This window comes from Gracilinanus agilis, chromosome 2, assembly GCF_016433145.1.
Source record: "Gracilinanus agilis isolate LMUSP501 chromosome 2, AgileGrace, whole genome shotgun sequence".
Taxonomy (NCBI): Eukaryota; Metazoa; Chordata; class Mammalia; order Didelphimorphia; family Didelphidae; genus Gracilinanus; species Gracilinanus agilis.
In genome coordinates, this window is record NC_058131.1 from 630,974,664 (window position 1) to 631,046,752 (window position 72,089).

At 35.4% G+C, this 72,089-nt stretch overlaps 1 protein-coding gene across 1 annotated transcript; it reads right to left on the minus strand.

The window, feature by feature from the left end:
• Positions 1-20,928: 20,928 nt before the first annotated feature.
• FAM204A (family with sequence similarity 204 member A) lies at positions 20,929-59,483 on the minus strand. Its single transcript, XM_044662593.1, has 8 exons — positions 59,467-59,483; positions 55,210-55,454; positions 54,340-54,430; positions 54,157-54,187; positions 53,373-53,472; positions 43,089-43,178; positions 21,405-21,511; positions 20,929-21,130 (listed from the first exon to the last, which is right to left on the minus strand). Exons 2-8 carry the CDS (start codon positions 55,444-55,446, stop codon positions 21,079-21,081), a joined length of 708 nt encoding a protein of 235 aa, XP_044518528.1. The 5' UTR covers positions 55,447-55,454; positions 59,467-59,483; the 3' UTR covers positions 20,929-21,078.
• Positions 59,484-72,089: the final 12,606 nt, after the last annotated feature.

The window sequence follows — 72,089 nt, forward strand, 5'->3', positions numbered from 1 at the left end:
TCCCTTTACTATTGTTGCCTGGAATCTCCTCTTCCCAGCCTTTCCTCCCTCTTTGCCAGCTTATTTTTCACCTTGATACACTGCCAGGTTAGAGTGGGTCTGCAGTAGCATGAGAGCTGGAGGAAGTCAAGTTCTTGATGGAGGCTTTCCTCTCCCTGATGCTCTCACTCCCATTCAGACTTTTTCTGTCCATCTCCCTTTTCTGTTCTTCTCCATCCTCCCAACCCCCCAGATAACCCTAAATCCTCTAATGAAATGCTTAATAGAACAATCTCATTGAATATCACCTTATTCCCTTGAATCTGACATTTAAGAGCACTGCAGAAGTGACAACTGGCCAAATCAATGTCAGTTGACTTTCTTAAGCTTGCAGGATGACAGCATGTCACTGTATTAATTATCCAGCAAAGACATGCAATATCTGTATTGTTCACCAGAGGGTGCTCTCCTTGAATCACTAGCCCATAATCACCTCAGGTTCTTTGAGGGCATAGTCTCTTGCAAGATTGTAAAACCTCCTTTGGTCATTAAGACAGTACTTAAGTCAGGCTGCAGGTGCCTAGGCTGTTGTGCCTTCACTGTTGTGGCATGTGGCTTTAAGCCATGATCCATGTTCAGTATGAACCCATACTGATTGGGTTTTTAATTCAGGTTTGTAATTATATGGAAGTGTTTCAAATTTTAAAAATATGAAATCTAGCCCTAGAGCCCTTTATCACATCTGGACTCTTTTCTAGGGTCTTGACCTCCAACATCAAAAGGACTCAAGATTACTCAATGTACACGGCTGTATTGTTTGCACATTATTGCACATATTGCAAAGTAAAAGTAGAAGGGGGAAAAAAGGTTAAATTCTACTATATCAAGCCACTTGTCTCTAGTCATCTCCCTTATAACTCCTCATGAGTGTTCTCCTTTCATGTGTGACCAGGAAAAGCACACTTGGGAACAAGTAGTAGGAAAGATTAAGGGATTGAGTGTGCCCTGGACTCAGTCTCAGGGTCATAAACTTTAAACAGGGGAAGCTGGGAATATATAAAGAAATAATCATTCTTGACTTGTTCACTTGTTGGGATTATTGAGTGTTGGCAGTCTCAGGTTCATGTAAACTAATCTTTTCCTCACAGCTAAATTCTCTGCTTGAAGATTTGGTCTCTTCTTCAGATAGATTTCCATTGGTCTTAGTCAAATGGCACCAGCTTTTTACCCCCTTTTTCTTGCATATCACTGTTGCTTGTATTAGAAACCCCTCCTATTCTCGAAAGGGTTGTGCTTAGGTCTTGGAAAGAGGAAGGAAAGAAGGAAGAAGGGATGGAAGGAAAGAGAGAAGAAAGGAAGGAAAGGAAAGTGGAAGGAGGGAGGAAAAAGGGAAAGAAAAGTGCCTTTGGCGAAGGAGTTAGCATCAGTGAAAATCTTGTCATCCCCAAACTTCTCATGTCCACTCCCGGAAAGTCATCCTCTCAGTTCCTGCCTGCTCTAAGGATAGGCTTTTGTTCTCATTATCAGAAATACAGCAAGAGGAAATGCGTTGCTGCCATCTCAAGTTGGAATTCTGAAGGGACTTTCAAAAATGGTGTTTTCTATGGTAATTAGGTTTACAGTACTTTTAGTATGCTTCTATATGTTAGATACATTTTAGGTTAAATAGGCTTTTGTGTGCATCCTGAGAACCAAACTATGATATTGAATAGTTGTTAATTTGGGAGGAAATGTATGAAATTTGAAAAAATGTATTTAGAAATGGATTTTTAGACTACAACCAAGTCACTAGATGGAGACTGTATTTGTAACATGCAAATTATCATTCAACAAACAATTCTTATTACCAGATGTATGACCATGGTCAAGTCCCTTAACTTCTAGATGTATCAGGCTACTTCCTAGAGTAGTCCTACTCCCTACTAAGTTAGTAAGAAATTCTCACATGGGAAGGTCCCCAAGCTAAGCAAGTCAGAGATCCTTATTTTTATGTTACAAACCACTGTCCTAGGTGCTAGGGATACAAAGATTACAAAATGACCCAGCTGCTGTCTTTAGGGAGTTTACATTCAGCAAAGTTAGAGGTTGGAGTGGTGGTGTTCAGACTTGTCTTAGGAAGGTAATTTTGGGGAGGACTAAATTGAAGGGTTTTGAGGCTGAAATAAAAAAGATCACTGAGAAGGCTAAAAATCCATGTAAGCATAGGTGAGAATCTGGACTAAAATTATGGTCATATGAACCAAGAGAATGGAATGAATTAAAGATTGGATTTGGCATGATCAGGACTTGGCAACTGATTGGATAAGGGGGAGGGTAAGAGAGGAAATATGTAAGATGATTGAAGTTATAAATGTAGGTGACTGAAGGATGTTGATATACTTGGCAGAAAGGAATTTAGGAGGGGGAACAAGTTTAAGTGGGAAAATAAAGAATTTCATGCTATACATGTTAAGAGATGCCTACAGTATTTAGGTGGTGCTGTTCAGCAGGCAATTGGCAAAGGGATTCTGGAAGTTAGAGGTGGCTGGCCATATACATTTGGGAATCACATGCAAAGATGACCACTGAACCTATGGAAGCTGATAATCTCATCAGCAGAGAGATTATAGAGGAAAAAGAAGGCCCACATAAAAGCTTTGGAGACCAAAGAGCAGTTGGGGGAGGTAGACAGGATGAGACCAAAGAGAAAACACCACAGAAACCAAGGGAGGAGAGAGTGAGAGGAAGAAGTAGAATGTTGAACTGTTTTAAAAGTTTTTATTAAGCTCAAGGAGGAGGAAGATGGGAAAAAATAAACAGCCATTAGATTGAGCAATTAAGATATTACTAGTAACTAGAGAGAATAATTTTGGTCGATATGACTGAATATATATTAAGGGAGAGGCAGCGATGTACCTAGTTTTTCTTAGTGTTTGGCAGTGAAAAGCAAGACCAGAGAATTATAGAATTGGAAGAAGCTTTCAAAGGCCATCTAGTCAAATCAGTATATGAATAGGAATCACCTCTATAACATCTTCAAGGGGTCATTCAGCCTTTGCTTAAAGATTTCTAGTCTTTAAGGGAAGAAAACCCAAAACCTCTGGAAGCTGCCCCTTTTACTTTTAAACATCATTTTTTTCCCTCACATTGAGCTAATTATCTCTCTATAACTTTCACCTGAATGAATATAGGAAAATAGTTTGGTGCAATAAATAGGATCAAAGGAAAGTAGTAGTTATTTTAATGACTTGTTGTTCAGGCATTTTCAGTCATGCCTTTGTAACTCCATTTGGGGTTTTCTTAACAAAGATACTGGTGTGGCTCATTTTCTTCCCCAGTTCTTTTTACAGATAAGAAACTGAGGCAGAGTTAAATAACTTGCCCAGGGTTACACAGCTAGGAAGTATCTGAGGTTGGATCTGAACTCATGAAGATGAGTCTTCTTGATTTGAAGTCCTATGTTCCATCCACTGATATAGGAATGACTTTAACATGGGAGGGAACCAGTAGAAAGGAAGAGACTGAAGATTACATCCTAGGATAAAGATGTCGAGAGGTTCTAAGAGGAGAGAAGAAAGTTCTTTATATCTTCTCAAGCAAATAGGAAGCAAGGTCATCTGCTGAGAGAGTGGCACAAGAGCCTGGAGAAAGGGGAAAAGGTATGGAGGTCATTGCAAAATAGTCAATCAGACATTAATAATGAGAGCCTAGCTGAAGTTAGATTGCAAATGGGTACAAAACTGCACTTGTTACTTCCTCTAGTATTGTTTGGTAGTTTGGGAATAAAAGCAGGTGGGGTGACCCAGATGTGGGGATTAGCAGGCTATGAAGACCATAGAACAAGGGAAAAGAACCATCCCTTTTCTTTTTGAACCAGTTGTTGAACCTATTAACTATAGAACTAAGTCTGTGAAAAAGAAAATTAGGTCTGGAATAAGGGTGACACTCTGAGAATTGGGACACTGAGAAACTGGAGGTCATGATGAGGATTAAGAGAATGTTTAGGAGGAAGAACTAGATTTGAATTCTGTTTCAAACATTTACTAGCTATTGGGAGTAAATCACTTAACCTTTATTTCCATTTTTTCATCAGTAAACTGGGTATGATAGCATTCACCCTTTCATTCCCCCAATACCCCCCCCCACACACACACACCAATTGTTGTGAGGATCAAATGAAATATTTATGAAATGCTATATGTGAGCTATTATTGTCATGGTTATTTTGGTTAATAGATCTGAACTGTATGGCATGATGGTCCCCAACCAGAGATGAATTTTTAGTTTGGTGTAAATATGCTTGTGTTGCCTGCTTTAGACTGTATGTTGCTGGAGGGCAGGACCCACAAAGGGCAGTCCTTTTGGTGACAGCAGCATGCCAGGATGATGTGGGAGCTCTTGCATACTCCCTAGACACTTCCTCCCTACCTCATCTCTTGAATCCCACCCATTCAAGCAGGGCAGCTAAATTAGCTCAGTGTTTCTGAGGGCTCTTTAAGGAGGTAGACAGGAAGGTTCCATTAATGTTAAGGACAAAGGTAGAGTGTCTACAGTAGGTTATTCCCACTGTGCCTTCCTGCCCTAGATATCCACTTCAGTGCTATTCTACTAAGAGAGCCATCCTAATGGCTGTATCATAGGGGAACAAGGAGATAGGGCCAAAATGCAGTATATTTTTACATAAATAAAATTTGGTTCAAGGGGAGCCTTGGAATGGGAAAAAAAGTCACAAATAGCCTGAAGGGCTTTTTTGGCAACTGAAGAATGGCCTTACCTGATTTGCATTGATACTAGGGGGAAATTTTTGGGTTGATTATATCTAGATGAAGTCATTAGTGGGGCCTGCTCCTGGTCTGCTTACAACTTTCTAAATCCCTGAAGCAGCTGAGGGATCACTTGTTTTTTATACCCCATGAAAGGCTCTAGTCCTAAGGAAGCCTTATCTTGACTTTCCCTCTAGTCACTAGTCCTTATTCTGTAGGGCCTATCTGCACTATCAAAGAAAATGCAGGTTTGAATTTTAAATATAATCTATAATCATAATTCACATTTTTATAGCACTTCAGGGCATATGAAACATTTGAATTATCTTATTTGATCTAGCCCTATAAGGTAGGTATTGCCATCATTATCACTCCCATTTTGTTATTTTTATTTTAAATTTTTTTCCCCCAGCATGGATTTTTAAAAACCTTATTTTTTTATCATGTAAAACATACTTCCATATTGATCACTGTTGTAAAACTCAAACATAACCAAAACCCCAAAATAAAACCATAAATGCACTGATGTGAAAGATAGTAGGCTTTGATCCACATCCATCTGACTGTTGTTAGAACAGTTCTTTCTCTGGAGGTGGACAGCATTTCCCATCACAAGTCTTTCAGGACTGTCTCTGTTGATTAATCAAGTTTTCAAAATATTGCTGTTACTGTATATAATGTTCTCTGGTTCAGCTTATTTCCCTCTGCAACAGTTCCTGTAGATCTTTCCAGCTTTTTTCTGAAATCATCTTGCTTATCGTTTCTTATAGCATAATAATATTCCATCACCAACATGTACCACAATTTGTTCAAGTGATGGACATCCCCATGATTTCTAATTCTTTGCCACCACAAAAAGAATTCCTATAAATATTTTTATACACACAGGTCCTTTCCCCTTTTTTATTATCTCTTTGGAATACAGACCCAATAATATTGCTCCCATTTTAGAGATGAACTGAAACTAAAAAGATTAGTTTACTTGCTGAGGATAACTAGTATCTGAGGGATGAGAACCATGTTTTCCTGATTCCTTGTGCAAGGCTCTATCCACTACATCAAGCTGTTTATATTTAGTGATGGCTTAGCTGCTCTAAAGCTTTCCAAATCTTATTTGTTCTCTACCTTTTTTGGGGTGCTGAAACATTCTCCTTCCCAAAAGACCTCAGGTTTGCACTCTAAACTTTAACAAAGCCAACCTTTCAAATGAAGAAAGTGTTTTTTGGCTACCAGATGGTTTTTATCTTATTGCATAGAAACTATACCTCACATAAATTTGTTTCTCAAGCATCATTTCCATGTTCCTGTGCTCTCCTACTGTGAATAATGTGATTCTAGTTATCTACAAAAGATTTTTGTTGCCAAAACTTCATATGCAATCCCTGACAACCATCCTTTGCTGATAAAGAGATTTGTTAAGCATTGGGTATTGTTTGGAGGTGAAGGACAAGATCTCTCATGGAGCCTGGCATGCCAGTGAACTGGGATGATCATTCAAAACAGGATCACATTAATTACTGTTTTCCCTTTGAAGCTTAAGATTCTCGGCCTTCATGTTGATGACCTGCAGGGCGCCATCATTATGTTTTCAGTATGATTATATTTGGCATTGGCAAATATGAGGCACAATGATAGGGAATGTTTTTCAGTCATAAAATCTCAGTCATAAGGGACCTCAGAGATCATCAAGTGGACTTTGTATTTGAGCAGGAACACCCTCAACAAGATCCCTGACGAGTGGTCATCTGGCTTCCATTTAAAGACAAAATGAAGAATTCACTGCCTCCACAGACAGCCCCTTTTGGATAGTTTTGTTTACAAGGTTTTGTTTACATAAAACTGAAATCTGCCTTTCTGAAACTAGCTGCTCCTAGTTCTGAACTCTAGGGCCACATCAAATCTCTCTTCTATAACCCTTTGACCATCTGAAGTCAACTACTATGTCTTCCTTCCCCTCCCCACTTTTGGGAAAGTGTTCTGGTCAAATTTTACCATCTTATACTTGTAACAAAAGAGGAGGGGGCAATAACTTTTTTACAGTCACTGCTGCTTGGGCATCTCAGGTCCATTTTTGTCATAAGTTCACATTAGAAACCCTCTGTTGCATTATTTTTCCCATTTAGAAAATTTAAATTAAAACAAGACAGATGTTTAACAGAAAAGGGAGCAATGGGCTAATGGTTGCCTAGCAACCACCAGACATGTTTTGCTGCTTCACTCTGGAAAAGCCAAAATGGTGGTTATAATCTTCTATAGATTCCCTGGACAGCTCAAGTGTGAATGACAGCTCCTTCTAGGCCTAAGCCACTGTCTTAGGCTCTGCTATCAAACCACCCCCCTCTCTACTTATTCAAAAGGAAAACTTCTGTATTATCACCTCAGAAACAAAGAACTTTTCCGTCTCTCCTGCTTTCTGATGTGTTATTTGAGTGTTTTAAAAATACTTTACAGATGCCGTTTTCCTCTTTGAACCTTCAATAACTGAAAGCAAAACACTGTATTGGACACTGTCTGTTTTGGAAACCTTTTCTTGTTCTAGTCTCTTTTCTAAACTCAGAAAGGACCTTGTCTATTAAGCACTCCATAGCTAGAGGAATGTCTTTCCCCCACATCTTTCCTCATAGTAAAATTAGGCTGTTTTAGTGAAAGTATGTTTAATATTTTAAGTTCCCAGTTGGCAAGGGATTTATCTGGATTGAAAAGAAAGCTAGCAGCCTTTTTTCCCCTTCATTTTCTGATAGACATTCATATTGCCCTTTGCTGAAAATCAGTCTCCTGTTAAAATATTGGGCAACCAATGGTTGTATGAAATAGTCATTTATCATGAAAGATGCTTCAGTGGAGCTGGGAGGGGACGTCACCCCTTGGGAGAAGAGAAAGTTCCAGCAATTTTTGCTGGGGATGCCCCCAACCCCAAGCTCCTAGAAAGCAATATGTCTGGTATTTTCCCATTTTAAGTACTCCTGATAACTAGGTCCTGAGATTAGCTATTTCTTCACACCTAGAAGCTTAGAAGTAAGGGTAGAGTAGTAACCCATACAACAAAGAGATGCTTTGGGGGTGGTGATAGAAAGAGGGTTTAAAAGGGTCATGGTAAAACCAGAAAGGACCTTAGGGCTCATTTAGTTCAACTCTTTCATTTTATAGTTGAGAAAACTGGGATCCCAATAAGGGGAAGGGACTTGTCCAAGGTGACTCAGGAAGGTTTATTCAGCTCTTACTAAAACAAGTCTAAGGTGAGGAAATAAAATGGAGCTCAAATATCACAGTCTCATAATGTTTGAAGCTGGAAGGTAACTTTGAGATCTCTTGGGGAAATTCCTTCATCTTACAAAGAAGCTAACTAAAGCCCACAGTTAGTGTCAAGGCCTATGACCTAGGTCTCCTGACTCCCAGTTTAGCATTCTTTCAGTCAGGTTTTCGAAATTTGGCTTCTCTCCAGGGTAGCTGACTCTATTTCATGACTCAAGATGAGCAGTTGGCCTGGAAGGAGATTCCTTTAGTCCTTTCTGGCATGCCATGGTCCCACCTATTCACTTCCAATCAGAATGAAGGTCTGAGATGCCTAGGAAGGCATATCTCAGAGGGAAAGAAAAAAGAAAAGTTCCCTGGGAGGGAGAGAAGGAGGGAACTACAAAAAAGCATCCACAGGACAGGGGCTAAGGAGCAGTATTCCACCTTGCCTTCACAAAAATCACAGACAAGGCACCTCATTTTCTAGGGTCCTATGATTACTGATCAGAGGAGCTATGGCAGTGGTATCAGCTTCTATGGCTTATTCTCAAAAGAGAAAGGAGTAGAGGGTATAAGGGTTTCTGTTCAAGCTTCTGACATAACCTGAATAACACCAGCCACCATAACTTTATTCTCAGAAGGATAAGGGGACAAGCTACATCCAGAAGATACTCTCCTTATTTCCAAGTTCTCAAATGCATAAATCTATTATGCTGGGCAATTCACAAAAGCATTCTGGGTTTCTTCACCTATAACATGAGAAGCCTGGACTAGATGATCTCTGATCCAAGTCACTTGAGGTCCTAAGTGTTGTTTCCTTATAAAATGGAAACAATAATGCTTGGGTGACATTTCAGAGTTGTGAGGATAAAATGACATAACACATATGACCTTTGTAAAGCATTATGCATTACATGCAAGCCACTGTGATCCTGATCATGATCATATTCTGAACACTGCATACATGGACAAACTACCTTTTGGATCAAAACCTCTTCAAGTATAAAATGAATCTCATTTCATCCTTATCTTTAGCACCTAACAGTGTCTTGCACAGAGTCAGCTCTTAATAACTGTTTGTTGAATTTAATAACATAAATTATAATATATGCATAAGTATAAAGGGTTATTAGAGCAGATGAGAAAAAAAAATCATTTCCAGCTGAAGGGGGAGAGGAAATATTTTTACATAAGCAAATGTATCAGGCTCTGCATCAGTCAGTTTGTACTTTGCCAAAAGACAACGTAGCCATATCTTTTTTAATGATCCTCATGCAAGTGCACTTAATATTCAGCTCTTTTCCTAAACCAACAAAATAGGAATACAAAAGAAATACCCAGATAGAATTTGAATGTAAACAAATAATCCAGACTTTAAAAAATGTCCAGATAAAATGTGGTAGCACTGATACATTAAAAAAATGGAATTGTACCCATTTTCTTCTAGTTATGATGGTTTTTGAAAATGCTCTTCCCATCCACAGCTAGCCATGGCTAGCGCAGTACATTTTAATTCATAGGAAGGTGCAAAAGGAGAAAGAAATCTCTAAGGTAACCAGGGCATTGGTCCCTGCGTTAGTCAGATCACTCCTGCATGATTTACAAGGTTTTTCACCTCAAGGATTGTTGGATCCACTTCTGGTAATGTATGAATTTCATAAAAATGCCTTCCACGGTACACTAAAACATCTGAGGACTTCAATTAAGCCCTCTGCCTTGGGGAAAAGAACTTTTATGTCAGCACACTTTGAATTTTCTCTTTTTGTAGAGAGGCTGGAAAGGAAATAAGTGCCAGACTAGGATTCCAATTGAGTTCTTTGACACAGAACCTCTCTTTTCTTTTTAGAAAATAGTGATTTACTGAATCATATCCACGAATACAACTGGCCTGTTTGCAGTAATTTATACCTATATTAATGGAATTAGATTCAGTATTTATAGTCCATATTACAACTCTTTATCCTTATTTATATGATGAAAGCTATGCAATAGTTGCAATAATTTTTCTCCAACTTATATCCAAACTTTGGCATTTAAGGAGACAACAAGGTTCCTGGGATAGAAAGAACAATGGGATAAAATAGAAAAATTGGGTTCTACTTTATGATGATTGAAATTATTAGCTGTACAGGTTAAGATGGATCACTTAAAACCTCCCAACACCTCAGTTTACATGTCTATAAAATAACCAAAAGTTAGGTGTGCAACATAACTATGATACAATGCGTGACAGTGTTTCTCAGTCATAATATACTTTAAAAACAAAACTAAACTAAACTAAAAACCTCTTACCTTCTGTCTTGGAATCAACAGTGTGTATTATTTCCAAGGCAGAAGAGTGGTAAGGGGTAGGCAATGGAGATTAAGTGATTTATCCAGGTCACATAGCTGGGAAATATCTGAGGCCACATTTGAACCCATTATCTCCTGTCTCATGGCCTGGCTCTCAATTCACTGAGCTACCTAGTTGTCCCACATAATATACTTTCAACAAAACCCATTAACTCGGCAGCTCCTATGCACAATTAACTATAAGGTAGGCCCTGAGAAAGATGCAAAATATGTATAAACAAGAGAATGTTCCAGTTATCATAGCTGATAGTCTGTTGGGGAAAGATAAAATCTATACATAAAGAGAATATGGTAAAAGTGCATAAAATGATTAAAAAGGATAATTATCTAAGGGGGGAAAACCTCACTTTCAACTAGAAAGAACAAAACTTCACTCTCTCATAAAGACAGAAGAATAAAGACAAGACAATAGGTATATAAACTCAGAACTTTCCAAAAGTGCCATACAAGCATAGAATATTACTAGGACTTTAGGATCAAAGTTTAGTGTTGGAATGGAATTCAGAGGCCATCTGGTCCAATTCTTTCCCCTTAGAGACAAGAATGACTTGCACAGTATCTCAAAGATGGGATATAGATTTAGTGCACTTAGAACTAGCATTCTTGGAGCTCTTTAGGATAACAGAACACACCACTATAAATTCTCTAAAATGGCTTCTTATTTTCAATAGTTCAATAACAGCTTTTTCATTGCTATTATCCCATATACTAAGTGTCTACTATGTGCCTGATCCTACAGTAGGTATTGCACAAAAAATCCAAGTCACAGTCCTTGCCCTCAAGTAGCTAAAATTCTAGTTGGAGGTCAACTTTTAATCAACATTTATTAAATATCTGTGTATAGAGTACAAAGCTAGAAATGTATAGCAAATACATGGCACCAAACAATAAGCACCAAATGAATGGTATAGTCTATAAGACATCAAGAGAGGGAAAGATTATATTGAATAAAGGAAGCCAGAAAAGGGTTCACAGGTAGCAGGTAAGACTTTAGTTATTCTTTAAAAAATGAGTAGAATTGGCAGTATCAAATTTTGAATTAATATATATATACACATTATAAAAATACATTATATAAAATACATTATAAAATTACCAAAAATATACAACACTGAGATATCATCTTACACTTAGGAGATTGGCTAAAATGATAAAATTGCAAAATGACAAATATTGAAGGAGATATGGAAAAATGAGGACATTAGTACATTCTTGGTGGAACTGTGAATTGATTCAACCATTTTAGAAAGCAATCTGGAATTATTCCCAAAATTATAAAACTGTGTATAACTTTTGACCCAGCAATACCACTATTATTTTCTAGGGTGATCAAAGGAAAAAAATATATATATTTCCTAAAATGTTTACAGTGGCTCTCTTTGTGGTAGCAAAGAAATGGAAACTGAAGAGATGGCCATCAATTGGAGAATCACTAAACAAGTTGTGGCATATGATTGTGATAGAATACTACTGTTCTATAAGAAATGACAAGCGGGTTAATTTTGGAAAAACATGGAAAGACTTACATGAAATTATGAAGTTAAATAAGTAGAACCCAGAGCACATTATATCTAGCAACAGAAATACTGTTTGAAGATATGAATGTCTACCTCCAGAAAAAGAACTGATAAATAGAATTAAGATATAATTTTATATATACACATATCTTTTTATCAAATGATTCCTTCGGTAATGGGGAAAGAGTTAACTGGCTATTTTGATGTAATAAACAAATTTTTAAAAAGAATGAGCAAAATTCAATAAGGACTAAGGGGAAAGAAGGGAGTTATTCCAATTAAGGGGACAGGATAAGAAAAAATACAGAGGTGAACTTTGCATGCCTATTTATGGAATAAGCAGCATATAACATGGAATAAGCTTAGCTGGAATAGAAATGTTATCTATGCGGGGCAGTTGGGTGGTTCCGTGGACTGAGAGCTAGGCCTAGAGATGGCAGGTCCTAGGTTCAAATAAAAAAAAAAAAGACCTCAAACACTTCCTAGCTGTGTGACCCTGGGAAAGTCACTTAACCCCCATTGCTTAGCCCTTACTACTCTTCAACCTTGGAACCAATATATAGTATTGATTCTAAGATTCTAATCCTAAGGGTTAAAAAAAAAAAAAAGAAATGTTATCTTTATAAAGCAGGTTAGATTTTTTTTTTTAATAAAATCCATAAACTGGTCTCTCTAGTGTAGGTCTTACTCAATTTATAAGTCATTTGGCTTTCATGACATCAGTGTTTTTCAAATCAGCTAGGTCATTCATGGAATCAAATTCTCATGACTTCTTGTTGGGGAGCTCTGGTCTAAGAGTTATCTATTTTTTGCATGTATTTAGGCATAGGGCCATTTAGAAAATTAACAAGTTCGATACACTGGCACACATACACTCACACACAAAGTCTCTTTGACTTAACTATCATTTATAAAACTTTTAAGCCCAGAGGGATTTCCAGAATTTAGGAATTAGTATTTTTTAGAAGTTAAACAAAAATCATGTACTTTTTCTAAACTCTAGTTTGATATGAAGAAAGTAGCTCTTAAATCTCATAATTTAGTGATTTTTATTGGTGCTTTAAGTTTTCCTTTTTTAAAATGGAGATATTACTTTATCTGTTTCCTACCCAGTTCCCTAAGTGGTTGTGAAAATAAAATGGTATAGTTATGAAAGCAAATTCATTGAAGAGGCAAAATACTTTAATTTTAATTTTCTAAAGCATCTTCCAGTACAATCCAAATTGGTAAGTGGGTCAGTTATGACTTCATGCTGACCATCAAGCTATTCGTTTTAGAAACAACACACCCTCTAGAATTTAAGTGATATCAAACTACTTGAGAAAATGCCAGAATCTAGAGATGAGTGCTAAACAGCCATCAGTAATTAAGTTACTTTTCAAGCTTTAGTTCAATGAACAAGTATTACTGGACAGACACACCTTTGCAAATTAAGGGTTGGGGAAAGATGGTCTCACTCTATTCTTATGATAGAGAAGACCCCACTATGACAATTCAGTAAGAGTAGGCCAATGATCTTGAGAAGTGAAGGATGAATATTCAATCTTGCAACACTTGTTTGCTTGCAGTCCATCCATAGAAGAGAAAAAGGCAAAAGAACACTATTCTAGTCAAATATCTTTCACCCTTTTCTATGTTGTGGTCCTACAATATGAAAATAATAGTGATAATAGCTATGATTTATATAGTCCCTACTATGTGCTGGGCACTATGCTAAGATGTTTGAAATATTATCCCTGCTCCTCAAATCTTACAATTATCAGTAAAAAATATCATTATTGTCAATCTGTTTATTGACTTTTTATAGGTATATCCAACAGCATGACCAATCGTAATAACACTGAAAGGATAAACAAACAGTAAAGTCTACACTTTCGTGTTAGTGTTGTGCTTCCTTGCCTCTTGCACCTAAGATTTTAATGTAAAAATATTAAGTTGAATCAAAGGAATTGTTTCCTTTACTGGATGTCTGTAAAGGTTCATTTAGTAATGTTGTGAGGAAGATTATTTAGTTATTAGCTTAGTATTAGTATTAGACCTAACAGGAAGGGCTGGAGAATTCCAAGATGGAATGAAGAAGCAGGAAGTGTTTTTTCTTGCTCACTGGGAGAGACTCCATGGTGGTTGGGGCAAGCTGCAACTGACCCTAGGAGACACCAGTTTACCAGTGATCCTATGGAAAGACCGTCCCCTACTTGTGGGAGATTTTGGTAGAGACTACTAATCCCAACCTGAGTTGCAGGTCAATTTGGGCTAGGTCAGTTCCCAGAATCTACCCACCTGGAAGAGTACAGCAGGTGGTCCTGGAGGAGCAGAAACATCACTGGAGTGAGTCTGGACACTACTGTGAGGATATCCACTTCAGACTTTGCTAGTCTTGCTTAGGTCTCAGTTAGTGTAGATAAGTTCCTTCCCTGACCCTGGGTTTGCCCTTAGTCTGAAGAGTGCAGTTACCCCTATTCCCATCCTTTATCTTAGTTGTCCCTGATTAAAAGTGTTATTAAACTCTTGTCTTTGCTTGCTGGTTTCCATAGGCCTAGTCTTGATACTGCAGAGTGGCAGTTGGGCCTAACTGCCACTTCAGTAACAGTTACCTCCTAGTAGTTAAACCTGGTCTCCCAACCTTGTTTGGTCCTGTCATCTGTCATTCCTGTCACCCTCACATCCTTCTGGACCCACATTTTAATATTTAAGTCTACTTCCCTGGTTATTCTCCATTACAGTAAGTATTTATAAAATGCCTCCTAAATGCCAAGGATCTGCCCTCAAATTTATATGCCACACAGTCAAGACAAATACAAAATATATATAAGAATCAATACAAAGTGTAATTCTCAGGGGCAAGGACATTACTACCTGGGAGGAAGCGGAGAAAGCCTCATGCAAAAGGCAATACTTGAGCTGAGTCCTGACAGAAGCTAAATATAATATATGTGGTGGAAGAGAGGAGGGGGAATGCATTCCAGGCAGGAGGAAGACCCTATGAAAAGGCATGTAGGCAGGAAATGATATGTCATATTTGGAGAATGGCAAGAAGGCTTGTTTGGTTAGATCATAGCATATGTGACAGGCAATGTGCAGTAAGCCTGGAAATATAGGCTAGAATTGGATTGTAAAGAATAAGCAGACTTCTGTACTGGCAGCACTGCAATGACACAGGACAGCTCTGAGGGATTTATGGTAAAGACGCTACCCACATTCAGAGGAAGGACTGCAGGAGAGGAAACAGAAGAAAAACAACCGCTTGAACACATGGGTTGATGAGGACATAATTGGGGATGTAGACACTAAACGACCACAACTATCAATAATATGTAAATAAATCTTGATTGATCACATATGTTAACAGTGGAAATGTGTGTTGGATATTGGGGGGGGAGTTGAAGGGGGGTGAAGGGGGAAGTAAAAACAAGAATCATGTAACCATGGAAAATGTTTCTAAAAAAATAAAATATTGGAAAAAAAAAGAGTAAACAGAGTCAATTTGGTAGTTATATGAAGAATGAACTAGATTAGAAAGAGATGGAGGGAGACCCAGTAAGAGGCTATCATAATACTCTAGTCAAGAGGTGATGAGGGAGGGCCTGAACTAGGGTGGGTAGTGCCAGTATGGAGAGAAAAAGAAACTGATATGAGAGATATTGTGGAGATAAGACAAGATTTATGAGGGAGTGAGAAAGAAGAGAGTTAAGAATGATTCTGACATTGTGAACCTGGGAGACAAGAAGGATGGTTCTATCTGTATTTATTTCTGCAAGTAGAGAAGTCAGAATTTTTGGGAGGGAATGGGGGGAAAGATAATGAGTTCTGCTTTAGATGTTAGATTTAAGATGCCTATGGGGCATTTGGTTGGAAATGTCTAATAGGTAGTTGGTAATATGGGACTAGAACTCAAGAGAGAGAGGAAGACTGGATAGAGATCTGGGATTCATCCGTATAATTGAACCCATGGGAGCTAATGAGTTCAGAGACTGAAGAGAAAGAAGGGGGCCTAGGACAGTGACCTGAGGTAAACCTATACACATAGAAGGCAAAGCCTAAATGACAGAAAAAGAGAATAACTAGAAAGAAATAGTCAGAAACAAAGAAATAGGAGAGAATATTGTTAGAAAAACCCAGAGAAGGGAGTGTATCTTGGAGAACATGGTGATGGTCAGCAGTATCAAATGCTGAACTAAGGTTTAAGAATTATGAAGACAGAATAAAAGACAATCATTGGATTTTTTCAATTAAGAGATCATTTTAGGTAGAGAAAAATCTTTCAACTTAAAAAAACCTTTAAAACATAAATTTCTAGTTTCTGAAAAAAATACAATGGTGGAGTCACAAAATAATGCCCTGGAAATAGGACGTTACCATAATTTCACAAAAATACATGATCTTCTTATTTTCTAAATTAAATGGCATTGATGGCATAACATTATTTAAAGTTGAAAATAATTTTGTGCTACATTTATGGATCACATTGTTTTTTATAAAAGCACTTTCAGATCCATTATCATATTAGAAGGCACTGATGCCATAAATACTCAGCACTGGTTCAATCGACATTCAGTTTTGGAAAAGATTTACGAGTACATACTTTGTCCAAATATTACTATTTGTTTCATGAAAGTCATGGCTAAGACTTTAGTAGAGTGTAAATTTTAAGCCAGCAAATAAACAGTTGGCTTGAAAAAAATACTAAATTGACATGCAAAGCATTTGTTGTTCTGCCAGATACTAAAAATAAAGGTGACTTATGCCAACATGGAAAACTTGAAGCATTTTAGTTGGTTCCAGAACCTTTGACAATGAAGGTATCATAAATTTTTTCCCTGTATATGACCTGTCCCAAATGTCACCTATTTCCACAACCTTCGATTTATCATTTAAAAAGGAAAATAAATTCCACAATAAAAATATCACATTATTTTTAACACCAGCTTGACTTAGCAAGAATTTTAGGGATGTCGGATCTGTATTATAGGAATTTCATGCCATTTTTCTGTAGGCAGGCTATGAAATTTTGAAGCTTTTCATCACTTGGAGACAGTGAGGTATAGTTTTAAAAAACAAACACAAAAGTGTTAGAATGGGAATTATACAATCTAGAATTCAAATCTCAGATCTGCCTCTTATTTTTTATATGATCTGCTGATTTTGCTATGTCACTGAACTTCTCCAAACCAGTTTCTTCATGCCACATGAAAACAAAAAAATAACATTCGTACTGCTTTGCCACAGGTTTTTTTTTTTAAATGAGTATTAAAAGACATAGCAGATGCATAAGACTTTGTAAACAAAAATATGCAATTTATATTCATGTATTATATAGTCACTTTAAACTTCTAACACTAAACTTCCTTAGTATTTTATAAGTGGGACAAAGTTTTACCACACAAAATGCAGTATCAAATAATATACTATAAATGAGGGGAAAAACTTAAGAAAAAGATATTGAAGAAATCAAATTTGTTAGTATGTATTTATCTGAAGCCTTGATATTTGAAAGTTCTAAGTCAATGTCCAAAGTTAAATAACATTTTATTCCTGTTCTTGTCGTTCCCATTCATATCTGTCTACCTCAAAAATAGCAGCATTTAAAATATGGAGTTAGAGATTTATGATCAGTTGTAGAAACCTGTTTAGCTACTGATTTACAACCTTGGCAGTGGTATTTAAGTCTGTCATCAGAACTAATTATAACTGGCCTTAGATTACCATATTCAAACTATCCTCTTGGTGAAAGAAATAGAATGTTCTACTGAAAATCAGAAACATCCCCAGGGCTGCCAAACAAAAATGTACTGCAAACTCTAGTTCTCAGAATCAATGCTGTAAAGCTTGAAATTATTGTTCTTTGGTAAGTTGTTTTAGCCTGAAGTACTTAAACAATAAATCAGCTACATTAATGCCATACCTGTGGCCTGAAACATATTAATCTCAGTTAACAAAAACTGACATTTACATTACTAATTTAACTTCAGCATTCTTGGGGCAGTAAATGTGTATGTAGAAGCTTCAGGTAGTAGAATATTACTTCTCTAGAATGTATCCTTCTTACTGAGAACACCATGAAAAATGTTAATAGTCATATGCGTAGTATGGATGCTCTACCAATCATTTTCTTGTTTTTAAAAATGACTAAGTAAAAATGTTAATTTTTATTACAGAGAATGGAGAGGCAAGATGCCATGGAGAGTTAATAGTGAGCTGGCCTCAGGGTCTGGGAGATTCAGGTCCAAGCCTGGCCTCTTAGCCACACTATATGTGAAGTGTCCCATACAGGGAGGGGGCTGGTCTATCCTGGTAGGGAAGCTATATTTTATGTGGGATGATCCATATGTACAGATAGCTCAAGGAAAGCTTGCTGAGCTCAGACAGTGCTCTGAGTACAGTCCCAGTAGATTAGAGATTCTCCACTGCTGGCCACTACCTTGAGCACCCCTTCCAGCTCAAACACTATCATTCAAAAGGACTCCCATCCTGTCCCTGCTCTGGGATGCCAGGGGTGGCAAGGCTCTGGCAGTACCTTGGAGCCCTGAACTGCTCCTGGGCCCTAGTATCTTAGAACGCTTTAACAAGTACCTTAAAACACAGGACTCTCTAAGGCCCCAAAAGGTAATATGAGGAATTTTAGGTAGTGGGAAATTTGAGTAAATGTTTTGTTATTCCTCAAAATCTTGCCATGCACTAGAGCTGAACTTGTGGGTCAGAAAAGAATTTTAGCCTTGAATTAGACAGTGCCTAAAGGAAATAGGCCTAAGGGAAGGAAGAGGTAGGATAATATATTCTCTAACATTTTCATCAGTACCAGCTTAATGGATTTCAAAGTGCTTTCTCATTATTGTTTTACAACAATTTAGTGAGACAGCAGCAGATGGCAATATCCCCATTTTACAAATAAAAAACTAAAGCTTATAAAGATGAAATCATTTGCTCCAAGTGACACTGTTAGGGGTGAAAATGAACTAAAAACAAGCCTTCAAACTACTTCTCTGTCTAGGATAGTCCTTTTTCCATTATATCATAATTATGCCAAACACAGCAATCTTTTCATTTTTTCCCAGAATATTGTATTTTTAAACAGTATATCTGATAAATAAGAGAAATAACATCTGCTACTAAGGAAAATTTCTTCTAAACAAAATTTTAGGTATTTCTTTACAGACTAGTTCTATACAATGGTTAGCATTACAATATGTCTTATCTTCTCTATTAGACATTTAGAATGACTTTAAATATGAAGAGGGATTCTATAAATGTCATATAATTGTATCCTCAAAGATATGGTACGTATAAAGAGAAAAACTGAAAATGAAAAACAATAAGATGTTCAGTTCAGATTCTTATTCATATAAGAATTATAAAACTAGACCTCCTGAAGTTCTGTTTCCTCAATGAATGATCATTCCTTAAATGGAAGTGCAACAATGACTTTTATGATCTCAAATAGCAACAGATCCTTCCCGGCTGTGTGACCCTGGGCAAGCCTCTTAGCTCTTACCACTCTTCTTCCTTGGAACCAATACTTACTATTGATTCTAAGACAGAAGGCAAGAGATTATTTTTTAAAAAGCAATGGATCATTCCATTTCCCCCAAACATAAAAAGCAATATTTCATTATACAACGGTTTGCGAAAAGTTATGTTAAGTCTATCTAAATAAACTCATTAATTAGAATCTATTGTGACTCCAAAGAACACTGAACTGACAATACCTTCAGCTCAAATAGTCTATTCTTCCAAAAACCTTATGAAATATAATGTGTTAATAGTTATCTGTTAAAAATTCAGATTTTTATATTTTAGGCTTTCTTAAAGACATAACATATATCATCTCCTTGGATATTTCATGGATGTTTGGTTTTTAATTCATATTAATATTCACATAAAGAATCTGTGCTTGGTTTTTTTTTCTAGGGTGAACTATGTATAACTCTGAGATAGTTTAGATTAGATAACTGGAAATCATTCAAAGGAATTAGGATTATTTGGCCTCTGAAGACATTATTAGCTGATGACAATGGTGATAAGCAATTCACTACCTCTGAGAGTTGAAACCAATACAGTGATATGATCTTTTTTTCCTCTGGAGAACTTGATGCAAAGAATCTGTGGGATGGTTTACATGTTCTCTAAAGGATTTTTTGAAGTTAACTTTAGAATTCTGCAATGCTAGCATATTTTCATATATTGTCATAACAGATTAAGATTATATTCCAAGGTATCCACTCTCCAAAATAATTCTATGAGTGTATACTTATAAAACAAAGGGAAAGAGGAATGGAAATAATCCAAATCATATATTTAAAGAATTTAAAACATTTTTTCCCAAATAATGACAAAATTATATTTTTAATATCAATATCCAACCTTCACGATTAATAAGCTATCTAAGAATATCAAAATTCAAAGAAATCACAGAGATAAAAGAGACAATGAGACATGGGTAGTTTATGTCTCTTCTTAGGCAGAATTTAAACCAAAGCAAACTCTATGACATTTTCTATCCTCAAAGCCACTTAAAATTATACACTGACTTTTACCAGGCAGCTCTGAGAAAAACAAAAACAAACCCAACTTTCTAGAAAAGAATATTCAGACAAAGTGTCACTCATATTAGAACTGAATGTTTCTTGGCTGGTAAGGTTACTTTCTCTTAGTCATACTTATGACCAACCTTCTATGTGGATAATTTATGATCATAAATATATATGCTACAGGGATCTCAAATGCTAAGCATTCATTAAATAATGGAAAAGCAAATAATTTATACTACATAGAAATATATTTCTCCAATTAAGTTGCAGCTGATGCCTTAGTGCAAGCAATTCTGTGTCTTACAAGACAGAATATGCTTTTTCTGATCACCAGACTAACCATACATGGAAAGGCTCATCACTTGAAGAAAGCCACCCAAAGACAAAATTATTTTGGCAAAATCAATTTTAAAAAATACTGTTTACTAATGCACAAAAACAGATGTAGTGTAACCCAATAGCAGGTATATATATATATATCAATGATTTCATTAACACTTTAGTACTGATGTATGTACACATTTACACATTATATTTCTTACATTTTATCCTTTAAATATATATTTTCCCCATATTTTTAAAAAAAAATTTTTTTAAAAAGGTTGAAAAAGATATAGAAAACTGTCCTACTAATCTAATGTTTATTTTTCCTAACTAGTATAAAAGTTAGCCAGCTCTTTTTTGAGCAGTAAGATATCAAGTTTTCACTTTTCAAGCATGAAGGCCTAGTTACATATATCCCATGTTGCTTTTGGTTTCCCATCTCTTCTTTGCTTCAAACCTAAAACAAAAAGCACAAATCACCTATTCATTATTAAAGCAATTAAATACTTAAAAGCAGTATTTTTAACAAGTCAAAAAGTGACATGAGATTTGTTTTAATATCTCAAATATTTCACTCACTAGAATAAACTTCATGCAAAATGAGGAAAAGGTTCTACATTTTCAAAGTGATAAGGATTAGATGATGGTAAGTACAATAAAATACCTGGCAATACCTGTGTGATTTACATGGCTATAATACTAATTACAGCTCGAATCTTGAAGTAACTTACCCCCATGCAAGTTTCTTCTTTTTTTGAGTCTCTTGTGAAGTTTCAGCATCCTTTTTAGCCTTTACAAAATTACGGCAAGCTACAGCTTTGGCAATTTTTACTCCAAGCTAAAAGAAGGCAAAGAAAACAAATTTAATTCAAATTATGCCTAATACAAAAGCTAATTGGAACCTAACTTAGAATTCAATTAACCAAAACTTGAGAATAAAAAAGAGATGAATTTCTACATTTTAGAGATGCTTATGGCTTTGAAAATCTTTATATATTGCAATAACATTTAGGTCTTAAATAATTCTCTTTTCCATGATAATCAAATAAAGTATAAAGGAAAGAGTAAAATATTTACTTCTCAATACCGACCCTTGCTCTATATCAGGGGAATCTTCATACCATGTTCTATATCCCACAGTGGTTTTCCTTTATTTTTTTCCTTGCTCATGTTTTTTGCTCTTTGTTACTAACCTAAATCCTCTCCATGAAATGCTTTCTAATTTCAGTTCACAAAGATCTCTCCTCTTTCTCTGAACTACTTGCACTTAATTTTATCCCATTTTGTATTGGTTTCTAGTTGCTTCATGTATATGTCTATCTCCTGAATCAAATTATAAGTGCCAGCTGTTGAAAATGCTTGAGTGATAGTATAGGTCACTCCTATTAAAAAGAAAAAATTCAGCATCCCCCAATATATGTATATTTATAAATTATACATGTTGATGTATTAATATGTTAACAATTATAGGTCATAAATATATATACACAAAACAAATAGCATAAAATGAAATATTTACTTCTAGAGTCAAAAGGGAACACCTGGACTTAATTGGGGAGTGTTACATAATCAGATTTACATTTTAGGAAAATTGTGTTGGCAGTCCTGGAAAAGATGAATAAGAATTAGGAGAGACTTAAGATAGAAAGACCATTTAAAAGACTATTTCACAGTCCAAGCAAGAGATGATTACCTGAGCTAGAGTAGAGGCCATGTGAGAAGAGAGAAGGGACTCTATAGGAAGTATGTTGGAGACAGAAATGACAAGCTTTTGCAAATGAATGGATGTATGATGTAAGGATGTAACTAGGAGGATGGTGGTGGATTCAACAGAAGCAGTGCAGATTTTGGGGAAAAGATAACATAATATCTTTAGCAATTCATCTTAATTTCTTCTTATCCTATTGTACCTCAATTTGTTCTGCCTGAGTCAAAAAGAGGGGCAGAGAATTTACTCACTGCCCAGTGACCCAGAGCTTAGTGCCCATCCCTTGGCACTAGTGATCTGGAAGACAGGATATGAGTATGGTGGGAGGAAGTAGATAGGAAAGAAAGTGGGAATAGGAGTATTACTTGAGCAGCAGCTAATGTTGCTCATTAGACATGTTGGAGATGTCTAGTTTGAAGCTAGATTATAACCATCCTGAAAGGTTTCTTAAGGGGAGAGGCTAAGAACTGGTAGAGCCACTCAGGAGAAGTAGAATAGGTGTGGCTGGTCCACAATGAAAGAAAGGCCTGGTCTAGTTGTGCTAGAAACAAGCCTGAGGATTGGTTTGAGTGGGAAAGGAAGAATGCAATCTCTCTTTCCACCCTTTGACTGATTAATCCCCTTTCTCTACTGCCCCTCTCCTCTTATCCCACTCTACTCCCCACAATGCTTTGAGGACTACTGGTATAAATTACTGATAAAATTATCTTCTTTGGAATACAAATGATATATACGGAACAAAATCTTTTCAATGTACTGTTCTTTTGCATTATCTTTAGACTGATACTCATAAAAGGAAATCAACTGTTAATGGCTGTCCATTAAAAGATAGAAATTTTCAGCATAAAGTTGTCAATAAAAATCATAGGTCAATGGGAACAATATTACAATCAAAATAAGAAGAGCGAAATTTAGTCAAAAGCTAGCTGTAAGGCCACCAAAAAAAGAAATGATGTTTCTGATTTAAGAGTTAGCTGAAGAAGCAGGCCAAGTTGAGTGTACTCAAAAGGCTAAAAATCAATACCATAGGATCTAATATAGGTGCTACATTTTAGCTAAAATAAAGCCAAAGTCTAAAATAATGTCATAAAAGGGTTAAATGATTTTCACGAGAAAAATTATAAATGATTATTTCAAGAAGTCCTTTGTTCTTTGTTCTATTTTGTATTTCCTGTACTTGGCAGACCCTAACATATAACTTCAACAGGAAGATAGTTAAAATTCTAAATAAATAAAAGGTTTTTGGTGCATCTGTCAATAGAAAGGAAACTTCAGAAGAATTAAGAAAATTTACTACCTAAAATAATGCTCATTCCCCAATGACAAGCTCTCATAATCATGGAGAAATAAGTCTGAACTTATGCCTGCTAACCTAGCTACTGTGACCCGATTGTAGCTTGTCATCTGCGTTTTTCAAGATTTGCAAAACCCACTTTCATGCATAAGGTTCACATAAAATCAAGATTTTTTTTTTAAATTTGGATTTCATTCCACTGAATTCTAATGGAACTTCAGTATATTCTACTGTTTTGCCAAGATCCCTGTGGGTACTGAATGATTGATAGAGATGACATCCTATGAAGAAACACTCAGAAAATTTCTATCATGCAACCAAACTCGGTTTAGCTAATAATTTTTGTATTACCCAAATGACTTGAACCATTAATAGCATTTGCCATTAACAACATAATGAAATCTTTTTCTAAGATTATTATAAATTAAGGTATAGCTCAATACCAACATTTTAATTGACAGAAATTTCTCAATCTACATTCTCTGGACCATAAATAAGACAACCTAGAATACATATAATTGTGTCTGGACACGTAGTCATTTGATTTAAGTGTGACTTGATCCTGACACGGTCTTAATACACTAACAATTTAAAAGCACTAAGTTTCCCAGCTACATTAAACCCAATCCAGGATGATACTTCACCCCAAGATTTAGAGTATATGTTCTTTAAGACACAGTATAAACTTGCTTAAAATACTATATTATAATGCATTAAACAAGTATTGGCATAAGAGGGCTCCATTATTTTATAAACTGTGCAAATACAAGAAATTGACTGGGTACACAGATGATGCGTTCAAACACATCTGTTCCTTTAAAAGGTCAACTCTGACTACATTCTACATAGGTTAGTTTAAACTTATTCTGCATCTAATAAGCACTAAAAAAAAGTACGCTCTTTGTTTTCACAAATTTAATGAGACATCTATTTGTCTGGAAAAGGTAATGAAAAAATCAAGGTATCCTTTATATACTTAAAAATGAATATCCTTCGCTTATTTCTCTGCACATTGAAAGGAATGTTTGATTATTTAAAAGATTTAAGATTCTCTGTGGAAGACAGTCTAGGGGCAAAGCATTATATCAGACAAGATGACCAACTTCCAATTTTCAGAATATGAGAACAGAGGCAATATGGCAATTAAACAAATGAATAAATATAGAGTTCCCCCTATACTTCTGGCTAACACTTGTACTTTCATGCCCTAACCAAAAATTCATAAAAGCTTGGTCAGTGGCTTCTATGTTAAAAACTGTTTCGGGTCATTAGACAACTCAATAGCAATACAAGGTAAAAATAAGTAAGAAAATATGAATAAAAAATATACGCAAAAATGTTTTGTGTAGCTAAAGTATCAGCATTTTCCATATAGAACATCCAATATTTTGCTGCATTTTAATTAAGGTGTCTAAACATTATCACAAAGAACTGCAAATTGGTCAGAGCACGCAGTAAGGAAAATTAAGCTCTAAAGGCTTTTTATCACCATATTTCAGGAACCAAGGGTGTAAAATGTTCTAATTTGGGATATATTAAAAGCCATAAAAGGTCTTTCAAAAAGATTAATGGTACTTTGCTTGGATTTAAGATAAGGGCTTTAGCTGGTTGGAAAAGCAGGGCCCTAGCTAGACCCTTGAGGCATTCATCTTTACAGCCACTTGGAAGATTTGTAAAAGCGTCTGCATAACCTCAAGCAAACGCACTGCGACATTTTTTTAATTCCTTTCAATTTTACAGGTTTAGAGTGTGTAAATCATATTGGGTAGTAAAACAGATATAATGGTTCATCCTTGTAACATAGTATAGATTTTTAAAAGACAAACTTTAAAAATCAAATGAGTTTCTCTGTAGTGAAGTCTTGCCATTATAAAGTTTGCTGATAATCATTTGAAACATCTGACTTGAACAGCTTAATCTAGCATAGCTGTAAACTTCTTATCCATTTCAGAAAATATTTTACTCATCTCAAAATTACTACCTTGTAACTAACAGATTTATGAATCTCCCTCCCCCAACCATCACTCCCCCACCCCCCATAGCTTTTGGATACTTTTGAGGCACTTATTTAAAAATACCAATTATCATACTTTAACTTTTTATGGAATAATAGGTCTCTATGAAAAATATTTATGCCATTCTCTTTTGTTCTTTAATTAAATGAAAACAGATGTTTTCTGAAGTAAAGCGGAACCATTATTGGAGCACTTAAAGTGTTAAGGTCTTTAATTTTTATATCAGTTTGGTCTACAATTCCTGATTGTCTTTACTCAAGCTCAACATTAATGTCAAGCAAGTTACCTAGGAGACGAAAGAGATCAAAGAGACAAAAAACCCTCAAATGTCTGATTAATCAAGCCTGCAAACAGCTTATTTCTTTTAGCCTGCATGCAAGTATGAAAATGAGATTCTGGGAGCCGAACATTGTGCAGATTTGTTCATTCTTATCAGAACAAAGCCAGCGGCAGCTTATTTCATGGATCATTGGCACTGTCATCAGTGCTACACAGAACGGGTGACAGCTCCTCATTTTGAGGCTTGAACAAAATTAGCAAAAAGTCGGCACAAATTAGCCTCTCATCTTTTTAGTAATATGACATTATTCATTTACTTTTTATCCAATTTTTAATTTTTTCTTTGTCAGCTATCCCTTTCTAGTGTTTCCTGCATGGCATCATAAAATGCTTTATGAAAACAGGCAGAAAATAGCTGAAGTTGAAATAACATATAAAGTTCAAGGCAGCAAAAATACAAAGGATTTCCAGTGACTTATAACATTATATTTTCTACAACTTTCAAAACTTTGCTCAAATGTTGATATCTTTAATTTGGAATGTCATATAGTTGAGAACTTTCATGCAATTATGAGACAGCTTATAATACAGAATAAAATGTAGCTAGAGAACTCAAAATATACTTCAGCCAGTCTGTAATTTTATAAGATATGTATTATGCTAAATTCATGAGATGTTAAATAGAAGAATCATAATCACAGGGCTCTTGTCATTTATGGACACCTGAAGATGTCCCAACTTTTTATGCAGTCAAATATATATAAAGGAAGTCATCCTTTTAAGTATGAATTATAAGGGAATCATTACTTCCCTCGTTATAGAAGGTAACTTAATTTCATGATGGGATCATATATACATGTACGAGTATAAGCATTTTATGCCAACAACTTTACAATAAACATCACTATTTGTATTTCAAAATGCATTACAATGGCTTGAATGCTTTAAAAATATATCAAAACATATATGAATTGCTTGATTAAATGATTTATGAAAGGCCAATTCTATGTGGTTTTGAAATAGAAACAGTACACTTTCAATCATGTACTCAGCATTGAAATCACTGGGTAATAGTTTGTATAGCATCTATATTAATTATGGTTATGAAGACTTCAAATTATATGTATACTACTTTATTGTGCTACAGCAGAGAGAGAAAAGATGTATTATTTAAGTCACTATTAGATATAGACCTTTATATTCAAGCAATTTCTATTCAATAGGGGGAAAAAAGCATTAAAAAATTAACCATAAGCTGTTAGATGCTTTACACAGTCCCCTTATAAGAAAGACAGTTTTTAAAAAAAGAACTGTAGTACTGTTTTCAGCAATTTCTTTATCTCTGTTCTTCTAAGTAAGAAAGCTTATTAACAAGCTTTGAACTTAAAATCACATTTACAATAATGTGCCATCAACAGTTTTATAAGCTAATTAGAAAAAGATTAATTAATGACTGGCTGCTAATAAAATGGCAATCATGAAGAAAGAAACCAAGGGTGCTAAGCTTCAACTACCACCAATTAAGAGCTAATTACAAACAAATTATATATGTGTTTTGCTGTGGGCTTTAATTTACTAAAATGGTTTTAATTAAAAGAGAAAACATGCTGATTAATTGAACTGCAGAAAAAATCTACAGTATAAACTGTGCTTTGTCTGTCTCTTTAATTAGACTTGTAACATCTGAAATCTTTTTTTTAAGGTTTGTTAAAAGCACAGATAAACATAATTAAAAGAGAGCATAAGGAATGCCATTCTAGGTGATCACCCAATCATATACCAAAGGTTAGAAGAAAACATTCTTGGTAAAAGGAGATATTTTCAAGCATACCCTAAAAGCCTGAGGAAAAGACTCATCCTTGACTAAAAGTATAGATTTTTAAAAATATTACTATGTTATAACTTTTATGCTACATAACTGAAGTTCTTAAGTAGGGTTTAAAAAATCTAGATGCAAAGGAATGTAACCAAGAACTCCCCCTTACCTTAATATATTCATCTTAGTTTCTATTTGCTGTACTAAAAGATCATCTTCTAATCGAATAACAGAAGTCCCTGTAGGACTTGATGGACATGCTATATATGCCCAAGGACAGAAGAAACCCAAAGGTGAAAAATGAAATAACCTCTTACAAGCCTCCTTTCCAATGGCTGGTCTAAAGAATGACTAACAGATGAACATTTATTTTAAGAAGCACAGACAATGATCAAAGTCAAATGAAAAGTGATTCAATGAAAGATATTACACACAACATATACACCCACACACACACACACACCACACACACCAGCTTATAGCTCTAACCTACAGGGATGATGAAGCTTCTGGACAGTGAAGAGCTTATCCTGCTGCCTCCTCTCCCCCAATATACTAGGTTCATCCTTATCCACTGTTCCTCATTAACAAACCTAAAAGAAGCTATTAAATTTTATTCCTTAATAGAAATTATTACAAATATTAAAGAACAGCATTCACAGATAGATTACATCTCATAAAAATAAGAAGGGAAATGAATCTCAGCAGAGTGATTAAAGATTATCTGATAACCTTATAACCAGTGATTTAAAAATATTTTAAAACTTAACCTTTCACTTTAAAAGCAAACGGCACACAGGATATTCATTAGCCAAGTTTCCTCTCACAAAAAGGTATAATTAGAGGTTTCCTATTTTAAATACTGCATGTGTACATGGATAATTTACATTTAATATATTTTAGAATATTTGTTCAATTTTTAGTGAGAAATCATGATTAGGAAATCAGAAAGATATTTGATATCCATTATAATTTTAGAGATTATGAAAATTCTACAATAATAAGCTAAATAGGCTACATTATTCTGCTTTATATTTAAACAAAATATTTTATCCTGGAAATAACTGCTATGAGCACATTTTTACATGCAGGAAGAATGGATTAAAGAAACATGGAGAAAACAATTTTGTTGTTTTGATTTTCGGATGAAGAGCTTCAAACAAAATAACATGGCTTGCTTCATTATAATATCTGATTTTAGTTTCTCCTCTTTTCTAAGCTCCTCTTAACTCAGTCCTAAAAAAATTACTGCCTTGGAAATATCACTTATTAAAATGCCAAAAGCAACTTTACAGTTACTTATTTGAACTGCAGTATTCCTGTTTAGGAGAATTAAAAATACTTTTCAAAAAATGTAACTATTGGGCAATACTACTAAAGCACTTTGACAGGTAAACCTTATGTCAAAATTCTTTTATTGTTAGAGGCATTTTTGCCTTCATGTTTAGACAAATGTAATACTGATATAAAACTAAGAAAAGAAAAATAAATGAGCTAGATTAAGAAGAACATTCTTAGGGTCACTTGTGACCCAGAGAACAGTAGTCTATCCATAGACATCTATCCTAAACAAAACTAACCTTCCTCAAATAGGAAAAACCTTACATCTAAGATAAAATTCCACAGCTTTACTTTACATCTCAGTTCAGACCACTTTCATAGTTAATGTGATGTTGTTCTAATAATAATGTATGATATATTCAAATAATTGTCTAGTCTTGAAAATAAATCATTTGTCCTAATCTTCAGAGCATTTAATTTACTCAGGTATTAAAAATTTAAACCTACTCATGGTTGGCTTAAGGCTAAAAATGTTTTTCCCATCCTATTTAAAAGGTCAGCATTACTATCTTCACCATAAAGTTTGCTACTGAAGAAAAAACATTCTGGCAAAGTAAAAATAATAGACTCAAACTTATTTCTAATTTCATAAATATATTTTAAAAATCAATGACAATAATTCAGTTCTTTTTATGACATTTATTCTTGAGATACCTTGGTTATTCCTAAACAAATATTTTGCTCTACAGCATGAAGGTTGGAAATTTTATCATTAAATATACCAGGGAGGAAGTCATTGCCTTAGGTACTCATCTATATAAGTTCAAGCAATAAGAGCTTTAAAATATGAACTACTTTATCATATCTTTCTCCTTAATCGAAGGCTTACAGCTCTGGCACAGATGGCAGTGGATTACAAGAGAGGGTATCGCAAGTATGAATATTAATACTTTGTAAAATGTAAAAGGGACAAGATGGCTACCCTTTCTAAGCAGGCACAGGAATATTATCTATTTATTATGCTGTATGTAATGTACAAATGTATATCTTTTTTGAACAGTGAATTAAGTTTAGCTAGTGTACTAATTAAATACTATTTTATTCTGTGGAATGACATTAAATGAACTATCAAATAATCTAAATAAACTTTTAAAAAGTTCATAGGCAGAAAGCCAGAGATAGAGTGTGTTTATGTGATAAACTATTACATTCTCTCTTTCCTTGGTCATTCTATTTCTAATACTGTATTAGTAAAACTGAAATCAATCTTAGCAGTGCATTAACTTAGTGGAGGTGTGACTCATTTGATGATAGAAACTCACTGTTCTGTTGCCAAACAGAAAGCTGGTTTTGATCTACAAGCTGACATGCACAAGCCAAGAGAAAAATTTTGCTTCCAACCTCACTGGTTTCTTCTTAATTAAATCTAGACATTAGTATTTGAAATTTTAAAGTACTGATTTCTCATTGGCTATTATAAAATTAGAGTAAACAATTTAAAGACAGTTTTGTGTCAGAGAAAACATCAAGGAGAAAAATTTTAAAGTCAGGTTTTACTAGAACACTACTTACTCCCCATAATGGAATGTGCCACAACAATATGAGGCTTCAAGATAGGAGATTACCAAAACAATTATGCATGTAATAGTTAAAACAAAATAAAAAACTCAGGATCCTTAAAAATTGGAACGGTTCCATATGTATGACACACAAAAGGACACAGGCATATATTTTACCTCTCCAGACTCTCTCTAACCACAACTCTTCCCTTTTCAAAAACAAAAAAATATTCTGAATATAAGTGATGGCCCAAAACATCCTACAAAGAATAATGAGGAAAAAAAAAGCACACCTTTCCACAATACAATCATAGCTTCATATGTGTGAACTTGAGCCATTCTCCCAAATCAGATGATGTACATCCCTAATATCATCATGTCCTTAAGGGACTCTCATTTTGGGGGGAAAAAAATCTCTCTTGTTGTGTCACAATGACAGCACACTAACGGCATTATTTTGACAAACCACATTTTTAGGATATATTTTCAAGGGCTACTCTCAGCCCTGGCTTTATTTTTGGCTTCATTTTTTTCAACGCTGATGCAGCCCTATCGCTTTCACAGGCTTATAAATGTTATACATCAAAAATTAGTTCGACTTATTATGGCAGGAAAAGGCCTGAAGAACTCTGGGATTTTTGCCTCACGGCTCAGCCTTTAATAGTAGGCCCCAGTCACTGCTTTTGAAAAAGAAAATGGTACTGATTAAAAACCAATACACCTGATTTCCAAAAGGACACCCACCAAGTGCATACACATCCTGCTTTTTTTAGGTTATGTCCTAACCACATAATTATTAACTTTACAAAATCCCAACTTTAATATTCATTTAAAAGAATAAGAAAAATTAAATCTTTAACTATGAATACAAGAAAAATTCAACCTTGATTACTTTAGTTATTCCTCATGGGTGCTTAATTAACATGGCATCAGCATCTTTTCCATGTCTGTTTCAGACCAACAACAAACATTTTCCAGATGTTTTTCCACTTATCCACGGAAAACTTACAGAGTCCAAATTATGTGAACTCAAAAAATGTTTTTTAAAAAATTAGAATTCTTTAATCACAAACCGAATAAATTGAATTTACTTTTGAGAACAAAGTGTTATGTTTGTGTGAAGGGGAAAAACAATTTTGAAAAAATCTTTACAATCCTCATATATGAAGTTCAGAGGATGAAAAGGATCAAATATTGCAAAAGCAATCCTATTTGTCAAAAACCATGCCAAGTAAGCAATGCCTTTAAACTGAACACATTTGTGAAGAGTGAAAATATCTAGTCAGTAGCATACAATTCTCATTTTAAAAGTAGCAAGATAAGTAAGTACTTCTAACTTCATGAGAACCAAAAACTATAGAGGCAAACTAACAATTTTTAAAAGCTGTTAAATTTGTCATTGGTAAATTGTCAAAGCTAGGTTCAATAGGAAAAACATCTATTAGACGTCTGTTTAAGCCTACAAGAATTTTTTAAAAATTATTAAATACTTCATGCCCTCAGCAGGGTTACATTCTAGGGGGAAAATGGAAAGAAGGAAGAGAAAGAATGACATACATGCATTTTAAAAAAAGATAATTTGAAGAAGAGAGAATATTAAAGGAGAGAGAAGATTATCAGAAGATGACAGAAGACTTCCCAAAGGAGTCACGAATGAGCTCTAAACCTTAAAGTAAGTATATGCTAGGAATCAAGGATGAGGTGAGTATACAAATGCCCAAGAGACAAGAAATGAAATATCAAGGAGTCTAGTTTAAACACCCCTTACGAGTGCACAAAGGGAAATAATGTGAGGGGGAAAAAAGGACAGAAAAGTAGGTTATGCCTGGGATCAGGATATTGTGCCAAAATATAAGGATTCACATTTTATTTTATGGGCAATAAGGAATCACTAAAAGTTTTTGATCGGAGGAGTGACACAATCAGACTTTGTGCCTTAAGATTATTTAGGTGGTTCTAAAAAGGTCAGATTCGACAGGGAAGAGACTGTAAAGGAGACCAATTAGGAAGTGATTATAGATTGGTGGTATCAAATGGAAACAAAAATGGATCTGTGCTGGTGGCATTATTGACCAAGAAAACTACAAATTAACATCATCTATGGTATATTGTATGTTATTTAGTTAAATGTTTCTCAATGTAATGAGTAAAAAGGGGTTTTGATTGGTAAATATTAAAAGGTTTGGTCGCCAGGGGATTGAACAATTATCAATCCCCAATTAAAGAATAACCTCAAGTTAAAATGCCTTTTATGAAAATTTATTTACAAATGAGAAGAGGAAGAAGAAATAAGGAAATAAGAGAGGATAAGATAGGATAAGTAATCTAACACAGTAGGTAATTTGTACCCATCCCCTAGTTTAATCCAGGTAGATCTAATTAACACCCAGCAAGGCCAAAAACTCAGAGGGCCAGAGGGCCCCGAGGAGAATGAAGCAAAAGCTTCAGTCACAGAGTCTCTTTGAAGGGAAAGTTCCTTAAAAGAGTTCAAGAAGCTGCAGCCTTTACACTCACCATGTGGAATTCCAAAGGAAAGATTTAAGAACATTCTCACCAGCTTCAGAGCTCCTTCAAGACCCAGTCACCAACCACAAGAGCTCCTTCAGGTCCCATTCATAAACCAGAAGAGCCAGCTGACTGAGGTCTCTTTTTAAAGGGGTCTCTTTTGCGTCACTTCCTGTGGCCTCCTCTTAGTTTACGTGTCCAATCACAACAGATGCTTTTCTTAGGACTGCCCACGAGGCAGTCAGTAAATCCTGATTTGTCACTCATTCTAACACAAGTGGGTTAAATGGAGATGTTTTCACCTTTGGTGATTAAATCTAAAGATGGGCAAGGTAGATTTAATCTCATTATCACACCAAGTACATTTTATTCTTTGGGACTAATGTAAATTTTGTCACTGGTAGACCGTTTTTAGTCAGCAAAAAAAAAAAAGTTTGATACCTCTAGTCTTGATGATAAGGGCATGAACTACATACATCATACTCAATGCAAACCATTCCATGATGTATATGTTGTATTATATGGATCTGGAATCAAAGAATAGGTTTGAATTTTACTCTGCTCTTATTATTTGAGTGACCTTGGGCAAGTGTTTTAACCTCTCTGGGCCTTAATTTCCATTTTTTAAAATGAGATGAGATGATGGTCCCTTTTCCAGTTCTAGATCCCATGATTCTATGATTTCACTGCTATGAACCTGGTTTACTTAAATAAATAGATGTTTGGATGAGGGATGGAAGAGTCAAAATGACAAATCTTGATTTTGGCATGATAGATTTGAGATTTTGTCCAGAGCATCCAGGTAGAAATGTCCAGCAGGTAAACTGGCAAGGTGGGATTTTATAAATCAGATAAAATACAGGGTAGATATATAGATTTGGGGATTATTTGTATAAAGATAACTGCTGGTAGAAGCTGAGGGGGAGGTATAGGCAGGGATTTCTTAGGGTCTCTGAACTTGTTTTTTTAAACAATATTTTGATAACTATTTCTATATCATTTATTTCCTTTGTAATACTATGTATCTTACTTATTTAAATACAAAAATATTCTGGATTCTAATCCAGACTGCCACTTAATACATAATACATTCTGGCTGTTTCCTCAGAAATAAAAATAGGGAATTTCAGGGGCAGGTAGGTGGCCTAATACATTGAGAGCCAGTCCTGGGTTCAAATTTTATCCCTAACACATCCTAGCTATGTGACCCTAGGCAATTTAATCCCCATGAACTAGTCCATACTACTCTTTCTGCCTTGGAACAAATGATTCTAAGTTAAAGTTAGAAGGTAACAGTTTAAAAAAAAAATAGGGGCTTGGACTAGAATATCTTGAAGACCCCTTCCTGCTCTAAGCATATAAAAGGAAGAAAGATGATTAATTTTAGACATGGAAAAGGACTGCTTCCTCTTTTTTGGAGATTGGATCAAAGGAAGACAAGGGAATATGGAGAGGCATTTTGAAGCATGATGTATGGGGCATAAGCGATATGATCATGAGTATTCTTAATTTTCTCAATAAAGCAGGATAGGTAGTCATCATTGAAGAAAGGCAGGGTGAAAGGGGCTTGAGGAGGGAAATATAAAAGTCACTATAGGGATATACCACCAGTGACCAATAAAAAGGATGGAAAGCAGTAGTGAAGGTTTAGATGAGATTATCTAAGTTTGTAATGACTCAATAAGCACAGTTGCCTGATTAATTCCAGCAATGTTTGGCAGCAGAGTAGAAGCAAAGAAAATAGATGGTAGAAGTTACTTAGTGTTGAGAGCTAGAAGAATATGAAATAGCAAAAAAAAAGCAAAGAACTCAAGGGTGAAAGTGTATAATGGAACTGATCAACTACAAAGTAATAAAGAAAAGCATGGTCAGAACTGACCATGAATTAGGTATGTATTAGGACAGTGATGGGCAAACTACAGCCAGATGTGGCTACCTGAAATGTTCTATCCGGCTGCATGACATTATTCCTAATCTGATGAATAAAATGAGTAGGATACAATACAATGAAACTTTGAAAGAATTGCCTTAGGAATGAGCATTTCCTTTCCTTTGGCCCCCTCTTTAAAAAGTTTGCCCATCACTTTTATTAGGAGAAGGGAAATGGAATGACAGGCCATTGTGAAGATGAAAATTGTTTTACAAGAGATGAGGCAGAAAGATGAGAGGACATGAAATTATGGTGAGAGAAGGGAATTTCAGACTTGGAGAACATGGAGGTGGCATAATTATGGGAGTAGATGAAATCTAAGGTTATGATCAACCTTGAGATTAGGAGGTTAATTATATAGATTTACATGAAACAAAAAGGTAAGGGTAGGGAAGAAGACCTCTGAGGAAGAGTCAGACATTAAACCCCAGATATTGAACAGATATTAAAAGGAGTGACATGGACCTGGATACCAGTAGATTATAGCAAAAAGGATCTAAAGTCATATAGATGGAAGGAACCTCAAAATGAGAGGTTGCAGAGCAATGACAACAAGGTCTGAAAGCAACAGTGGGGAGCAAAGAATAGATGGCCTCCTCTTCCTGGCCCAGTGTGGTGAGTGAATAAGACAAACCATCTGAATAAGGTAGCTACAACTGCAGGACTTACCACAGAAAATCCTTCTGTCATGACTGCCAAAAGAAAATCAAATGTGAGAAAAAGGAGTCATTTCTAATAAAAGGGTTCAAAAGGCCATCATGGAAAGGGAAGATAAAACTGGATAGGGACTGTGGTGGAATAGGACCAGAGTAGATGGAGTTGAGACTTTTATACTAGCAAATGTTGACTCAATCTCTGAGGTAAGGTTGTTGTTGTTATATACATTTTACAGTTAAGGAAACACAAACCTAAGGCACCTGCCTAGGGCCACACAGCTAGTAAGTATCTGAGGCCAAATTTGAACACAAGTCTTCCTTACTCCATGGTCAATACTCTAAACACTGTGCCACCTAGCTGCCATTAAAGACAAGGACCATGTATTATTTATATTTGCACCTCCCTCAGTGCCTAACATATTCTTCCTTCATCCCAATACTTGTCTTTGTACTTGGGGACTTCAATGTACAAAATTATGGCTCCTAAAATATGTACTATTCAACTCTAACAAACTGAACTTTCATTTCACCTCAACTCACACACACAGAGATGGTCATATGCTTTGCTTTTACCATTGATTTCCTTACCTTCCACAAGAGACAGATTTCATTTCCATCTCTATAACTGAATTTGACCATAATTACCAATTCTTTCTCCCTGCTAAATCTTGTTATGAGTAAATTCTCTGGAGACCGAATATTAATTTATAATTACTTATTAGTAAAAGTTTGAGTGTAGGGAGAGAGACAGAGACAGAGAGGCAAGAGTCACAAAGTCACCTGGCCATGCCTAACTAATCAGAGTTTGCTGCGCTTGTCTCTATTCACTAGTCAAAAGTGGTCATACCAGGAAGTCTCCAGCCCAAGAGAGCCAAGAAGCCCTTACCACTTCCTTGGTCCCCTCTCTCTAATAAATCCATTGATGTCACTCCTAGATCTCTCTGGTTGGACAAACTTGACCTCAGTCCAAACCAGAGGCCATCCTCCCATAGTCCACATGTGGTGGACAATCAAAGGGTGGGACTGATACTAGCAAAATTGGGTTTTCCAAAGGAAAGAAGGGGATAATTTATATTAAATTCACACAACCTGAACTCCAACCCTTATTGTTACTTCTCATCATTTCATTCCTTCCTGCTTTCCCAGGCCATCACCACTGTCTGTCTTCTCTCTCTCTTCAAAATCTTATCCCTTTAGTTGAGTCATCACATTGGATATCTCAAAGCACTGCCCTTTCCGAACTTAATCCTTAGATTATGCCCACCATCCTTTTATATTTCCCTGATGGACCTTAATCCACCCCATAGCAGCCATTCAAAACCTTTTCTTTAAAGTCATCTCCCACATTTACTCCTTCCCTATCTCATCCTATTCCTCCTCAGCAGAGAACCTTACTTCAACCTTTACTAATAATTTAGGACATCTGCCAAGTTTTTTCTTATACCCAAATCCACACCTCAACCACAGCCTTCATTTAAGAAAAACAAAAAATGACATCTTTTGTTTTTACATGACCTGCATTTCCCAATCCCTTTCCCCAATAAAACCATTTCTAATAATAAAGAATAACAAAGAGGAAACAAAGTTCAGTAAAACTAAACAAAATGTTGAAAAAACTTGGCAGTATCAATCTGTTCCTTTGTTCCTGTCCAAGGATGAAGGGGTACTTCCCCTTGCTATTAACCAACCCACTCTATGTGTAATCCTGTTCCTATTCCTTCCTGTTTCCTCTAGGAGCTTTCCTTTTCCACCATCCCTTCTCTCCTCCCTAATTTTCACCCTCTTCTTGTCAATTGGCTTATTCCTTGCTGCTCCTAGAAACATGTTAGCATCTCTTATCCTTTAAAAAAAATCTTTACTTAACCTAACAAACCCCTAGAGGTGATTATTTTCTTTATTTGATCTCTTTCACAGATGATTTCCAATAGTGCTGTCTATACTCTAATTATTTTCTCATCTTCTCCTCATGTCTCAATCCTATACCATCTGGCTCCCGACTCCATTACTTAACTAAAACTGCTCTCTAAAGTCATCAATAAGGGGGCAGCTGGGTGGCTCAGTGGATTGAGAGTCAGGCTCAGAGATGGGAGGTCCTGGGTTCAAATCTGACCACAGACACTTCCCACTTGTGTGACCCTGGGCAAGTCACTTAACCTCCATTGCCTAGCCCTTATCACTCTTCTGCCTTAGAAACAATACATAGTATTGATTCCAAGATGGAAGGTAAGGGTTTAAAAAAATAATAATAAAGTCATCAATAATTTCTTCATGCTAAATCCAATAAACTTTTTTTTTTTCCAGTTCATCCTTCTTGACCTCTGTGCAGCACATGATACCACTGACCAACATATTCCAACTGGATATTCTTTCCTTCCTAGGCTTTCATGATACTGTTAGGTTATCATCTTGTCTGACTCTTTCTTCTCAATCTCTTTTGTGGGATCATCATTTATGTTCCTGCTCCCACATTTGAATGTGTCTTTAAGAGTCTCTTGTGTGCTCTTTTCCCCCTTTAAGTGATCTCCTCTGATCCCAAATACCAGCTTTATTCAGATTACTCTCAAATTTACATATTCAGTCTTCATTTATCTTTTGAGTTTCAATCTTGCATAAGCAACTGGTTAGCTCCAAATTGATATCCAAAACTCATCACTTAAAAAACCAAAATCTTTATCTTTAGCCTTAAAACTACCTATCTTCCTAACTTAATCTATTTCTATTGATGGTAGCACCATTCTTTTGGCCAATGTAATTTGCAATCTAAGTGTCACTATCAACTCTTCATTCTTACTCACTATATTCAACTAGTAGCCAAATCTTTTCAAATGCACCTCCACATTTCTCAGACCTATCCCATTCTCTCAACTCCTATGGCCACCAACCTAGTTCCTGTTCTCAACACCTCTTGCCTAGACTGCATATATCTTAACTAGTTTTCCAGACTCCACCCTTTCCCCTTTATAATTCATTCTTCGGAATGCTACAAAAACACAAGTTAATCCATGCCATTCTTTTCCTCCAAAAGCTCTATGGGCTCTCTACTACCAAAGGATAAAATACAGCCTCTTGTTTACACATTTAAAGGTCTCAATCACTAGCCTACCTTTCTAGCTAGATTCTATGTTACTTCTATGTTACTTCCCATTTATATACTCTACAAATCAAACTTGCCTTCTTGTTGATCCCTGTATGTAATACTCCATCTGTTACTTCTGCTTTTGCACAGGGTGCCTCTCAAGCCTGAAAATGCTTCGCTTCCTCCTGTCTTCCTGGGGAAACCATGGATTTCTTTCAAAGTTCTGCACTAAGTGCTGTCTCTTTTAAGAGAAATCCTGACTCCCCAAGTTGTTAGTACTCCATGCCCCTTGAAAACATTCTGTATTTATTTTGTAGGCATTGCAAATTTACCTATACATGTACATTTAGATTGTTTTACTATATTTTATATCTTAACACCTAGTGCCAGTCCAAAAATATAGCTGGTGCTTAATAAATGCTCATTGACTGATGCTGGTACTTTTAAAATGTATGCTTAATGAACCTTAAGTGGGAGGCAAGAATAGGGACTTGTCCAAAGAACTAATGACTCCAGAAATCTCCATGGCAAGGGAACAAGCTTTACTGAGAGGGAGGAAGGCAGTGGCCATGGTAATGGAAAGGCCTGGAGAGGTTTTCAAGAATGCTTTTTATCTTAGTTAGTTACTAATGAAGGGGTCATTTGTTTGGGCAGTTGTTGCCCTGCCATTCACAAGGAACTGATGTCACTTTACCCAAAGTTCACCTTGGTCTGTATGGTCTTAGCCATGGTTCAACTTGTTCCCCCATGCAGAGAATGTATGCACACGTGCCCCTGATTCTGTGCAGACTCCAGTGACTGTGGAAATTGAGCACTGTTTGAACCTAGTCCTGTGTGACTGGGAAACTGAACCCCTTTAACTAAGGACTTAGGTTATGTGATGTAAAGAATTTTCTCATAATTGTAAATCTAAGCAACCCATATGTCTTACCTGAAAGAAGGCACCATACTAATCGACTAGTTATTGTTTCCATGTTCTTTTGATTATTTACAGATATTTGGCAGGGTTAGTGGAACATTTCAGTTCATATCAAATCTTCCTGCCAGCTTTTAAAGGAAGGTGTTAGGGGGCAGCTGGGTTGCTCAGTGGATTGAGAGTCAGGCCTAGAGACAGGAGGTCCTGGGTTCAAATCTGGCCTCAGACACTTCCCAGCTATGTGACCCTGGGCAAGTCACTTGATCCCCATTGCCCACCCTTACCACTCTTCTGCCTTGAAGCCAATACACAGTATTGACTCCAAGACGGAAGGTAAGGATTAAAAAAAATAAAATAAAAATAAAGGAAGGTGTTAAAGGAGGTAGCAAAGTTAAAATAACAATGGCTAAATTATCAGAATTTTACTACCTCCCCCTCCCCCCCTTTTTAAATCTTTACCTTCCATCTTAGAATCAATACTGTATATGGATTCCAAGGCAGAAGAGTAGTAAGAGCTAGGCAATGGGGTTAAGTGACTTGCCCAGGGTCACACAGCTAAGAAGTCTCTGAAGCCATATTGGCTCCCAGAATCTTCTATTTCTAGGCCTGACTCTCAATCCACTGAACCACCTAGCTGCCACCTACTAACTTAATTCTTTAGAATGCAATTTACCTAGCTATTTTTACTTTTGGAAAGGGTAAAGCTTTGAGGAAATCTGCTGAGATGAGTGCTTATGGATTGGTTCAACTGCTACTCATAGCTTTTTATATTACATCTCATCAACCTTTTCTACTTCAAGACAGAAGACATGAAAATGGAGCAAAGAAATACAACTAAAAACCACAAAGCTGTAATGGCTTTTATAATATATCCTTTAGCCTTTACTGCAGATTCTCTTAGTAGCTATAGAAAAAAGTTAAAAGGTAATAAGAATAATAGACTAAATATATGGCATACACATACGACTATCAGTTTAAAAAGCACTTAAACAACTCATTGAATGAAGAGAACATGATTATACCTATTCCTTAGGGCCTTGACATCTTGATCCAAATGGGATAAGTTATTTGAAGTATAACCAGTACTCAATTAGTGAGTATTCAGCTTACAAATGATCTAAGAAAAGAATGCTGAAACTCCTGTTGTTGAACACGTCAGCCCAAGCCTTTCCTTAATGATATAGTAGTAGCAAATGAAATCATTACTATATTACTTATAACTGCTACTAAGGTGCCAAAATGCAGAAACTTCTCTGCCCAAGAAGAGTTTAAGACTTGAAATTAAGAGTGGAGTTCAAGGAAACTCTTAGTACAACACTTCAGTCATATTCTTATCATACACAAGTTTTTGAGAATTAACCAGGATATCTTCATATTTACATTTTTTGCCCACATGAAAAACCACATTCCAAATTCCCAATGGTTGAATTATAAATGAACTTTAGAATATAACCAAATTTTCAAAATGAGAATTGCCTATAGTGTTTCCCAAATAGCTGCATACACTACAAAATCAAAAATTAACTTTTTAAATTCCACAACTATGATTTCTTTGGTTTAGGAAACTCTTTCATTAGGGTAAATGAATAACATATAGTTACTAGACACTAAGAGGTTACGTGACTTGTTAAGTGTCACATAGCTGGTATCGATCAGAGCAAAACTTGAACCTGAGTTTTCCTGACTCCAGGGATAGTACTGTATCTATCATGACACGGTTTCTCTTTTCAATTAAAATTTATTTAAAGTGTAATAGGTATGTACAGTGTACAAGATGCTATTTAAAATAATTTCCCCAAAGAATAAACTGAGAAAAGAAAAAAGAAAAACCAATTATTTTGTTTTTTTAAAATGGTTAAAAACAGATTAATAAAATTATCACTATATCCAAATAATATGCATCACCCAAAAAAGCCAATAATAGAATCACCACAAAAGATAAAACTTGGCAACTAAATAGTTACATGTCTTACCTAGTAGCACTACTGGTTTAGGGAGAAACATATTTTTTAAAATGTTAATAAATTCAAAGGGAATATATACCAATAATGCTACTTTCTTCTAACTCCCAAAAAGAAGTTTCTTAAAATGACCATAATACTCTTATGTGTCTCTGTTTACATCCTTCATGGCTTCCTTTAGATTACAGTAACTCAGTAAAGGGCTGAAGAAGAGAACCTCTTTTACTTTAAAATTACTTTCAAGAAGTAATGGACTTCTGTACTAACAGCATTGCAATGACCCAGTACAATTCTGAGGGATTTATGGAAAAGAACAATACCCACATTCAGAGGAAGAACTACAGGAGAGGAAACACAGAAGAAAAACAACTGCTTGAACATTTGGGTTGATGAGGACATGATTGGGGATGTAGACTCTAAATGACCACCCTAGAACAACTATCAATAATATGGAAATAGGCCTTGATCGATGACACATGAAGAAACCAGTGGAAATATGCATAGGCTATGGGGAGAGAGCGTTTTTTTTTGGGGGGGGGTGGAGGGAAGAGGAAGAACATGAATTATGTAACCATGGAAAATTTTTCTAAAAAATAAAAATTCAAAGTAGTTAAAAAAAAAAAAAGATTACTTTCAAGTATCTATTTCTGTTGAACTCCAACACCAGTCAGGGCAGGTGCTCCAGAACCAAAAGTAAAATATAGTTCTACCAGTCAATCTTGGTTTTAAAGCACAGTGTAGTGTGATATGTACTAAAATGATGTTCATCTGTTTTTCATTTAGAGAATGATCAGAAAGAAAGAACAATAAGGTGGAGTAGAATATTTTCCATAATTGATCCACCATGATAGTTGTAGGAAGCCAAACAATGGCTTGGCTATATTTTTTTCCCACTGAATTTACCAATTCACTGGATACTATGAAAACATAAGCTAAGAAGGAGGCAAATGGGCAAGCAAGTCATTTAGTGTATAATTAATAAACACAAAGATTCAACTAGCCTGCAAGTATATTTTTTAAAAGCTAACCAAATGAAAAGGAGTTACACAGAAGGTTACCAGATCAACCTGGTCTTTACTCTTGATAAGTAAGCAACTTCTATTTGTGACCTTGCCTATCATATCTTGAGAGAGAGAGAGAGAGCAAGTGCTTTTCCCTTTACAATGAAAGATAGGTGGGATTAAAGAAGCAAACAGGAAAATAAGGCTAACCTTTTGGACATGCAGGGATTAGGAGGAAGGAATCATTTCTGAAATAAATTGGGCCCAAATTGATCTAAAAACTATATAGCAACATAATAATTCTACATTTCAAAATAACATAAAGAACTATAGAATGAAAGACAATATTGAAAATGTTAACTATATTTTCTTATAAAATACTTTCATAATGAACATAAATAAAAAAAAAATTTATTACCTCCCGAGTAGCTAACCTATTACTTAGTTCTTCTGCTTTCTCAATATCCCCTTCAGCCACAGATTTGTCGATGCTCACTTCAAGGCCTGACTAGAAAGAAAATAAACAAATTTAAATGAAGGCCATTAGTAAGAAATTAGGCTGCCTATGAAAGAGAAAGAATTTCCTTCTAAGAAAATGACAATCTTATTAAAAATTTTTTTTGTTTACTGGATGAAGATACTTGATGAAAGATTTATACATAGATAAAGATATTTAATGAAGGAACTATATACATAGTTAAGTTTCCTGGGACTGAAAGAAAACACTAAATTATGTCTTTGTATAATTGAAGAGCAATAGAAAAGTGCTTAAAGCCAAACAACCACATTAGCTTCACCTATCTAGTTACTTTAGTAAACATAAATATATACACATGTCTATATTACATGAACTAATTTATGCCTGTAAAACACGTTTATTCCTAAGTTTGGCTTACATAGTTCATTTTGATCTTTCTTTAACATTTACAAACTGTTATAAGGGAAAACAATTATTACTCTATTTTAGAGTTCCCAAATCTTTAAATGTAAATAGTTGATTTATTAAGCAGGTATGGTTGAAAAAGTGCTAATTTATAAAACTTGGAACAAATCTTTACTTTACCAGTCTTTAGTTATATAATCTTAAGAAAATCACACTTCTCTGACTCAGTATTCCCATCTTAATTAGGACCAATATTTGCACTACTCCATCTCAAAGGGTTGATATGCAAACCTGTGGGTGTTTAGGCTCATCATACCCTACCTCACCAATTAGAATATAAACTCCTTCAGGGCAAGGACTAAGTCATTTCTTAGATTTCCAGCACTTAGCACATAATCATAGTAAACCCTAATAAATGTCTGTTGAATTTAAATGAAAGAATTATTATAAATCACTTTCTACATCATAAAGAAGCATGTAAGAAATAAAACTACTATTTTTATTGTATTCCACAAGTGAAACCCTATATAATGCAACTTTTAAGACTCCTAGAGTTAATACAATAAGCAATTAGGTAAGGAGAAAAAACCCTTTTTCTGTCCAATCTTTATTGAAACGAGAATGTAAAAAATAACTACCAATCCTCCCCCATATAAAAAGAAAAATTTCAATTTAGAATGTGAATATGCAAATGAATCAGTTAAATGAGTAACACTTCAACTGAATTAAATAACAACGTGCAAAAATAGGAAAATTAAGACAGAGAAGGTGAAATGACTTGTCCAAGGTTGAACATATAGTAAGAGAGATTCAAAACCAATGTCAAAAGTTTTCTAGTCTATCAAGTAACTTTTCTACATAAAATAGTGAGAAACTTGGAGAGTCACTGGTCTTCCAGCATCCTGTCAGTGAAAGCTTCATTAGGAGATAGCCCTTGAATCAGACATTAAAGGTGATGAGAAATTTAAAAGAAAGACATGGGATGACATTACAGGCACAGGGAATGGGTACATGCAAAGCCAGAGGGGCAGAACATATTCAGAGGACCAGAAAGTAATAACTTATGTCAACATACTGTTCTAGCTAAGGTTTACAAAGCACTTGACATATACTATTTCATTTGATCTAGTCAAGCACATAATATATACATCAAGTACCTGGGGTTTTGATCACAAAAAACCTGTAGCATAAATAAAGCTGGTACTATTATTCTCATTTTACAGATGAAGAAAGAGGAACACAGAGGTGGCTGGCTGCAAATCACACAGCTAATAATTGTGATGGAATTTGAAGCCTGGTCTTTCATTCTACCTCCTCTGTCATCCACGCTGAATGGAACATAAACTGCGTGTTGGGAAATTAGAAGAAGTAAGGACATAAAGGCAGGTGATAGCAGATTTTTCAAAGGTCTTAAACACAAGACAAAGCAACTGAAACTTGATTCTGTAGGCAAGAAGGAGGTATTGAAGGATTCTGAGCAGGGAAGCATGATCACACAACATGTCAGTGATTCATTTTTCCCCTATAAACAAAAATATCCCACTCAAAAAAAAAAGCTTGATTTCTCTCGTTGTGGATCTAGAAGAAGAAATATTATTTCATAGGATATGTGCTTATCACACATCACAATAGTAATGAAAAGTACCTGCAAAACGACAATGATGAAAATAAATGTCAGCTTAAGTAACAACCTCAATTTGTAAGGATGATGTAGCAGAGAAATTCTATGAAGAACTTGCTAAAACTTTCCAAATTAAATCAATACAAATACTAATACTTGAGAACTCAAATGCAGTCAAAGAAGGTGAGGAAGGGAGAAATAAATAGCAAAGCATGATTCAGGAAGAAATAGAGAGGCCTGAAACTTGTATATTGATTACATAGAAGTCTCATACATTTATCGTGAGTATTTCTGCAATTAATATGGTGAGCAGCAAATAACACCATAAAAAATGAACTATATTATGTTTTAACAGATGGAAAAAGGTTGTTATTGATGTGGGAGTAATCCCAATTCATCTGTCTGAGTACAGCCAGACCATTGACTCATCAGAGCCAATATCAGAATAACAAATAACAACAATAATAAAAAGAAAAGATATAATGCAAAATCCATTATTTAAACAAATGAAAATGAAAAATGACCAATAGGTAACAGAAATAAGATTGATATCAACTGTTAAATTTCATCCATAAATTTCATTAAACTTTACTAAACTAACTATACCAAGGAGAACGAAGAAAGCATCCTAGTCAAAAATACATCTGACTTACTTGCCAAATACAGAGAGAAGACTTGGTAATATCAGGTTAAAAATATAAAATTATTTGTAAAATCTTATTAAGAAAGATGATGGATGATATAATAGTCTTTCATTAAGCAGACTAAAATAATGAGAGGTAAAACCAGTTACCAACTAAGAACAGATATGGAAGTACTAGAAACTGAAGAAAACTGGAAAACATTTGCAAAAACATTTTTTGTAAACTATTTTCTTTATTAAGGACAGTGAAGCCAATACACTTGGATTCTCAACATCACAGTCTCAGATGTGCATATAGAAGAGGCAAAAGTAGTGCTAAAGAGAACAATGATGACAAGAACAGTCACTCAGTGGAACCAAGTACATATGAAGGAGACCCATTCTGAATGCTTATAAACATGTAAAGACACTGAGGGATAAGGTGTATGAACTCCCAAGTTAATGAAACAATAGGTCTATTTGAGTTCTGCTTTGAGAGTTCCCCACAATTATATTTTCCAGTCTAAAAACCACTTGAAGCTTTTTGAATTGACATATGTAATCAATAAACTGAATCAAACTGGTTCTAAATAGTATTTAGAAAACAGTTAACCATTTTAATTGTTTTTTAAAACTCTTGCCTTTCATCTTAGAATCAATACTAAGCATTGGCTCCAAAGCAGAAAAATGACAAGGGCTTGGCAAGTGAAGTTAAGTAACTTGTCTGGGATCACACAGCTAGGAAATCTAGGCCACAGTTGAATCCAGAACCTCCCATCTCCAAGCCTGGCTCTCTATTCACTGAACCACCTAGCTGCTCCCTTGCTCCCTCCTCCCTCTATCCCTCTCTCCTTTCCTTTTTTTTTTAAACCCTTACCTTACATCTTAGAATCAATACTGTATATATCAGTGATGGGCAAACTACAGCCCGTGGGCTAGATGCGGCCCCCTCAAATGTTCTATCCAGTCTGAGACATTATTCCTAATCTGATGAATACAATGAGTAGGATGCAATACAATAAAACTTCGAAAGAGTTGTCTTAGAAACAGACTGACAGATGAGCATTTCCTTTCCTTTGGCCCCCTCTTTAAAAAGTTTGCCCATCACTGGTATATATGGTTCCAAGGCAGAAGAATGGTAAGGTGTAGGCGATGGGGATGAAGTGACTTGCCTGGGTCACATAGCTAGGAAGTGTCTGAGGCCAGATTTGAACCCAAGATCTCCCATCTCTAGGCCTGGCTCTCAATCCCCTGAGCCACCTAGCTGCCCTTTCCTTTATATTTCACAATTGATAATTCTGTAATGCACCTAGAGTTTTCATCAAAAGTCTAGTTTTTGTTAACAACAAAGTTAAAACTCCAGGAAAAAAAAATAGAGCATTTTAAAATCTAGGAGGCATCCCAGAGATAATCTAACATAGCATCTCTCAAACCTATTTGGTCATGAAACACTTTGAAGCTTTAATTATCCTGACAGAACACATTTATTAGTCTAGGAAGGTTTGGATAGGGTGTCATGAAAATTTTGTAACAAAATTAAAGAAATCAAACCTATTATCACACATACACACAATGTGTAGCCATTTCTAATACAGTTAGTCAACAAGCATTTTACATTTAATATTTTAGAGGGAAAAATAGTAGTATCAATTATCTCCTCATCTAACCTCTATTCAGACTGTAGGTTTTATACAAAAATATGACATTTTAGAAATAAGGATCTCATTCAAAATTCTTATTTTACCAATGAAGAAACGGAGACCCAGAGTAATGAAGTACCTGGCTCAAGTTAGCGACAGAGCCCTTGGGAGTAGGCTCTGGAGACCCTGGTCCAATGTATTTTAGACTAGAGCATACTTATTCTTGTAATGAAGTGATTTAGGGAATAGAATAGAAATCATGAGTTAGAAGTATAGGAGCTTGGCTGTCAGCTTTGAGCATTCTGTACTGGAATGCAACTTGGGGAAGAGTGAAACTGTCAGTGCTGGTGTGAGAGGGATTTGGAGCAGAGATCCAGCCAGCAGGGACTCCATGAGCTTGGGATCTTTGGGACTGGAGAAGCTTGAAAACAACATCTCTCAAGACAACCCTTGGTAGTGGATAGTGTCTATTTCTGGTGGACGGTTTACAGGCATTTTTCCCTACCTGGTATCTCTTGGATTACTGGCTGTGCAAGGAGTTGGTCCCTGTTATCCAGAAGTCATCAAAGAAGCAACCTGGACCATTTGAGAGAATCCCAACACCCAGCTCTCTCCCTCTAGTCTTCAGTCAAGGCTGTCAGCCTGATTGAAGTTAGATTGACAGAGAAACTCCCTCTTAGAACTCCATTTCTTATCAGTTAGATATTCCTAGTTATAGATATACCTCTCCATCATCCCTATCCTTTTCGTCTGTATTAAGCCTGTATTTTTTATAAATCTTTGGTCCCAGTCTACTCACTTGTTAGTTTCACAGACTCCCAGGCTAGGTGGATCTATGGTGGCAGTTGGTATCAACTGCCAATCCATAATCTCCCATTCCTTGTTCTTTGGTGGGGTTTGTGTTTGTTGGTCCAGTCTGTTATCCCTGTCCAGTCAGTCCTCCTTCTCCCCTTTCTCTAAACCCAGTAATATTTAAGTTACCTTCAAGTGTTTCCCCATAAAATTCTCCTTTGCTAAGGGCAGTACATGGCCTTCTTTATTCTTCCCAGAATTTTCTTTCTACGAATGTTCTACTTTACATGTTATTTTTATAGCAATAATGGGGTTAAAGACAACACTTTTAGCCAGGTATTATGGCAAAAGATGCTTTATCCATAAAATATTAGTATAGTGTCCACAATCCAGAGTATCCTACTTAGCTCATTCAATTCTAGTGAAATGCAATAAAGTCGTCAATCAAAAAATAGCTTTCATTTCACCACTTAGCACAGCTGTAAACCTTCAGCATCTCATTTCAGTCACTTGTATTAGAACAGCATTAATGCTCCTGTCTTGCTTATTTCATTTGAAAACTGCTATTTGTTCCCTCTCAATCCATTCATTCCTAGGCTCACTAGAGATATAAGAGTATGACCTCCTTTGAATTCCTACAAAATCCAGCGAAAAGTTTCATAAAAAAACTTAAGTATGTATCTGATACCCCACTTCCATACATAATTCTACTTGAAAGATAATTCGTAGTCTGTTAAAAATGTTAATTGCTTTATCAAGTATCAAATATTCCTTTAAGATATGCTGTTTCCTTACTGTACACTGATTAAAAAATCAATATCTAGTGGGGCAGGAGGGAAAAGCCTAAATTCCTCACTTACCTTGATGAAGTGAGGTATTTGCAACAGTTTTTATTTTTTAAATCTATGTACTGGTCTATGGGAGCTAATAACATACAAATTACCCAAAGTACTTTCACATAAAATTAAAAAGAGAGATAATAGTATAGTGGTAGCAACACTGAACTGGGAACCAGGAGTCCTAGATTCTATTTGGATCTCTGACTTGTTGAGCCTGATAGCTTCTGGACCTCTATTTCTTCATGTGCAAAATAAAAGGCTTGAATAGATATTTTTATCTAATATTAAAAGTATACGATTATGTCAAAATATAATCTTAACTTGAGGCTATCACAAAGAATAATTCTATATACAAAACATTCATTTTTGTTACCTTTTAAAAGTTTCAGTTAATGAAAATTTAGTATGTCAGTTTCTATTTTAAGTCAATTCTGGTTTCATGTATGAGCCTATTTTCTAATAAGTTTATATTCTAAATAAATGCAACTTAAAAGATATTAAAGGCCCACTGTTACTAACATTCTGAGCTAGACTTATGGGAGTGGGAAGAGAAAAGGGGAAATCCTTACCCTACCAGGCCCAGAAAGAAAACAACTCGAACAGCAGCACTATGAACATTTCAATACTCAAAATTTACTAACTCTAAAATCATACACCAAATTTTCTTAATACATATACTATGACTAAAAGAATTTATATATAACAAAATGCTCTTTCAAACTTAAAATAAGATTTCAAAACAAAAGAATTTGAAAAGACCACTGGCGTTTATAGTTTGCAGTAACTAGACATGTCAAATATACTCAACAAATTAATCAGGTTGAAGAAAATCTGTTAGAAACAAGTGCACGGCATGCTAAAATTCCCCAAATCAAAGAGTAGATTATTTTGAAAAATTCCTCTCAAATCCTTTATAGGTATTGCCAACTTTTCTTACCAAATAATTCCTATATAATTCCATTCAATTCCTCAATGAATGCTGAATAATCAAAGTCAATTAAGTATTGTAAAAATATTTCTAAAATTGCTAAAATTTACTCTTATGAAATTATAATTTTGAGTCTAGATCATCTATTATGTCATAATTACAGATTAAAGAATTTCAGAATTGCAACTTGAAATAAATTTACATTTTTATTTAATACACAGAACAACTGAATATAAAACTACATGAGAGGAAGATGACAAATACATATTTTTGTATTGCTTGGCAAGCAGGTAACATCTGTGTGGGATGTTTAAGTGCATATCCTTAACTGAAGAACTTGAGCATGAGAATGTTCCAAAAAGGGAATACGAGAAACAAGATGAAGATATTCTATTTAAAAAAAAAATTCTAAAGGGGTGACTAAATATAGGATAAAAAGCCTATTTTAGCTAAGTTAATAGATCGATCTCTCTAGATAATGGACTAAGAATTCCTATATCCTCCTTATCCACTCTAGATCCTGGGTAGCTGCTCATCATCCTTTAGACTTCTTTTTGTTCTTAGCGAAGTGTGCCATTCCTAAGGTAGGTGTCTTTACAATTCTCTTCTCTACCAAGATAAATAGGGAAACCTTGGTACTGTGTAATTTGCATAAGAGTAAACCTCATGACAGCAATCTCCTATACACTAGCAAAGCCTGTTTTGGGGGGTCAGATTTTTTTTTGTCTGTTGGCTTTAAGAAATTCCAACATTACAAGGCAAATCAGGAAGAATCATTTTGTAATCGTTTTACAAAATATTTGTAGTAGGGTTCCTTTAAATAATGCCCTTTTTAATGTTTAAAACATGATTTGATTAACAGGAGACTTCAGGAATATATCTATTTTGCAAGGGGAAAGATTAAAAACATGACAATAGTGTTGGTAAAGGTGATCACTAATGAAGATTTTTCAGAACTTTTGAGACAACTTGCATATCATGAAGCAGCCTTGGGCTATGAGATTTTGGTGTAGGATCATGCAGTATTAGTAGATGTTTCAAAAAAGCAATCCTTTAGACATGTAATAATCATTTAAAGAATAATAATCACAGAAGTGCTTCTTATACTGTGATGCTGTAATTTTAACGATCAGCTCCAATTCAGACATCTAAATTTTTTATCTTTATTTTACCAATAGGCATACAATAAATGCTTTAAATAATGGATTAAGGATTTTCTCAGCCCCATGCCCAAGAAATTTAACTATATAAAACATTTTTTTTCCTAAAAGGACTAAGATTTTACTATATTTTTAAAAAAGGATCATATATACCAGAGGCCATAAATTTATAGCATGTGTGCTAAAGATGGTGCACAGGTTTTCAGGATTCCATTGGTCAGCTGCTGCCACTACATTTCATAGCTCCATTTGTTTTTGAGATTCAGTGAAGTTGATACCATCCCTTCCCCACCTCCACGTTATTCTTCCTAGAACATGGGGAGAATTTGGTCCAACTAAGCATCCTATTTTTAATTATCTATTTATTAAAACCCTTACCTTCCATCTTCGAGTCAATACTATGTATTGGTTCTAAGGCAAAAGAGCAGTAAGGGCGAGGCAATGGGAGTTAAGTGACTTGCCCAGGGTCACACAGCTAGGAAGTGTCTGAGACTAGATTTTAACCCAGAACCTCCTGTCTCTGGGCCTGGCTCTCAATCCACTGATACAGCCAGCTGCCTCCTATTCTACCTTTAAAGGCTCTCCTACCTCTTGTTTCAGGAATAGAAGATATGAGAAGTTAGGAATTCTAAGTTTCTGTATCAACTCTTCTGGTGAAGTAATCTGGCCTCTTGACAGTGACTAGGAACCACAGCTGGGAAGCAGTAGGATACAATGCAAAGAGCAATGACTCTAGAACCCAAGAACCTAGGTTCCAATCCTGCCCCTGATATACATTTCTTGTATCACCATGGGTAAATCACTTAACCTCCTTACAATTCAGTTCCCTCTTCTATAAAACAAAACGGGTTGAACTAGGTCCCTTCCAGCTCTAAAGCCCTGATCATATGAATTGGTCTTTCTGCTTCCTGCCTCTCCATCCATATAATGACCTCAGTAATTTTTCTAAAGTAGTTCTATTATTTTAATTCCCTACTTAAAAACCTTTCCAATCACTTTTAAATAAAATATAAACTCCTTATGCTAGGGTCAAGACATATGCTGGTCTACTACTCCCTTTCCCATTGTCTATATTCCAGTCAATTTGGACTATTCTATTTCTACCCACCTAGTCTAGATGCTTTTGTTCACATTTTACCCATATATTTGGATTTGGCTCCTTCTTTCCTTTCCATTTAACTATTTCAAACTGTTGAAGTATTTTTTTGCTTTCTAGGTCCATTTAAAATGCCAGCTCCCTCATGAAGTCTTTCTAGATTCCTTCAAGAGAATCTGATTTCTCTGACCTCAAACTCATATATGCCTTTCTCTTGTACTTGTCCTTACTCTCCTTTCTATCTTAGTTATTTATGAACTTGCCCTTCTCATAATTATGATGTATTTTTCTTCAAAGCTGGACCTGTGCTATATCTTTGTGTCCCTAGCATCTAGCATAATGTATATGCACCTAGTAGTTATTACAAGTTTGAACTGAACAAAGAAGACAAGTATCTAACTCAATTTTGCAAAATTAGCAACCTAAATGCTGTAACTTACCACTCTGTATCATAATTATTTTCCAGAAAAGAACTTAACCTGAGAACAAGAAGTCTTGACATAAAGAGGAATAATGAAAATTTTGCTTCATGAAGGAAAGTGTTTTAAAGTGACAAAAGTGACAAATATTAAATAGAAAAAATACTTAAGTGTTTAATATTTGACTCCTTCAACACTATTCTCAGCATTGAGATTTCATGCTCTTATATTCTACCAGTACTGATTTGATACATCTATGGTGAATCTTAGGTACTGAGTTGGGGGAAGAATGATGTTTGTTTTGAATTCAGGGAAGTGCTATTTGGAAGTGTCTAGCAGACTTCCTATGGACACGTGGGGGCTATAAGACTACATTTCCTGTGATTCCAATGGGTTTCCGGTTTCCGGTTTGGGGTGTGGGGAAGTCAGACGTCCCCACATATGGGGCAGTTTAAATTCGGAGAAGGGCCTAGAGAAAGTCTCTTGGTTTCCTGAGTGGCTGGCTGGCATACGAGAGAGACAGGATGGGCATTGGCAGTAAATTTAAAAGATAGTCAAGCACAGTCATATATATCTCACCAACAAGGCCATGGCTATTAAAATATTAATTTCTCTTATTTTATCAGTCTTTATCATTTTTAATTTTAACAATGATCCTCCATCAAATATGACTGAAGTAAACAAAAAGATAAATTAACTTACCTTTAGAAGTTCTCTATTGCTTATGAGGGGTTCAAACTTATCATTGATTCCAAAATACTGAGTAAGCTCCTTCCATTGGGCTTCATTTGAAGATTGTTGACTGTACAAAAACAAGTTGATAGCTCTATTTTATTCAAAATGACTTAACCATTATTACTTTCATATGTTTAACTGGAAACCTAAAATAATGAACTTCTCCCCTAGTCAGACAATATATAGAGTATTGTGTTTAGCTCTAGATACATTAAAAATGACTGATGAGGTGGAACAAGAATGAATGAAGGAGACCAGGAAAGTAAGTGAAATTGAAATTGTGCCATACAAGGTTCAGTTGGAAAAACTGGGTTTGTTTAGTTTGGAGAATGTTAGCTGTTTCAAAAGTTTGATGGGTTATCATATGGCAAAGGGATCTGTTGTACTGGGCCTAAAGCCAGAATAAAAACAAACTAGAGGTAGATATAAGGCTTGATATAAGGAAAAACTTTCTAATAATTAGAGCTATCAGAAAATGGAATGAGCTATCTTTTAAGATAGTGACCACATCTCTGAAGAGCTTCAAGTAAAGAACAAATGCCCATCAGGAAGAGATATTGTAGGAGAGTTTCTTTGTAACATAGGGTTTATATTAAAAGAACTTTAAGATCCCTTATAACTCAGATTCTAAAAATCAATATTTTGTGTTATATCACAATTTGTATAGGGATAGCATTAGCCCATAGATGAACTATTTGCAGATAGGCAAAATGCCTCTTTCATTATGTTATTTTTGCTAGCTTTTACATACCTGTCAGACTCTTCATTATTGTTCAATTTATCTGAAAAAAAAAATCATAAAATTTCAGCACATATACTTTTACTTATATTCTTGAAAAGTTTTAGTTCTTTAAAATGACTAATACAAGTGAATACTTTTGAACCAGTATCCCTTTAACAATTAGGATTATTAGAGAAAAAATACATAAAATACCTTTTCTGGGACGTTTTCTTTTAGTCCTTTTGCTTCTAGAATGTGTTATGGTTTTCAGGTCAGAATGCTTTTTATGTAATTCTTGAAACTTCTGTCAAGGAATGAAAAATAATTCAAATAAGCGGATATGTTAAGACAAAGTTTTAGTCTTCAAATAACTAAGACTGTCATTAGGAGTGAAAGGTCATATTGTGATCTAAAGAGGTGTTTAAATTGCCAAGTTGCTGAATAACGGTTTGATCTCCATGATCTATCATAATATTGAGCTGGTACCTGCTACATAATAACCATCTATTAATCTGGTTTGTAAGTTGAATGAGTTATTATAAAGCTATCAAGAGGAGAAAAATCTTAGTTCGCTTGTTAGGAATGTTAACTAAGTCTTATTGAGCCCATCAGTTTTTAGCAAGCTTTCTATATTTGCTTGAGAGGCAGGCATAATCAATAGAGAATGAGACATCAAATCAGGAAGGTCTAGCCTCAAAATGAGCCTCTGACATTTATTAGCTTATAACTATAAGCAAGTGACTTAAACTCTCTGAGACCGAGTTTTGTTATCTGTAAAATGGGTAGAAATATCTGCTGTGTCTGTCTTTTAGGGTTGTTGTGAAGATTGAATGAAGTAAAATGAGTCAATATTACTATTTTGCATCTATAGAAACAAAAAGTGGAAACCACCTCTAAACCCAACTAAAAATAAATCAAGATTTTCTTACTTTAGGGCAAAGCTAACTTCATAAAGGCCCGATATGCCATTATATAGTAATTATCTATTTGAATATAACATAGTTCTAAGAATGACATGTTCACATTTTTCCCCCAGAGCAAAAAAAAAAAAAAAAAAAAAAAAAGATCTTCAGAAAAACCTACATTCCACATATTTAGGGGAACTCCAGATGGACACGCTTCATCAGCATTTTTTGCATCTGTCTCTGCCCCATTTTTAGGTTCACCAGTAGGGAAAACAGAGAGACTGCCTTCTCCAGTCACACCATCTCCCTTATCTTCCTTTGAACTGAGTTCTGAAATTTTCAATGTGGTCTCATCCTCAGAACTCAACTCAATATCACTTTCATTCATCCCAGGTGGTAACAGTCCACTCCACATCTTCTTTTCTAAATGGGAAGGAGGAAAGATTTTAAGACAAGTAGAAAATAAAAATATCAAATAAATTTATTTAAGCTTTCAAAAATAACAACAATGGTATAGAGGCACATTTTACTTAGTGGTTTAAAAGAAATATAAAATAATAAAACAAAACCTATTCCAATTCTCAAAATAATTTTGTCTGTCTTCCTTTGTTATAAGAGGAATATTCATCAGAAAGTGACAAAAATGCTATAAAAGCAAAAAAAAAAATTATATGTGAAAGTTTTAGAACATAAAAAAGACCTAGATTTTTATAGACCTGAATCAAAATAGCATTGTGAATCTCAAAAAACCAACTTTTCAATATTAACACTATCTTAAAAGCTATAATTTTAAGCGAAAAATTAAGGTGTATTTAATTATTGGTAATACTGACCATGAAAAACAGTTTGAATTTCAAGATATAAGAGGATTGCACCAAAACAAGTACTAGTTTTAAACCAGCTAAAATACTATGAAATAAACATCTGTCACTCTTAGAAAAACTTGGCACAACACGTTTGGGAAGCAAGAGGGAGAAGGTATCAAATGAGTGCTGGACTTACAGTCAAGGAAGACCTGGATTCAAATTCCATTTTTGACATTTATAAGCTGTGTAGCTATGACTGAACATCACTTTAGCTACCTTTCAAGACCATAAAATATATGCAGGTTATGATGTGCAGAGTTCCCATATAAATGAAATCACAGGTCCCTGACTTACTAAAAAGAAAATGTCACAGTCGATGGTTACTTACAAAGAAGTTATCATTAGAGCCAGGTCCCTAACATTATTTTTCATTTCATACATATTGCTGATCACAACATCAAAGGCTTTAGAGCTGGAAAAAGCCTTAAAGATCTTCTAATCCACTCCTCATTTTACAGATAAGGAAACTGAGGCCCAGAAGGTTTAAGTATCATAAAGGTAGGAATGTAGTAGAGATTGGAATCCAGGTTCACTGACTCCCAACCATCATTTGTTTCCAAGACTCAACTGAAATTTGTAACTTACTTGTTTAACTTACCTATTTTAGAAAAGAAATAAAAATGTGGAACAAGACACTTCCTTTGATTACTCTTTATAAATCATTTAATTTTTCACTACTTAAACCCATCAAGCCCTGTAAAATTTTACATTTAATCAACTGATCAATTATTTCATTAAATACCCACTGGGGTTTAATACAAACAGTATCTTTAGTGTAGTAGTGTAGTAACTACTTTCAACAGGAGTTGATATTTATCTCATCCTTTTAAAGAGCTAGAATTTTATGTGATCTACAATACCAATAATCGCCTTACAAAAAGCCACCAGTAAGAAGCAACATGGTATACAAAATAATTGGATTAAAAGTAAAATTTGCCTATATGAAATCATGAAACTAACTAGTTGTAAGGCTGTGCAAGTCAATCTTAGTGATTATATTTTCTCAACTATAAAATAAAGAGTCGGCTAAACCCTTCATTTCTCTTGCAGCCCTACCATCATTCTATGACTTTAAATATCACATCATATCTAAAGAGCAGATTATTAATTTGCTACTATAATTGCTCTCTAGCACATACATTGTCCTAGTATTCTACTCTCTCCCAAGCATAAAAACTATTTCATGACTGCTGGTTCTATGTGAAATCCTGATCTTCAAGTAAGGTACTTTAAAACTAAATCCTGTTGTGGCATTAATTCCCTAAGCATGTCAGTTAAAAGAAAAAGGTAACACTGACCTAAAAAGAAATCAGTAGTTATTATCTATTTGCATTCCTGCATTATTCAGTATTATTTTTAAAGTAATTCTTAGTTTTTGGCACAACTATAGCAAGCTATGGCATAGTAATATTGGGCAAAATAAGGTTTCTATCTAAATAATACATTTACATAGAGAGCAGTCTATCAAAAACCTCTGGAGGGAAACCTGGGATTTTTACATTGATAAGAAAATAAATGAATAATGTGCTTCTCTATAATCTGGATAGATGTATTTTCCACAAATCCAAACTCATAGGATCATCCTATTTCCAGACGTAAAGCAACACTCTCAAAAACCCCATAACTATATTTTGGAAATTATATTTAATAGAATAATTAGTCTAAATTTCATTTAGATTCCATTTTCATGAGTTAAATGGATCATGAAGGTTATAAGTTTTAAAACATGTAATTTTAAATTTTAAATAAAAACTACATTTTTACTATAAACTACTTGACAAATATTCTACACAAAAGTTGAGGCTACTTTAAGAAATTAGTTATATAAAGGCAAAAAATCGGTTAAAATATTTATAACTCTTAAAGGCTAAATCAGTGATCATTTGTGAACTTCATAATTGTTAAAATCTGCCTAAATTCTTCAGATTTTAAAGAAGAAATGATGATTAAGATATATGTAGTAAAATTAGTTCAAGTCCAATAATTTGAAAGTGGTATATTTTGTAGAACATGGAAGTTGCCTTCCAAGACAGCAATTTTCAAATAATAATACTTCCGAAATAGCTACCACTTCAAAGGATATCCCTTACTTAGGATCACAGGATCTAGATTTAGAGCCAGGAGGGGTCACAAGTCATCTAATCCAACTACTTTATTTTACATATAAGGAAACTTAAGGCCCAGAAAAATTGAATGGAGACTTGAGTAAGGCCCCAAGGTTGTTTATTGACTATTATAGGATTCAAAACCAGGTCCCTCTAAACTACAAATTCAACACTTTTTAATCCACTATTCTAAATTTTAAAAAATCCCAAAATTTGTGAAACAAATCACTTTTCATTACATGTGAAGTTGTATTTCATTACCAGTTCTCCTAAACTGAATTATTAAAATGGAAATTCAAATTTTCTGATACTATCTCCATTTTACATGGACAATAATCAAAAGAAACAAATATTGCTGTCCATATTTGAATATTCTAAAATAAGGCACTATGAAAAAAATTCAGAATGACTTAATCAGAATTAAATACAAATATATAGAATAAGTATAATTATTTTTTTTACTTATGTCAAAATGCATCAAATGTATCCTTTCCCCTAAAATACAAGGAAATTATAATTTTAACACAGGTCTTTCCTGTAATTAAAGACCATTAAGTTATTAAACTCTTCACAAGATTTTTAAAGGATAGGGAAATCGATGTTCTAACTTGGTTGGATGTTTTTGTTTTTAATTCAAGAACTAGTAGGAAAACGACATTACTCCACAGCTTCCAATTTAACAGCCCTGACTGCATGGAGACACCTACAATTAAGACATACCATCTTAAGCTTTGGGATAAGTGAGATGCTACCCAGAGCATACTTACAGGGTTTAAATTTACAAAGTGATTGCTCCTGCTGGCAATGTAACCCGGAATTCAGGAAGTTCTTCTTAGACTGGTGTAAGCTCCTAATCAAATTTTAAGAGCTGGAAGGGATCTTGGACAACCCCTCATTTTACAAAGGAGGAAACTAAGACCTAGACGGGAAATGACATGCCCAAGGACATACACAGGCTAGGACCTCAATCCAGAGACCCTCTTACTCTCTGAACAGCATTTTTTCTTTTTCACCTCCTCTTCTGCTATAATCACAACTTGGGGCACAAAGAGAAACCCTCTGGGGTTGGGGGCGGAGGGGGAAGTCTGAGCGAGAAGCCCCTCATTTCGGATCCAGGGCTTCTAAGATCTCCAGCCTCCTGATTTTTATCTAGCCCTGTTTTCTTAAATACGGTACTTCTAGAAATAAGAACGTCATTTGAGTCATCGAGAAGAAGCCCTAGGACCTTCACCCCATAACGGGCAGCCCGAAATAGAAGGAAGCCCCTTCCCCTCAGACCGAACTCAAGCCCTCCGATGCAGCCACGTTCGCGGCGGCCCGCGCTGCCGCCAAAGGGCCAGGGAACTAGCCAAAGTACATCTCGAAAGACCCCAAACCAGGAAGAAACTGCACCCTACGGAAACCCCACCAGGCTCTCAGCCTCCCTGGGAAGCACAACAACTCGCACGGAAAGGAACTACTCACCCGACCGGCTCCCGCGACCCGGCAGCCATTTTGAAACGTCATCAACATCCCGCCTTCCTATTGGTTCTGGTTTCCTGGCCAATGGGCTGGGACTGGTTGGGCCCTCTTCCAATAGAGAACTCAGCCTTGCTAAGGCGTCGCCGTAGCAACCAACCTCGCCCGAGTTCCGAACTAATAGAAGGGGGTTGGGTCCTCGATTTCTGTCTCCTTCTGTACCTTCCCTAACCCAGTCTTTCTTAGCTGGATTCGTTCCAGGCCCTGTCACTTCTCCTGAAAGGTGAGAGCATTTGACTTTTGCCGAGACATTGGGGCCGAGATCCATCCTTTTGACGATTCTAAGGCAGGCGGGTATAAAGAAGGCCCTGCTGGGGCAGACGTCTGTGTGGGTGCTCCCCACAGGAGGTAGGGCAGCTGTTAAGGCCCAGTGAGGCGAACTGATTCACCCAAAGTCCCCAGTTTAGGGTAACGGCAAAGTTACAGAACCCAAGCGTTCTGACCCGCTCCAAGTCCTCTCCTTTAGGTCTGTACCAAGCTAACTGGAGATGGGAAGGGGGGGAAGTATTGTAAAAAGGAGGATAAGACTCATTTCTAAGTTCCGTGAGTAAAATTCCATTTCTGTGCTCAGAGTGCAAGATCAGTCAGCTTCCTCAGGAAATATTAGGCTAATAACCCACCAAAGTCAGTGAATAAGCATTTATTAAGCTCCTGCTTTGTGTCAGGAGCTGTGCTAAGTGCTGAGGATACAAAGAAAAGTAAAAAACAAAACACCAAAGCACTTCTGGAGCCCGAGGACAAGTTCTGCACACTCAACCTATCCAAGACCTTTATAGAAACAAATGTAGTGAGGTCCAAGGACTGATCAAATTGTAGTAATTATCAAGAGTCAAGGCGAAAGGCAGCAGATGTCCTAGAGAGTAATTTCTTAATCTATAAAATGATGAGATTGACTGGATAATCTTAGGGATCCTTTCCTGCTCTAAAATTCTATACATTTTTGAAGAGGGTATCAGGCCCACTTTCATTTAACAGATCTATATTAATGTAACTCCCAGTCAAATAAATAGGGGATATCCAGGATTTCTCATGAATTATAATTCCTAAACAAAGTCAGACACTGTACTATTTTAGATTACTGTATTTAGGTTATAATGACAACTTAATTGGCTTTTGGTAAAAATGAGTAAATGAGAGAAAAAGGGCACAAAGATAATGAAAAGAACTATTGAGGTAGGGAATGGAGAGTTCTAGATTTTGGTAAATGTAAGAATTGTCAAGTTCTGAATTTATTACAGCAAACCAACTATCTCAAAAAATATATTAAAAAGATATTAAGGAGACTATATTTGAAAATATTGAAGAATTTGTCATCTTTTCTGTAATATCTAGTATTTACATGCCACTTTAAGGTTTGTAGAATGCTTTACATTTTTAGTTGATGAATGTCTCAAGAACCACTGATCCAAAATCTATATTTTAAAATTAGCATTATCATCCTTTTTAATAAGTGAATTTTTTTTTACTATTTGACCTTCTTGAATTCCTGCCTTGAACATTCATTGTATACCGTAACTCAATTTTTTCCCTTTTGATTCCAAAGATAATCTCTTTAGTTCTTTCATTTGCTAATAATTATATCAGTTTTCTAGGGAAATACTGAAGTCATTTATTTTCCTTTAACCACCTTCTCCTTTTTAGTAAATTTCTGTTCTGGATATCTGCCAAACAATACATTCTGTGAATGAAACAATTACATCTGCAATATTTATATGAAATGCAAAATGACCAAACATTGGTAATTGAGCCATATAAATGAGATAAGTTATTATTCTTACTGCTAATGAATTATACCTGAATTTTGTTGTTTCAAGCATTCATTTTGTCCAAGAAATGAGCTTTCACAGAGGACTCTGGGTTCACACAGATCTGGGCCTAATCATCAGAGTCTGACCTCAGAGATGAGGTTCTATATTTGGATTCAGAAAGTCAGAGTTCAAATCCCATCCATACCACCATCTGTGTGTATAACTTTGAACAAGTTGCTTAATCTAATTGGGCCTCAGTTTTCTCATCAGTAAAACAAGGGGACTGAACTAGATAATCTCAAAGGTCCTTTCCAAATATAAATCTATGATCCTCTGATCTTTCTCTTACTAATTTCCCTTTCTCACTCTCCTCCACCTAAGGACACTCCAGGTAACTCTCTAAACAAAGTTTAGGTTTGAGTCAGATCTAGTGTTTCCCCATATGTGGGTAAAAGGGATTCCTGTGTGAAGGTATTCTATAATATGGATGTCAGCTATGAAATAATTTTTTATTTTCCCCACCTAAGAAACTGTCTAAGATAGAAATGATGCACAGGCATTCATAAATAAATTCAGCAAATATTTTGGATTTTGGACAGAATCTATAAATATATTGGTATTAGGAATTCCTGATGAAGAAAGTCCATCTGTCTATGAACACTGCTGCCTGCTTTTATCTTAGTCTTGATCAGTTAGTTGCCTATGACACTGAAAAGTTAAGTGATTCAACCAAGATCACACAAACCGTTTGTCAGAGGCAAAGCTTAAAACCAATTTTTTTTCTAACTTTGAGGCCAGTTCTAATTATGCTTTATAAATTTTAAGTGATACATGTCAGCATTATTATTAATCCTAGAACTTTCTACAAGTGACCATCTAATTACTATTTGAAAACCTCTAACTGATAGAGAATCCATGAGCATCCCAAGGTTGCCTATCCCACTTTAGAAATTTCTTATTGCTAGAAATATTTTTTCTTACATCAGCATAAATCTGTCTCCCTGCAGATATCTTTTATATGTTGCTTCCAGTTCAAGCTTTTGGGACCAAGCATAACAAATTCTTCACATACATGATTCAATTTGATTCTCACAACATTCTTATAAGTAGTACAAGTATGATTTTTCTCATTTTACAAAAAAAATGAAATATCAGAGAAGTTAAGGGTTTTGTTCAACATTATATAGCTAATAACTGGCAGAGCTGAGATTTGTGCTCAATTCTTTTCATTCCAGATCGGCTATCTTTCTTCCCCACTATGCTGACTTCTCTTAATTTGTAATTTTTGTCTAATGACCTATGAATTGATGTACTACTGATGCACTGCTGGTGGAACTCAACCACATTCATTTTGACATTCTCGTTTTATATAATGAAACCTGAAAATATAAAGAAATTGTAATTAACTAGAAGGATATCTGATGGGTTTTCCTCAGAGAACGAATTTTAAAAGTTGGTAGAGTTGATCTCATCATGGACCTAAAAGTAAGAAGAAACATTATTTCAAGGAACACTTGAAACAGTATTTTGAATTTAAAAAGGCCAAGTTTAATCCTGGGGATGTACTACACAAATCACTCTTTGTTTTCCCACTTCCAGGATCCCTTCTACAAATATCAGAATTTTCTCATGTCTAGGTCTCCATAAATAAAGGCAAGCACACACACATAGATGTACACATACATATTAGCACACATAGACATGTGCATACATGTGTGTATGTTTGTGTGTCCCAGAGAAAGTAGGATTTGAAAAGAAAGGGATAGTTTATGTTTCCTGTGAGTCTTCTCTGTGCATATTCCAAGAGGTAAAATAAAGGCTATCTTCTCTCTGATATGTATATTTATATGTGCATGTATATATCATACATGTATATGTTATATAGGCATTCATATGAACATACAAGTACACCACATTGACTAAATAACATATTCAATATATGTATGTGTATATATTACATATGCATGACTATCATATATACCAGTGATTCACAAAGTGGGCACCACCACCCCTTGGTGGGTGCTGCAGTGATCCAGTGGGGTGGTGATGGCCACAGGTGCATTTATCTTTCCTATTAATTGCTATTAAAATTTAAAAAGCTTAATTTCCAGGGGGCTAAGTAATATTTTTTCTGGAAAGGGGGCAGTAGGCCAAAAAAAGTTTGGGAACCACTGATATATACATATACAACTTCAAATACAATTCAACCTTTTTTCACCTCACAGAAAATGCACAAACTTATAGGAAGCATAAACAATCACTTTCCCATGTCACCCTATACTTGAGGCTTTCCCAAAAGGGAAAACAGATTATATATATATATATATATATATATATATATATATATATATATATATATATATAGAGAGAGAGAGAGAGAGAGAGAGAGAGAGAGAGAGAGAGAGAGAAAGAGAGAGATAGCCCATATAAACATTCTGAAGATTTTTTTTATCTCAACTTCTACTCCCTTAATGGATCATGATCCTGAGGGCAAGACCAAATTTCTGCCTCAGGATTCTAAGGCTGTCCCTATGAGGTTGAGAGTGATCCACTAATTGTTGTTTAGTCATTTCAGTCATGTTCTACTCTTCATGACCCTTTGGGGTTGTCTTGGCAAAGATACTGGAGTGGTTTGCCATTTCTAGCTCATTTGACAGATGAGGAAACTAAGGCAGAGTTAAGTGACTTGCCCAAGGTCATACTACTAAGTGAGGCCAGATTTGAACCTGGGAAGCTGAATCTTCCTGATCTCCAGGCCCGGCATTCTAACTACTGTGACACTTAGTTACCCTTATTCACTAATAATATCTACTTAAACCCCCTCAGGTATATTTCCTTATAAGATTAGCATCTGAGAAAGATATTAGTCAGCTGGCCTTCAATAGCTTTTATAAAAGGTTTTGTGAGGGTTTATTAGTAATTTATTTAGCAATAGTGTTGGACCTAGCAGGAAGGGCTGGAGGATTCCAAGATGGAATGAAGGAGCAGGAAGTAGGGCTTGTGCTGTGAGAGAGACTCCATTAGTGGGTGGCACAAACTGTTACTAGCCCTGGGAGATCTCAGAGTTAAGGACACCCTGCATCCTGATTCCCTGGGATCCTGAATGGTGGTGGCTTTCAGCAAGTGGACAAGACCTGCAGAACTGCACCAAGTGGAGGAGGGGTTTGGGATCTGGTGGACAGTATCTCAAGCACACTCTCTCTACTTGAGTACCTTGGACCACCTTGGCTTTTGGCATCCTGTGATCATCCTTAGATAACCGTGAGAACCCTCAAAGCCACCCTCAGGCCCTTTAACTGTGCTGGTCAAACCAGGCTGGAACCAGGTTTGAAACAGCCTTCCCAGTGACTCCAGAACTGCTTCTTTGAGCCCTGCCTGGCCTATGTCAATTAGAATTAGAGTAGACAAATCCTCCCCTTGCTCCTGTGATTTGCTCTTTAGGTTTTTAAGTGCAGAATCCCCTATCCCATCTTTATTTAGTTAATCATAATTAAAACTGTTAAAACTTTTACCTTGCCTGCTGGTTCCATAGACCCTGGCCTAGGAGTGAGCTGGGTGAGCTGGGCCAACTGCCTTTATTGACAGTTACCAGCTTAGCAGTAAACTCTGGTCTCCCTATCCTGGTGGGTCCTGTCTCTCCTTCAACCCAGTGTGTGTACCCACAACCACTTAGGTTATATTTCAACATCCCTGGTGCCCCACCTTTTTACAAAGGGCATTTACTAGGATGTTATTCCTAATAACAATTTGTACCAAACTGTGCCTTTCCCCTCCCAAAATCTGTGACATTCTCACATATACATATAGATTCTGGAGAAAGTAGCCTCAAGCATAGAAAGCACACATGGCAATGGGGTAATTAACAGCTTTTGAATGTTAGAAGTACTTTTCTCCTGTTTGCAGGGTATTTAAGTTAAGAAGCTCCTCTTTAGCATAGTGAATTTGTGTCCAACCTGTCCTTGACTCCCAATGCCTTAAGCTGATCTGTGGATGCCTCCAGGACATTGATGGGAAGATGGGAGGTCTAACATCCTCCAGATGTGCCTCAAACCTCACAAGTCTTCTTCTGGCCAAAGTCAGTTAGTCAAAAAAATTTCTAAGTGCACATAAATTCAATTAACATTTATAATGCCAAGCACTATACTAAATGCTGGTATTACAAAGTTAAAAGATGGTATTGGTTCTTGAGCTCATCATCTAATAGAGAGTACAATATTAAAATAACTATGTAGAAAGGATAGCAAGTGGTACTTTCATATTTGGGCGCCAGAAGACAAGAACACCAAAACAAACCATAATATCAATACCACTATTGCTGGAAATACTCATTGTAGATTTTCTGAATGTTAAATTAGACAAATCCATGAGTGTATATAAAATGGACTAAAGATACAAAGACTTTCATTATATACCACTACTAGGTCCTAACAGATTACATATAAATCTTAAAAAGTTGTGGGCCTATATTGCTTTTTGTCAGTGGTACCCTCAACTCTAAATCACACAGTGACATATTATAGACCTTTTCAGGGATCTATTGTTAAAAAAACACCTTCATTCCTAAATTTAGTTTATATAAAATAGCTAAAACTAAGAAGCAAATAAAATAAAGAGTGAAAAGTTTTAGTAGCTGAAGTCATTGGAAATCTTCATAAAATAAAATTCTAGAAATTTTACCTAATATCAAAATATCTTGAAGAAGATATGAGCATTCCTTTGAACTGTAATTTTAAAACTTTTCTGAATTTGATAGCTTGAATCCAATTTCCAAACCAATTATACCAAAACAAAGTATTTTTTAAAAGCTGAAGGTTTTTTTCTTTTTGTTGTTAAAGGTTTAACCATACTGAATGAAGGCATTCTTCCAAATATTTGAAAGAGAATATAAAAATATTTCAAGACTTATATACAGCCAATGAAGAAGTCAATGCCATGATAACAACCATAGGAGGGAAGGTGAAATTATCAAAGAATACCCCTAAGGATAGTTTTCAAAAATCACTATGGCAGAAATGCCTTCAGACAGGCATTGAATACCTTCAGAAAAGCATCAGCATATATCAATATTAGATTGTACTTGCTGTGGAAAATTTAAATGCCATATTGCTCAGAGCCTGCAAAATAATTCATGGAAAGGAATACAGAAAATTAAAATATATTAGAAAGTCAATATTCATTTAATCAGTGATTGAAAGCAAGAGTCAAAAGGTAGTGCAAGGAGTCAAAGCAGGACAAAAGATAAACAATTTGGGGAGCAGCTAGGTAGTTCAGTGGGGTGAGAGCCAGACTTAAGAGACAGAAAGTCCTGGGTTCAAGTTTCACAACAGATGCTATGTGATCTGGGCAAGTCACTTAATCCACATTACCTAGATCTTACCACTCTTATGCCCTAGAACCAATGGTCTAAGACAGAAGGTTAGGGTTTTGAAAACAAAATGAAACAATTTAGTACAAAAAATGTTTACTATAAAAGCTTGATAGGTAAAAAAAAAAAAGCAGAGGAGGCTGTAACCTCTGAAGATGGAAGATGGGGAAACTTTGTAGTCATCTACATGATCATAAGAAATCAACACAACAAAGATCAAGTTGGACCAAATGCAAAGCAAAAAGTTTGCACATTTTCGATGTAATCAGAGAGAACATGAAAGCAATAGACCAGATACAATCCATAATTATTAACAATTACTAAAAGTAGATAATATTCTCTGCTAACCATGGTACCAATGAGTTTCTTATACAAGACTCAAACTCAAATAGATCTGTGATATCATCAAAGCTCCTTTAATCAATGAAAATTACAACACATTTGCCCTAATATACCTACATTCTTTAAATGTAAATAAAGCATTCCATATAAGAATGGGAGCTTCTTGAAAGTAGAAATGAAACTTTTGCCTTTCTTTGTATCATAGTACTGAGCACTTGGTAAGTGCTTAATAAAAGCTTATTGACTGACTGACCTGCTAGCCCAATTGCATATGAAAAGATCACCAGAGACAATGAATTTGTGGAATTTGGGAAAATGTATTAGATGACTGCCATAAATTAGTGTAGGGTCTTTCAGCAAGGTAACCCAAAGCTGATCCAAAAAGGAACTGTCAAATAGGAGAGGGTACACCTTTCCCACCAACTGCCTGGGATTTAATAAATCTCAGAGCTGAGTCCCCAATATAATAGCACTAGAGAGAATTTTTCCAATCCTGGTCTAAGGGTCTCTTACCTTATATGAAAGAGAATATAACTCCTAGTCATACCAGAGGCTGATTGGTGCCTTTGCTGCTTTTTGAAGAATAAGTGAGTTTTGCAGATCTACTAATCTAAAAGAGCTACTGTCTCTAGTCTGGAGTCAAACCAGCTTAGGGGAACAATTTATCCAATTTGACTAATACCATTGCTTTTCAGTGAACTTCATTAGGAATCTGGAGAAATAAAAGACATTGAGGACCTGCAGTTCTGGAGTTTAAATTGCCTTGGCCACACGTTCTTTCTACTGTTGTAATTTAAGCTATTTTTACTCTCCCATGTTGGACTCAGCATATTTTTAGGGGAGTATACATCTCAGAGTTTTGGAGTAATATTTTTTAACTAATGGTCTTATTATACCCTTTAAGTAAATGTCTTTGTGAAGAGCTGATTGAATCTATTAGCTGTTAATATGAAACACACTAGTGGGGACTCTTAAACATCAGTTTTAGAATTAATCACTCCCAAAGTTGCCCTTGGAGTTGTAAGAAGTCAACACTCTACTGAGGACCCTTTTCTACCAGTAGGAGTGAGTTGGGGGAATAAGCCCATTTTAATAATAATATATTGTGGATAACTGCTTGTTGTTATTTTCCCAAGTTATGTTTGTAAGAAATGTGTTATTAGTAGTGCCCTGGATTATCTGGACTTGCTTTTCCAACATATTTAGACTGTAGTTTAGTTGGGTACTATTACTAACTTTCAGGCAGGAGATAGGATAGGAATACCCTCTCCTATTAAATATATTTATTCTTGTTTCAGAGCTAGATTCCTTCTGTGAGGAACTTTTTCAACTTTTAGTGATCATCTAGAACTTTTTCCAAATTCCTCTTGATCTATTGCAAATAAGTAGCTAAGATAAAAGATACTAAAAGCAGGCTATCCCCTGAATGTGTAGATTCATTGTCTCAACTGGCTTTTTCTCATATTCTTATATTTCTGATACTTATAGATTGAGCTACTCCAGGTCTTAGATCTGTTAAAAGGTATGGAATGCTTCATTTAAACTTGAAAGACTTTCACTATTACATCTGGCTGCCTCTGTCTTTTTACCTTAAGAATATCAAAGTTGTACTTCGCTGAAGGAGCATGCCCTTTTATATACATATGCATATGTATGAAAATATCTGTGTATATATAGGTACATGTACGTAAATATCAGCAAGTATATATTACATGCCTACTATGTATCAGGCATTGTAGTAGAACTGGGGATACAAATATAAACGATGAAGCAATCCTTATTCTCAAGGAAATATGCATATATATGTGCATTGCATATATGTATATGTGTGTATTTGTATATATATGTGTGTGTATATTTGTGTGTGTATATTTGTGTGTATATTTTAGGATAAATACACATATATGTATCAGTGTATATGTATGCTTTATATATTTTATTTACATATATTATGACAGTATGTGAATCTTTATATATGTGAAGCTTATATATACATATACACATATATTATGTAAATAGATATGAAACAAATTAAAAATAGGCAGGTGTTGCAAATAAGCTGGACCTAAAATTCAATAGGAGGAAGAGGGATCTAGATTACCTTTGGGAAATCACAGTGCTTTTAAAGATAAAGAATTTTCCCTGAAACAAAATCTCATCTGTTTTAACTTCAACCATTTGGTGATGTGTAATTAGAATTTTGTACCTCGGACTCCATTTCCCAGAATCCCACTTTCATCTTGTAATAGGATATTTGTTAATTAAGAGTTAATTAGGAAATAGAGTTGATTGCAATAGATAAATATGGACATTTTCAAAAGCTGGGTTTCTTTAAGCCAAAATAGAATTTTCAAGAGAGATCATGGGAAATAAAAAGAATTTCTCAGAGGTTTTTGAAAAGGACAGTTAGAACAACATACTCTTACTCTTGGTCTGTCCTGACTCAAGGAAGGAGGTCCAAGGGTTTTTTGCTCAGAGAGTTGGAAGTTGGAGAAGATCTGGTGAATTTTCCACTTGAGAAATATCCAAGTAAGAAGGAAGGAGATTGTGGTGCAATATTGTTGCTTTGCAAGTGGTGGCAGAAGAGAGCAAAGCTGTGAAGATTCTGTTTTCTCATCTAAACATTAGGAAAGAAATTTAATCTTTCTTATAGTGACAAATTATATATTTTTTAGTTCTAGGGTTGAAAGTTTGAATTGGGTTAATAGACAGGAAAATAAGTTAGCCTTGATTTTTATCAAGGAGAAATGGGTTTTTGTAAACCCTAAAATTTGGGGTTTGGGTAGTTAGAAAATTTAGATTTAGAATAAATGTTATTCGTGTTTCCTTTTTCTTTCCCTTTTCCCCAAATTTTAATACTTCTAACAAATAGTTTTTTATATAAACCTGGCCTGAGCTGGAATTTTTTTAGACTGCTTGGGAAACCATCTTTCCCAATGGTCAAACCAATAGACTGTCTATACGGGACACAATTATTGGTAATACTAAACCAATACCAATAATTTATAAGGGTTAGAAAACTCTTACAACATTTGGCGAGCCATGTTTTGGAAAAAAGAAAAGAACCTACAAAACAACAAGGGAATTACTAGTTATATTTTCAAACCAAGATGCAGGCTGTTCTCAACCTGTGGAATTTTTAGGGGCAGTTCAACTTCAGCACCAAGGAGAGTTCCAAAGCACAGCAGTCCCTCTCTGTCAACACTATGAGGATAATACTAGAAAATCAGTATTGTTTTATTAGTTTAGAGATGAGAAATAGAGAAGCTGGCTTGAGAAAGAATTTGAGTTTCAAACAGAGCTGAGCCAGTGTCAGTTTCAAGTCTAACAGTTTTTCTGTGACAGTTACTCTCTCTGGGAGTGGCAGTTGGTCTCTGGCAGTTGGCAGAGTCACACACAGGGACTCCCTCTCTCAGGGATGGAGGAGGTAACATCTTTGCCTATCTCACTGTCTGAGGGAAAGACCTGAAGAATCTTAGTGTTTTTTTTTTTCCATCTTGGGAAACACTATTGACTATCCATTGTTGTTTTTATAGATTGATTTAACTCTGAGAAGACCAAAGAAAAACCTGGTCTTTGGTTTGGACTCTGAGTCTGTTAAGGCTCAGAGTCCTAACTTGATTCTTGTTGAGACTCAACCAAGCTAGCCTTTATTTTTATAACTTAGAGGTGAAGTTAAGATTTATAAGGATAATAGTGGTATTTTATTTAGAATAGTAAAAATTTGGGTTAGTCAGATTAGGAAGGACTAGTGTAGGCTGCAAAAACAGAAGTGGTTTCTTAAAGAACCAGGGAATTTTAATTGGATGGAGTTAGAATCCCTTAGAATTAGAAATTCTTTTTATCTCAATAAATAGTTTATTTTTTATAATAAGAGTCTCTTTAGTGTCCTTGTGCCTTGCCCTGAAGAGAAGTTCACATATGAGCTTCACTTCACTTTATTACTGAAGATACTTTTGATTATATGTGTCAAAAGTATCTGAATGATTTTGAACCTTTATTTGCATAGTTTTCCCCATTTATTTTTACAGTCTCCTTTTTATTTTTACAACACCAACTTACACAGAGCAGAGGTTGCAGTGATTAATAGTGATTAACAAGATGTAGTTCGTGCTGGAATACCTTAATTTGGGGAATCTTACCCATCTGATTAATAACATGATCCCAGAGTATGTCAAAGGAATACCTCTGCCCAAACCTCTATACCAGCTATAATTTTTGGACATTATATACTGGTTCCCTTTAATAACTATAGTAATACTGGCACTGCTTTCAATTAGGATGGGTTTCTATTGCATCTTAAATATATTGAAATACTGGAAATGGAAACAAATCAGGGATAAGGAAAGAGATCTTAAGATGGAGTACATAGTAGCAATGATAAATGGACTAGGGCAAGAACTGGCACTATTGAAACAACAAATTAATAAGGGCAATAAAGTTGAAAACAAAGTAGGACTGACAAAGCTTGAGCAGGAAACAGCTGAGCTGGAGAACACTGTGGGGGGAATATTCTCACTGTGTGAGGTACCCATGGTAACTTATAACAAGAAATTTGTCACTCTTAAACAAAAGAAAAGCTTCAACCAAAATGATATTGATAGTTTTAAGAAAAAATACTCCATCCTTTGATGAAGAGCCTATAGCCATAATTAGGAAATTTAAAAAGATAATAAAGCAGTGTGATCCAACTTACACAAACATGGACATCTTAATGGACGAATTATTAACAAAAAGAGAAAAATCAAAGACAATTTCAGAAGCAGCAGAATGGCCAGAATTTTCCCCAGGTTGGGGTGAGAATAATCCTGGAGATTATGAGGAACTTGTGAGAGCAAGGGAGACACTAATTACCTCCATGAGGCACACTCCAATAGACCTGGGGCATGGACAAATATTGAATAGCTGTGGCAGGAAGTTGGGGAAACACCTTCAAAATATATGGACAGACTTATTGACATGGGAGAATGTTATTTATCTCTTGACATTGCAACAGACAAAGACGTCAAGCAATTACTAAGGCAATTTGTAAAGAACTCCTGTAAGGTAGACAGGCATTATTTCCAGCAAAATTGTCCCCACTGGCCAGAAATGTCCTTGGAAGACATCCAGAG

Excerpts from the sequence above, each read along its gene's own strand:
- FAM204A (XM_044662593.1), bottom strand. The coding sequence starts at position 55,446 with ATGTGGAGTGGACTGTTACCACCTGGGATGAATGAAAGTGATATTGAG. Across the intron at positions 53,473-54,156 it reads AATAATGAAGAGTCTGACAG|TCAACAATCTTCAAATGAAG; the intron begins GTATGTAAAAGC and ends GTTTTTGTACAG. Across the intron at positions 21,512-43,088 it reads ATAGGTTAGCTACTCGGGAG|CTTGGAGTAAAAATTGCCAA; the intron begins GTAATAAATTTT and ends GCCTTCTTTTAG.